This window comes from Oncorhynchus mykiss, chromosome 6, assembly GCF_057628025.1.
Source record: "Oncorhynchus mykiss isolate SJ-2025 chromosome 6, ASM5762802v1, whole genome shotgun sequence".
Classification (NCBI taxonomy): Eukaryota; Metazoa; Chordata; class Actinopteri; order Salmoniformes; family Salmonidae; genus Oncorhynchus; species Oncorhynchus mykiss.
Genome location: NC_143027.1, coordinates 36376146 through 36448234, shown reverse-complemented (window position 1 = coordinate 36448234; position 72089 = coordinate 36376146). Strand labels below are relative to the sequence as shown.

Here is a 72089-nt window from a genome sequence, read left to right as displayed (position 1 = left end):
CACTGGGAATAAGTCTCACACTGAGCTATGAGAAATAGCCACTGGGAATCAGTCTCACACTGAGCTATGAGAAATAGCCACTGGGAATCAGTCTCATTTCCACTCACCTCGCTGTCCTTTTGTCCCTTCTTCTTCAGCTGGTCACATTTACGCAGCTTACATATCTGCTTCCCAATCTTACGGTTCATACAGTTGCTGCAGGTGCCACAATTCTCCTTCTGCATACAGGGTGCACACACGCCGCACCGCCTCCTCTTCTTACCCTGAGGGCCAGCGTGAGGCACTCCATGGGCGGGGGGCCTGAGAGAGAAGAGACCGCCTTGCTGGTGCTCAGTCTGGATATATTCGGAGTGAGGGGACAGGGGCACCGCTGGGCCCTCCATGGCTACCCTCGGGCCCCGCAGAAAGATCTGGGCCCCGGTCTCGTCACCGTCCATGGAGAATTCATAGATGTCCTGGAAGGGTGGGGGGCCAGGCCCTCCCTTGGCCCTGTGCATTCTGACAGACAGTCCAGCCTAAAGCCTAGCTGCACAGTCCTGGTAGCAATATGAGGGATAAAAACAGAACAGCAGCAACACAGAGTAGTGTAGTCTAATGGGAGAGTTCTGGAGTTGGGAAGGTAGTTGTTGTGAGAGCTGAGAAGGGCTGAGACAAACACAACTTCTAGATGCTAGTCTAGTCCATCCTGTCCTGTCAGTCTCCTGGTTGGCCTGCTGGATGAGATTGGTCGTTGGGGATAGGGCATCTTTCCCAGCTACCCAGAGGGACAGATAGGGGTCAGCCATAACCACAGCAGGGGAGGAGGTGTGAGAGGAGACATGGTCTGGTCTTGCCAATCCAGCAGTAGCCTACCTGGTTGCTATCTGAAAGTGGGAATAGACAGCATGGAGAGAAATATGGAAGAGAGAACAGTTACTTACAATGGACAATAGCAATGTGTGTGTTCCATGTAGGCCAATAAACAGAGAAAATATGAGAATACAAATTCACCAGTCATCCCCCAAACACACACAAATGTATCAATTACTGCTTTATAGGGAAATACATACATCTCACATCAGGATAGGTATTAGTAGTCTAGACCTGTCATTAGAAATGGCTAGGTCTGGGGATGCCAGTCTATTTTAATATTGTCTGGGAGTCTTACACAGGCAGATGAAATGCACATGGGTCGATATGGGCCTACGTGCAAATTGAGAAAAATGCCGAGTTCTATAATGGCGATCCCTCCCCACGAGGAGGGGGCTTTGTTTGTCCTGTATGAATGAGAAAGGGAGTTTCGTTGATGCCCGCGACCGAGCTCTTTGTTCTGCAGTCATTCTCATTAAACTGAAATGTTTTAACTGCGTCGATACACCCGGTGTAGCCAAATTGTTTCTCCACGGCAGCAGGCCTACGCCGACGTTGAATCACTGCGGTAGCATTTTGTTTCATACTTTGCATATACAAAGATAGGATACACTCAGAAATGTATAATTCTCCTTTCTAATTGAACGTGCTTTGACGACTTATTATCAGGCCCCCTAATATTGTCAACGTGTCTGGAATTCGAATGACATGAAGAAGATGCTTTTCAGTTGTGCAAATCCGCAGATGAGGTGAAGACTTTATTTTTGCGATAGGGAACCCACTAGTTACTTTCTTACTTTAGTTTTGCAATGTTGTCAGTCGTCCCAAACATTGTTACAAAGTCGTTATTATTGCAACATTAGTCACAACCACTATTCAGACGGAACAGTGTGTCATTATGAGAACTTGGGACTAAGGTTCTATCTGCATTTTTATTTTAAAAAGTGTTTTTGGCATAGCCTTGTTTTATTCAATGTTCTCTACCTATATAGTACTTTAAATAACCCAATTCATGTTGTTAAGTTCAAAAGAATACAATATATATTTTTTTAAATGCTGACACCATTCAAACCAATGAGGGTTCGGTAATGTAAAGCCAATTATATCAGAATCATCGTTTTGCAAAATGAACCTTTTAGTCCCAAGCTCTCTGATACAAACCAATCACATGAAGTTTTACTTCATTTATTAGGAACGATAGAGACCTAAAAGTCTGCATATTGGGTGTCAATCTTCTACATCCAAGCCTAGGCTTCATCGACCCCTATTGTTGTCCAAAAAAATAAATACATCTACAACCTTTTTAGGAAGCCTATGCATCATCAATGCAAATATATAGACGCCAAATGAAGTGCCTATGGACAGGTGAGCGTAAATTCACCATGCATACTGAGCGTAAATACAGGGTGAAATATTAGTTTATTTTTGTCTTGTTTGGTTGTGTGCAAAAACCAATATTCAACAAAAAAATAATTATGCTGGAATGGAAAAATCGTTAAGAAAAAGCCTAAATATAGGCTATCCAATGAGACCTGACATGCTCGCTAATATAGGCCTAGCCACACAATTAGACAGTATTTGGCAACGGGTATTAATTAGGCTACTTTCCTGTGAAAGTCTTGTGCAGAATCAGATGCAATGGCACGTTGCCACAATGCAACACGCGCTCCACTACCCTACTTCCCAAATAAGCACATGGCTTATTCAGCAATTTATACCGGGTGCTTTAACTGGAGGCAAACTCCAGCGCTGTACAAGACTGGTACACAGTCCCATTATTATAACCAACGATGGTTTAACTCGTGTATTAAACACTTTGTCAATAGTTTATTGAAGTGTCAGTTAAAGGGGTTGGAGGGGAAAGAACTTCAAATCGACTTTTAAAATATCACTCCCGGGATCAAATAGACAAGAACAATGATCAAAGGATAAAAAGTGAGAAAAACATCAGATAAAACAATACACAATTAGATGGTATCAATACATTTACATAAACCTCAATATCTGTCAAACAGAACACATAAATCTGTTAAGGCATGTGTGAAGTCGCACACATTAAATAATGGGAGTTTATCAGTGGGCCCAATGTGTATTTGACTAATTGCTTTACTGATGAGATACTACTCACTTTCATTTGGTGGAATACACATCCAGATTTATTTCGACAACAAGCTGTTAGGCTATTGGAAAGGCTGATGGCCACAGAAAGGAAATAGAGAAATATCTCAAGAGATAGGATACATACCAAGTTTGACGGGTGGGTCTTTAAATCCCTCGATTTTTTTTTATACCTTAGATAAAGTTTATAAAAATAAAACAGCATAAACTCCACCTTCAAAGGCAAAGCAAACGTCTAGATATTATTATTGAAAAGTTGTTCGAAGGTGAATTATGAGAAAAATTATGCAAAAATTGCAGTGGAACAGTAACATAAAAAGCAACTCAACTCCCAGAATAAAAACAAAACGTAGCCAATAAACTTTGAGAAAATGCGCGATTCTTTTACACAGTTTTTCACTTAGTGACTCGTTGAAGGTCCGAGGTCTGGTTAGAGTTAAAAGACGAAGAAAATAATAGCAGAAAACGTTGTGGAGCGCTTAAAGTGATCAGCAAATTACGGAGTGGAGTTCGATACACACAGTGGAACAACCGGGTTAACGCTTCTCCCTATGACGTCATTCTCATCTCAGACAGTACACATTTTTACGTTTTACACACAAACCCTCAAAATTAAAACATGAAATTACATTAGTTATAAATCATGGGATTCTTTTTTAGAAAGTAAGAAAACAAATATGAGATGGGCTATGTCCTCCTAATCAAAATGATGAAAATTGGTATTTGCCATGAAGTCATTTCCCACATAATAGTAACTGGTGTGGGCTATTTGTCGAACTGTTAAGTTTGGAATATCTGTGGAATTCAAAGATCGAATAAATTGAGAGGAATGTTCGTTGTAGCCTACCCATGACGTGGGATAGAAAAGAAGCACAACCCACACCGTGTGTTCATCACTTAGTTCATCAAACCAAAAACATTAAAAGCTCCCATACATCTTCATTAATGGCCTCTCATAACAAGATATCATGACAGAAATGTGTTTGAAGTTACAGACATGTAGAAACAGTTGGCCAGATCGATCTACACCGACTACATTGTGGTCGTTACCAAGTAGCCACTAACTGAGAGGACCAAAATTAACCCGATAATTCAGGGTATATCATATAAATTCTTAAATCTTTAATATCATACCATTGTAAAACTCAAGTTTGAATTCATTTGACAGACACACAAACAAAAGCCGCAAACACAAAAGCAAACCTTTAAACATTCTTGATAGGGCAACCCATCGTCATCAAACGGTAGTACGTCAGTCAGTATAGAGTAATAAAGATACATCTGTGCTGCATTATATAATAGGGCTATACAGTATAGGCTTGTGCTTGGATCAGGATTCAGTCCCTGATCAATCATTGGTCAATAAATAATCATTTAAAAAAAAGGTAATCAAGAGTGATTAAGGTGGACAAAACTTCAGGTAGGCCACAGCAAAGTGCTCAACATGACACCTTACATGATATAAAGAGAGAAAAGCAGTAACATATCACCCAGCATAATACAACCGTTAGATGTGATATGGAAGGACATGGTTACACATACAGTATTAACTGATGATAAAACAATGAATATGGTTGTGCATAATTCAGGGGAAGGGATTTCATGTCACATTCTCAAACTCTAATGTGTTGACTTCAGTGTTGATGACAGACAGGCAAACAGACAAATCCATAAACATGGTTCGGAGGACTGAGAAGAAAAATTCAGGAAACGGGGGAGTTTCGGAATAAGTGAGGGTAGAAAATACCAAGGGGACCGAGGAATAACATAGGAATGTAATAGAAGTAGCACCAGGAGTGTTTCCTGGCCATGTGACCTGACCAGAAGAAACTCTGGGCAATGTTGATGATAAGGAATTGATTGAAGCACGAGAAAAAGGGTACTAGCAGTAGACTGTAGTGACACATCTGAGGGAAGCACATAAACCGGTTTGCCTGCCATTCTCACTCACAAGAGGAACTCAAAAGGATAGCAAAGAGCTTGGAAAGAGAACCAGAAATGACAACAGAGATACCCATCTTAGGCCTGCTACAAAAGCCGTAGCTACACTGAGACTGGTAACCTCATAACTAACACATTTGACAGTGCAAACAACTCCATTAAAAACAGGATTTTGTGTGTCGCGTCACACATTCTGTAGTAGTTCAGTTAGACAGCAGAGCCTCTAGTTTGTGAGGATAAATCCTGAAATGCATTTACACAGGGAATGCATCATAGCCACACACAACCCCCCCCCCCCCCCCCCCCCCCATCTGAAACCACCTCCTATCTGTTGTACAGTAGTGGTGCAGAGGCCAGAGAGTGACGACTCAAGCCTCTATGTCCGGACCTGGAATTTGCCAGCTTTGGTCATGTACTTGATGCCTTTGAATGGCTTGTACTTCTCCCCGTACATATCCAACCGATTCACCTTCAGTCCTGGAGAAGAACAAGGAAATTAAAAAGGAGAAAAGGTGTCACATTGCTATTCAAAATGTATTTCTACAGAAAGTCACATAAAACATTGATTTGGTCACTGCAAGGGTCGTAAGATACACGTAAACCCCTTTTGGAAACAGATACAAACCTCTCTGAGGATCAGATAGATTAAATAGAGATTGAGTATCTTGTTTCCATCTAATGGGAAAAGGTGTCACTGTGAATGAGCTGTGTGGATGTCATGTGATTGTCTGCTGAGCATGCTTTGTAATATGGAGTTAGTAGATAGAATATTAATAAGATCTGATCTAGGGTTAGATATTTATTTAGTCCCTGAAATGATTATGGGTCAAGTAAACTGATACTAAATCAGCTGCTAAGTGGCAACGTCTACTCTAGAGTGTAATAACCAATTATGATAAAGGTGTGTGTATACTACTAATAATTTGTGGGGGTTCTTATATTAGTCTGTTAAACACAATTGTGTAATGTATTTTTGTTGTTGTTGCATATACCAACTTCCACTGACACCTGCGGGGTCACGGCCAGGGTCACCATTGTACAGCCCCCCTGGAGCAATTAGGATTAAGTGCCTTGCTCAAGGGCAGAGCAAATTATTTTTTTACCTTGTCAGCTCCAGTATTTGAACCAGCAACCTTTCGGTTACTGGCCCAACACTCTAACCTCGAAGCTACCTGTGTGTGTGTGTGTGTGTGTGTTTTACCAGAGAGGGCCGACTGTTGGATCTTGAACTGGATGTTGATGGTGGGGTTCTCGTCTGGCTTGGAGGCCCCTGCCTGCAGGCTCATAGAGCCTTTTAGACTCGGCAGTTTCTGAGGGTTGATCTTACCCACGTCCCACGACAGGAGCTGCAAAGGGACAACACAATATCCTCACAATGTTATTACCCCACATAGGGAGAAGGGTATAATTATGAATACACAGAGGTGGGTGGGGGGAGAAATCAACCATTCCATGGAATGTATGACCACTGACCCTTATGTAAGTTTACAGCATACACCACCACCTGGTCGGGTTAATCCATATCGGCACACACGCACGCATACATGCACTCCCTTCCCCACCACCTTACCTTAGTGACAGGGTCGAAGGTGTATGTCCCCTGGGTGGGGTTGAGGTTGGTGTTGAGAACTCCGCGGGGCAGCTGGCTGCTGACCAGAACAGCCTCTACTCCCTTCCCCATGGTCTGCTTGGGGCCCAGGGTCAGCTCAAAGCGGCCCTGAGAACTACCCTCCCTGAACGTGATGTTGTGCTTGACGTACACTGGGATGGCCACCAGACTGAGGGGCAGACACAGAGAGTGTCAGAATAACACAAGTAGGACAGACACCGAGACAAAAACATCCCAGAGCACACTGAACAAAGTGTAACAGTGACTAGGACTAAATTAAACAAGTGAATCATTTTCTGCTCAGATGTCAGTTTGTTATTACAACTTTTAAAAATGTGAAACTTCTTACTAAAAATGTGGAAATACAAATGTAAACTGTCCGGGTCATACTGGCATTGGCGACAAATATCGCAAAAACCACAAGAGATAATGATCCAATCTATACCAAGACACGTACAGTACTGCACTACATTCCTAAAAACTATACTACTTACATCTAATGCTTTGTCAAATGGATGTTTTGTGAATAAAAACATCAATTTGATAATTCATGTAAACACTCAACCAAACACGGGTCTTCATCTAGCTAACACTTTAACAACAACTCGAGTTTTGGGTCGAGTCACAACTACGATGTCAATTTACTTTGAAATACCTTGCTGACCTTAATGGGTGGAGACTAAAATTAAGACAACGACAAGAAAAAGTCAACATTCAGAAAATGGGAAGCAAGCAGACGTGTGTGTTATGCCTTAAGCACATGCACGACATGGCCAAGACTATGTGGACACCCCTTCAAATGAGTGGATTTGGCTATTTCAGCCACACCAGATGCTGACAGGTTTATAAAATTGAGCACACAGCAATGCAACGTCCCATGACAAACTTTGGCAGTAGAATGGCCTGTACTGAAGAGCTCAGAAACGTTCAATGTGGCACCGTCATAGGATGCCAACTTTCCAACAAGTCAGTTTGACAAATTCATGCCCTGCTAGAGCTGCCCTGGTCAACTGTAAGTGCTGTTATTGTGTAGCGGAAACGTCTAGGAGCAACAACGGCTCAGTCGCGAAGTGGTAGGGCACACAAGCTCACAGAATGAGAACGGCAAGTACTGAAACGCATAAAAATCATCTATCCTCAGTTGCAACACTCACTACCGAGATCCAAATTGCCTCTGGAAGCAACAGCAGCACAATAACTGTTCATCAGGAGCTTCATGAAATGAGTTTCCATGACCGTGCAGCCGCACATAAGCATAAGATCATCATGCGTAATGCCAAGCGTTGGTTGGAGTGGTGTAAAGCTCGCCGCTATTGGACTCGGGAGCAGTAGAAACGCTTCACCATCTGGCAGTCCAATGGACGAATCTGGATTTGGTGGATGCCAGGAGAACGCTACCTGTTCGAATGCATAGTGCCAACTAAAGTTTGGCGGAGGAGGAATAATGGTCTGGGGCCGACTTTCATGGTTCGGTTTAGGCCCCTTAGTTCCAGTGAAGGGAAATCTTAGCGCTACTGCATACAATGACATTCTAGAAGCGAGGTCCATACAGAAATGGTTTGTTGAGATCGGTGTGGGACATGCAGAAAGACAATGATCCAAGACACAATCAAGTCAACATGAAAATGGTGCAAAAGCAACAAATTTTAAGTTTTGGAATGGCCTAGTCAAAGTCCAGACATAATCTCAATTAAGATGATGTGGCAGGACTTGAAACGAGCAGTTCATGCTTGAAAACCCACAAATGTCAATGAGTTAAAGAAGTTAACTCAGTGACAAGAGTGGGCCAAAAGTCCTCCACAGCGATGTGAGACTGATCAACTACTACAGGAGGCATTTGGTTGTAGTCATTGCAGCTAAAGGTGGCACAACCAGTTATTGAGTGTAAGGGGCAATTACTTTTTTCACACAAGGGAATTGGATTTTGCATAACTTTGTTAAATAAGTATCTTTGTTTTGTTATTTGTAAACTTATGTTCCATTTACCATTACCACATATTTTTGGTTGAAGATCTGATAACATCCAGTATTAAAAAAAAATGCATAAATAGAGAAAATCAGAAACGGGACAAATACTAGTTAAGGCACTGTATGTGGTATAATATTTTAAAGCCAGTGTAAAGCCTGAGAAAACAGAGCAGAAGAATAGAGGAGAACAGAGCTACTGACTTCTGGGAGCTGACGTGGTAGGAGAGCAGCCGGAAGTTTCCATCTGGGGGGATGAAGGAGAGGATCCTCTCCGCTTCCCAGCGCTTGAACCTCACACACGGGTGGAAGCTCACATCATCCAGCAGACGAGGGTTCTGTGACAGGATCAAACAGGGGTATCAAGACAGAGAGAAAGAGAGTGGGAGTGACAGAAACCGATAGGACCATTTTGACACAGTTAACTTCAGTATGTCATACAGAGAGGCAGAGAGTGATCGGCTATTTGCAGGGGACAGGATTGGAGATAAACGATTGGCTACAGAGGATCCGGCTCGCCAGCCCATTCAATCTGTTCAGCGGGAGGTTTGAGTAAAAAAAAAATGTATAATAAAAAAATTCTAATAAATAAAATAAACATATAGTACCAGTCAAAAGTTTGGACACACCTACTCATTGCTCAGCATATGTGGGAACTCCTTCAAGACTGTTGGAAAAGCATTTCTCATGAAGCTGGTTGAGAGAATGCCAAGAGTGTGCAAAGCTGTCATCAAGGCAAAGGGTGGCTACTTTGAAGAATCTCAAATCTATTTTGATTTGTTTAACACTTTTTTGGTTACTACATTATTCCATGTGTTATTTCATAGTTTTGATGTCTTCACTATTATTCTACAATGTAGAAAATAGTCAAAATAAAGAAAAACCCTTGAATGAGTAGGTCTCCCCAAACTTTTGACTGGTACTGTACATACATTCACACTCCTCTGCGTATTTATTTTGACTTCTACATTAATATGGATGCTACCATGACTACAGATATTCATGAACAAATCCTGAATAACTACGAGTGAGAAAGTTAGAGGCATAAATCCCCCCCCCCCCCCCAAAAAAAAAATGTTAACCTCTGCTGTTATTGGCTGGTAATGGTAGGAGGTTTTAGGGGCATGATACGCTATATATACACAAAAGTATGAAATCAAGCACACAGCCATGCAATCTCCATAGACAACAATTGGCAGTAGAATTGCCTTACTGGAGAGCTCAATGACATTCAATGTGGCACAGTCATAGGATGCCACCTTTCCAACAAGTCAGTTCTTAAAATTACTGCCCTGCTAGAGCTGCCACAGTCAACTGTGTGTGCTGTTTTGTGAAGTGTGAAAGTCTAGGAGCAACAACGGCTCAGCTGCGAAGAGGTAGGCCACAAAAGCTCACAGAACGGGACCGCAGAGTGCTGAAGCGCATAAAAATGGTCTGTCCTAAGTTGCAACACTAACTACAGAGATCCAAACGGCCTCTGGAAGCAACGCCAGCACAATAACTATTTGTCGGGAGCTTCATGAAATTGGCTTCCATTTCCGAGCAGCCACACACAAGCCGAAGATCACCATGCGCAATGCCAAGCATCGTCTGGAGTGGTGTAAAGCTTGCCTCCATTGGACTCTGGAGCAGTGGAAACGTGTTCTCTGGAGTGATGAATCACGCTTCACCATCTGGCAGTCTGACAGACGAATCGAATTGGAACGCTGACTGCGAGCCTGGCCTAATCGCTCAACATCAGTGCCCGACCTCACTAATGCTTTTGTGGCTGAATGGAAGCAAGTCCCTGCATTTAGTGGAAAGCCTTCCCAGAAGAGTGGAGGCTGTCATAGCAGCAAAAGGGGGGGCAACTCAATATTAATGTCCATGATTTTGGAATGAGATGTTCAGGAAGCATTTTGTCATGTAGTATTTTTGTGCATCTGTACTTTCCACTGATCATTAAACATGATTAATTCAGAATTATCCATAATCATGGTAGCATCAACATTAATGTAAAGTGTTCAGAAATATATTCTAAATCAAATTTTGAATTACATTTTTTTTATATTGACATACAAATTGGTGGTTACAGTCTTGTCCCATCGCTGCAACTCCCGTAAGGACTCAGGAGAGGTGAAGGTCGAGAGCCAATGCGTCCTCCGAAACACGACCCTGCCAAGCTGCACTGCTTCTTGACACACTGCTCACTTAACCCAGAAGCCAGCCGCACCGATGTGTCAGAGGAAACACAGTACAACTGGCAACCGTGTCAGCGTGCATGCGCCCGGGCCGGCCACAGGATTCCCATCGCGCTCTAGCGATAAGGACATCCCGGCTGGCCAAATCCTCCCCTAACCCGGATGATGCTGGGCCAATTGTGCGCCCCATCATGGGTCTCCTGGTCGTGGCCGGCCTCGACACAGCCCGGGGTCAAACCCGGGTCTGCAGTGACTCCTCAATACCACTGCGCCCAAGATATTATATTCGTATTTACAATAAGTGACTACAAAATGACAACATATAATTTACCATTCATTTCTATTGGGCCCAACACATCCAAAAAGTTCTAAAAAAATAAGTGAATTTGTCCAAATACTTATGACATCCTCAAAAATGGGGACTAGATACAAAATGCATTCATTTCTAAAATGGTATAACAGGTATGAAAATAGCACTACAAAAAGAAGGTGACATTCTGTTCTGTCGCCTCATAAATAATGTGATCTCAAATACAAAATGATGGTGTGTAGAGACAAATGTAAATATTATTTGTGGTAAAAAAATATTTTTAAAAACACTCTTGAACATCTTAAATTATACTGAACAAAAACGCAACAATTTCACTGAGTTACAGTTCATATAAGGAAATCAGTCAACTGAAATCAATTCATTAGGCCCTCATCTATGGATTTCACATGACTGGGCAGGGGCGCTGCCATGGGTAGGACTGGGAGGGCATAGGCCCACGCACTTGGGAGCCAGGCCCAGCTAATCAGAATGAGCTTTTCCCCACAAAAATTGATTTCTTACAGACAGAAATACTCCTCAGTTTCATCAGCTGTCCGGGTGGCTGGTCTCAGACAATCCCGCAGGTGAAGAAGCCGGGTGTGGAGGTCCTGGGCTAGCGTGGTTACCCGTGGTCTGCGGTTGTGAGGTTGTTTGGACGTACTGCCAAATTCTCTAAAATGATGTTGGAGGCGGCTTATGGTAGAGAAATGACCATTCAATTATCTGGGAACAGCTCTGGTGGTCATTCCTGCAGTCAGCATGCCAATTGCATAGTCCCTCAAAACTTGAGACATCTGTGGCATTGTGTTGGGTGACAGAACTGCACATTTTAGAGAGTGGCCTTTTACTTGAGAAAAATAAGCTTTTTGGGCGTATGGAATTTTCTGGGATATATTATTGCAGCTCATGAAACATGGGACTAACACTTTACATGGTGCCTTTTACCTATTTTTTGCTCAGTACAGATAGAAAGCATGCCAAAATGATCATGAACCTATATTTTAAAATAACTGCAATTTTTTTCTGGCCCGTAATGCATTTGAGGAAACAAATTGCCCCCCCCCCCCAAAAAAAATATGGAATTTCGTAATCACGATGTGGCCCTCGAGACAAAATGACTGCCCGCCCCTGGGCTAGAGAGACTGAGCGAAAGAGAGGACTCACCATGAACGAGAGAGTGAGGTCAGGCATGCCTGTTAATTTCACACAGGCATCAATCACCCCCTGGATCTCTGCTGTGATAGTGGAGCCTAACAGTGTGTGAGAGAAACAGAGAGATGGAGAGAGAGAACAACTCAATCAGAAAGTCAAATTCTGTGTTGGTTATTTTTAATGGGTCAGGATAGATTTACAGGAGAGCGTGATGGGGCAGTATGCCTACCATACCTGATTTATCGATTATGGCATCAATCTCCTCCACTACATCAAAGTAGGCCTCGTTGTTTGTGTACTTCACTCCAGTGCGTCGCCATGGCACCACGGACAACTGGCCAGTAGGGAGCTGCTCCCCTACATTGGTACTGCCTACAAAACAACAGTCAAATATAATGACACACAAACAGGATGCACACATTCAGATAGTTGTGTACAGTGACATGGGTCTAGATGCAAAGTTTAAAAACAAATCATAGCCAACTCCCACTGCCAATAATCTGTAAATAAATAGAACTATTGATGAACACATATGTCATGACTAAGGGGCCAGAGTTTTTCCTGGTCAAGTTGCGTTGTGTAATACTAGGGTGTTGAGGTTGTTATGGTCAGGAAAAAGTGATGACATAGTGACTGTGCAGAGGCAAACTTAGTCATCTTCAGGTACCTGTGATGGTGTTGACCACTGTGCGCAGGATGGTGGGCGGCTTGATGAGCTCTTTGAGGATATTGGACTCTGTGGCCAGGGGGAAACCATTGTCCAGCATCTCCTCTAGTAGCTCATATACTACCACCACATTGTCCTTGATCGCTGCCTCCGTGCACACCCCAAAGTAGTCCTGACAACAGGGAGGGAGGGAGTGAGAGGCCAGGGGAGGGAGGGATCAGTTGAGGGAATGAAGAGTGAGAAGAGATTTTTCACTAAATGAATTACAACATTTTAAAAAGTAACACTTTAACTTAACAATAAGACAATCAGTAACTCAAAGAAACAGTTGGATTACATTGCAAGGTAGACTTAGGGTGCATTTGTAAATTCCCTCTGGCCATCTACTCTGATTTCAAAGCACTCTCTTTTGAGTGTGCTAGAGCGCAGAATAACTGATGCATTTACGAACGCTCAACACCCGTTGAATATATGGCCGGTGTCAGTAAACGTCAGCAAAAAGCGTAATTAAATTGTTGCCAGCAGCACAGGTAGTCACCAAAGCTCTGGATAACATGAAAACAGCCTAACAAGCTCTGCTAGGGTGAAAGATCTGTTCAGAGTGAGGTGTTCTCTCATTTATGTCTGGAAGTAGCTAACTAACTTTAGTCAGTTAAAACCTCTACGGGATCAGTGTCCCTAACCCAGGACAGTTGTTGCTCAATTTGCGATAATGTGACTAGAATGACGTTGTAAACAGCTAATTCCGGGACATAGACATGTTTAATATGGGCAGAAAGAGCAAAAAAAAATACCATGCTATTGTTTGAGGATAGTGCACAGCAAAACACTTTTATCATGACAACTGGTTTGATACATTCACCTCTGAAGTTAAATAATGTACTTACATTCTTGCTCTGATTTGTCATCCTGAGGGTCCCAGAGATAAAATTGATTTTTATATTTAAATGTAGGAACTGGGTTCTACAGTTTGACCCTGCTTGGTTCTACAGTTTGACCCCACCCCCCAAAACCTTTTGCACACACACTCTTGTGGACAACATCTAAATTACACCTAGAATGCTATCCCAATGTATGGCCTTTCTCTTGCATTTCAAAGATGATTGAACAAAAACAAAACATATTTAAAAAAAATGTTTTTTTTTGTTTGTATTATCTTTTACCAAATCTAATGTGTTATATTCTACTACATGAATTTCACATTTTCACAAGTGTTTCCTTTCAAATGGTATCAAGAATATGCATATCCTTGCTTCAGGTACTGAGCTACCGGGAGAGTTGGGAATGTCATTTTATGCGAAAATTGAAAAAAAGTGCGAGAGCAAAAGGCTCTGAATTTACGAACTGACAACTCTCTGAATTTACAAACGCCCTGAGCACATGGAGCGCACTTGGCACTCCAGAGTGAATTTAGGAACGCACCAAGGTGATTAACAACCTGTGTGAAAGTGAAAGTGAATGGACGAAAAGTAAGTATACCAAGTTCAAGTACAAACCTGGAATGTATCAACCACCCTGTGTAAGAACTCAATGACAAAGAGCGGCGGCACCTCGCTCTGGATAACTGCCACAAAGTAAATGCGGTGCCTTAGCACACTGATTAGGTAGTGGTGTGGGGTCGGGATGACTGGGGGCACGTTCTCTGGCTCGCTAGCGCGCTCTTGCGCCTCGAAAAAGTAGTCGCACACGGAGCGGCTCACAACGCTCTTCCAGTGCTTCTCCAGGAAAATGTCCCCCGAGGAGTTCACGAGGAACAGGCTGTGGATCATTTTGGCTGGAGGGTGAGACAGAAAAATAACAAATATTTAGCTAGCGACTCTAAAACGATTCTAGCTATACCATCCATGCAGTTGGAATACAATATACATTTGAGTTACACAGCGCTTGTGGTACTCTCAATATAGACATACATATATGATGAGTGACAATGTAACTTGTGATGTGGAGAAAGGGATAGGACAGGTCACACCGTTTCATTAAATATTCGGCTGTGCTATCGGGTTCCGCCGTGGACGGCCGTAATATCAGTAGGCATGCACACGAACCTGTGAAATAAGATGACTACAGATGATGGTGATATATGGTGTTTTACTGGACGATAGGCCTGCCTCTGTATTCTTACAACATCCCCTCCTCACCGTTGTCTTGTGACAGCAGGCGAGCGCCGTCATACAGCGATGATGAAAACGGAATTATTCATGGCTTGCGCTCAATATTTTAGTGCTATTCCTTATATTCATAACGTGTAATTACTTACCGGTGTCAATCTATTTGTGTTTTCGTCTCGCCTTCGTCTTTTTTCAATGAAAGATTAGAGAAGGCCGTCGCTTGTTCTCAGTTAGCTGGCCTGAATGACGATAAATCTGACACCAGATAGGACCAATCGGAGACGAAAAAAAGCAAGAATGCCCTCCTCTCCCAAATAGCGATTGGTCCATAGTGCGGAGGTTCGTGCCTGTCAGTACCACTCGGAACTCAATTGTAATTGGACAACGTCCAGTAAACACAGGCTGAACATGCACCTTGATTGGCTAAACGGCACCGTCGTGTCTGACATTTTGTGTCAAGACATCGTCCACGGATCATATCAGATTTCATTTTGTGGATACATTTTGTGGATACAAAATATATATATTTCCAATGAATAAAATGTAATGGAAAATAATTTACTTGGTTACATTGAAACCACCATGTGTCTAATCTATCAAACCCATAGCCCATGGGAGGGGTAAAATCTATATATTTTTTAAAGTGTAGGCTTTTTGAATATACATGTGTATATAATTTATATCATTGGCACTTACATACTGTATGTGAAATGGAGATAAATTGGCCTACTGTTAAATCAGAATATAATTGGTCCCTTTGGTACTGTTTTCCATATGTGAGTCTGTAAATATGATAAATTGGATAATGGACTCACTCATATTGAAGATGTCTTATCAAGTAGATAGTCGTTTATGGGGGTGATTGGCAATTTTCTTCAAATGGATCCTTTAAATGGATGCCAAATATGTATTTGCATTCAGTCTGACCTTTTGCAGTCACAGACTACCTTCTGATCCACTCTTATACTGAACAAAAATCTAAACACAACTTTTTTTATTTAACTAGGCAAGTCAGTTAAGAACAAATTCTTATTTACAATGACGGCCTACCCCGCCAAACTCGGACGACGCTGGGCCAATTGTGCGCCGCCCTATGGGACTCCCAATCACGCCCGGATGTGATGCAGCCTGGATTCAAACCAGGTACTGCAGTGATGCCTCTTGCACTGAAATGCAGTGTCTTAGATCACTGCACCACTCGGGAGCCTAACATGTAAAGTGTTGGTCCCATGTTACATGAGCTGAAATAAAAGATCCCATGTGTTTCATATACACAAAAAAGCTTATTTCTCTCAAATGTTGTGCACAAATTTGTTTACATCCCTGTTATAGTGAGCATTTCTCCTTTGCCAAGATAATACATCCACCTGACAGGTGTAGCTTCTTCTTCAGTGGTGTTTATTGCCACCCTATGAGACTCCCAACCACAGCAGGTTATAATACAGCCTGGATTTGAATCAGGGTGTCTGTAGTGACGCCTCTAGCACTGAGATGCAGTGCCTTAGACCACTGCGCCACAGAATCCTGCCAGCCTGTCCCATTTCTCTTAAAAAATATAAAATATTTGAGATTGTCTAATGACGTTCTACTCAATATACTCTTTATACTAATTTCCTGTATCCCCTTCTCCCTCATACTAGATCTCAGCCTCTCTCTTTCTCTCTGATACTGCCCACACTGTATCAATACATGCCCCAATGTCTCTGTTTCCTGGCAACAATCACACTTTCCTGTTGGATGATATCCTATCACATTTAAGGACTTATTCAATTGGCTGTGTCCTACCCTTAATGTTTTAAAAATAGCCTCCCCAACTTCTCTCTGTACTTGAAATAAATGCCTGCTCTTAGTATCTCTATTCCACTGCTCCTGCCATCTCTGCAACATCACTGTCCATATCAGGCTTTTTGCCTCTGCCTTGCTCATTGAAACTACAACATCGCCACTTCTAAGTGCTTGTTTAGCCAGTACATCAACTGCCACCCCCACATGGGCTGGAACCCAAGTAAATCTGATCTGTATATCCATCTGTCTAATCCTGCCATGGGCTTGTAGCACCTCACAAAGCAGGTCTTGTCTGCTACATGACCTAAAGGACTGTAGATTCATTAACACTGCACATGAATCAGAGCAAATAACTTCTGGCTGGACTTCCTCCACCCACTGCAAGGCCAAGAGTGTGTCCATCAGCTCCACTGTATATACAGCCAGATGATCTATAATACATGTCCTTACTTCCACCCCACATTCCTGCAATACAAATGCTGACCCAGTACTTCCTGTCCTTGGATCTTTTGAACCATCTGTGTAAATGGCCACAAAATCCTGATACACAGTATCCAGATGTCTCTTAAACAAACCAGATGGATCAACACCGTCCCTATCTTTCTGTAGTCTCTCCAAGACAGGTGTGGCATATCAGGATGCTGATTAAACAGCAAGATCATTGCACAGCTGCACGTTGTGCTGGGGACAATAAAAGGCCACTCTAAAATGTGCAGTTTTTTCACACAACACAATGCCACAGATGTCAAGTTTTGAAGGAGCGTGCAATTGGCATGCTGACTGCAGGAATGTCCACCAGAGCTGTTGCCAGAGAATTGAATGTTAATTTCTCTACCATAAACAGAGTTGGGTAGGTTACTTTCTAAATGTAATCTGTCCAAAATTGTCATCAGTAACTCAACTTTTTGATTACCCAAACTCAGTAATGTAATCTGATTACATTCAGTTATTAAGAAGCATTAGAAGACAAAAATGTATGTTACCAATTGAACGTCATCTTTTGCAGGATAAATCAGTGTTAAAGTTTACATAGCTGGACATATAATGTATAGCTTTACATTAATATATAATTTATAAGTCCAAAAATGGATGAGTAACTACAGATTTCCCCTTTAAGTCTATAAAAAGTGTTTGAGTTTGAGCCTGTGTCCATTAGGCCTATTGATATAATGTTTTTTATCAGCATGAATTAGATTGAACAATAAAAGTCCCACTTTTATTCCATAGGCTTGGATCCGCACTATACAGCTGTTGGAAGAGTGCATTTTTCACTGAATGTCCACTGGTTTCAAAAACAATGATTGATAGGCATCTTAAACTTCTTGAATTCAACCATTATTGGGTTCAAATACACATTTAGATTTGTGAACAGCCATCCACAACCACAATCCGTAAGGCACAAATAGCTAAATGAGAGCAGCAGTGTGATTCACATCAATGCGCTATGTAGATATCAATAATAAGTGATATCCATATTGCTGTAGACTACAGTCGTGGCCAAAAGTTTTGAGAATGACACAAATATTAATTCCCACAAATTTTGCTGCTTCAGTGTCTTTAGATATTTTTGTCAGATGTTACTATGGAATACTGAAGTATAATTACAAGCATTTCATAAGTGTCAAAGGCTTTTATTGACGTTGATGCGAAGAGACAATATTTGCAGTGTTGACCCTTCTTTTTCAAGACCTCTACAATCCGCCCTGGCATGCTGTCAATTAACTTCTGGGCCACATCCTGACTGATGGCAGCCCATTCTTGTCAGAATTTGTGGGTTTTTGTTTGTCCACCCGCCTCTTGAGGATTGACCACAAGGATGGGATTAAGGTCTGGGGACTTTCCTGGCCATGGACCCAAAATATCGATGTTTTGTTCCCCGAGCCACTTAGTTATCATCATGCTGGAAAAGGCATTGTTCGTCACCAAACTGTTCCCGGATGGTTGGGAGAAGTTGCTCTCGGAGGATGTGTTGGTACCATTCTTTATTCATGGCTGTGTTCTTAGGCAAAATTGTGAGTGAGCCCACTCCCTTGGCTGAGAAGCAACCCCACACATGAATGGTCTCAGGATGCTTTACTGTTGGCATGACACAGGACTGATGGTAGCGCTCACCTTGTCTTCTCCGGACAAGCTTTTTTCCGGATGCCCCAAACAATCGGAAAGGGGATTCATCAGAGAAAATGACTTGACCCCAGTCCTCAGCAGTCCAATCCCTGTACCTTTTGCAGAATATCAGTCTGTCCCTGATGTTTTTCCTGGAGAGAAGTGGCTTCTTTGCTGCCCTTCTTGATACTAGGCCATCCTCCAAGTCTTTGCCTCACTGTGCGTGCAGATGCACTCACACCTGTCTGCTGCCATTCCTGAGCAAGCTCTGTACTGGTGGTGCCCCGATCCTGCAGCTGAATCAAATTTAGGAGACGGTTCTGGCGCTTGCTGGACTTTCGTGGGCGCCCTGAAGCCTTCTTCACAATTGAACCGCTCTCCTTGAATTCTTGATGATCCGATAAATGTTTTTCTTTTTAGGTACAATCTTACTGGCAGCAATATCCTTGACTGTGAAGCCCTTTTTGTGCAAAGCAATGACGGCACGTGTTTCCTTGCAGGTAACCATGGTTGACAGAGGAAGAACAATGATTCCAAGCACCACTCTCCTTTTGAAGCTTCCAGTCTGTTATTCAAACTCAAACTGCATGACAGAGTGATCTCCAGCCTTGTCCTCGTCAACACACACCTGTGTTAACGAGAGAATCACTGACATGTCAGCTGGTCCTTTTGTGGCAGGGCTGAAATGCAGTGGAAATGTTTTTTGGGGGATTCAGTTAATTTGCATGGCAAAGAGGGACTTTGCAATTCATCTGATCACTCTTCATAACATTCTGGAGTATATCCAAATTGCCATCATACAAACTGAGGCAGCAGACTTTTGTTAAAATTAATATGTGTCATTCTCAACTTTTGGCCACGACTATACACCACTGCTGTAATCCTTACCTCCAAGCCTTTATTCAAATTGGATAATCTTTGGATGCCAACAGCAGTCACACCATTGGAAGACAGCTTGGAGAGTAGCCTACAAAAGCCTATTCCTGCTCTTTTCCCACGATCCATCAAACACATTTGGTGTGTCATCATAGTGGTCAGGCTTACTCAGGAACAAACTTAAACTTCCGGGGGGGGGGGGGTGGGGGGTGGGGGGGGTTTGCTGGTAAAGTAACGGATCAGTTACCATGTTTTTGTAATCCGTTACTTCCCAACCCTGACAATAAACCACCTCCAACGTCGTTTTAGAGAATTTGGAAGTACGTCCGACCGGCCTCAACTGCAGACCACACGTTACCACGCCAGCCCAGGACTTCCACATCCAGTTTCTTCACCTGCAGGATTGTCTGAGACCAGCCAACATTTGGAGTATTTCTGTCTGTAATAAATCCCTTTTGTGGGGAAAAACTCATTCTGATTGGCCCAGTCATGTGAAACTCATAGATTAGGGCCTAACTGACTGATTACCTTATATGAACAGTATATATGAGCCAGCTTCACATAGCAAATACGAATTTAAATCAATTCATTTCTGGTTAAAGTGAGAAAATCACTGCCAAGGAGCAGCAATTATTAAAAGTCCGAACAATAGATTAAAAAAAATAACATGACAACATACATGGCTCAACATAATTTATTTTTGTTTTATGTTAAAATGTACAGAGTTCTTTGAAAGTACTTGCTAAGAAAGAAAAACAAATGGAAATACATACAGGGACAAAGTAGAGAGACAGAGGCAGCAGGGCACTATCAACCATCGCAATGCACCCAGCCAGCCTCACCTCTATCTTGTACTCTCTTAGCTCACAATGCACCATGTACAATTACAAAGGATACAAAAAGGGAAGCGATATAAACAGACAAATATACTGAGCTCATTTTTACATGCCTCTTAAAACGCAAGGAAGTCGTCCTATACACACACACAAAATCAAAACAAAAGAACGGCTAAGTGGCCTTCAGATATGTTTTTTCCTTTTGTTTTAAAATAGCATTAATATACTACACAAAGATAGAAAACTCTAGAGATGAGATGGAATGGAGAAGTTAAAAGGCATCTTAAATTCACTAAAAGTGAGATTTTTTTTTGTTTTGAATTTCTTAATAATATTACAGAGTCGAGCTAAAAAAATGTAGTTTTTTTCCTGAAACAGAAGTGAAAAAAATGACAGTACCAATGTCACAATATTTCTTTTTTATATTATAGAAAAAACATTCTCTACAATAGGTTTTCTAAAGTCAAAAAGAGTCAGCTTGTGTCATAAAAGAAAGCTGCCCAGTCTGATAAAGTTCAGAGAAATTAAAAAAACAAACAAAAAAACAAATAATATATGAAAACGTCAGGTCTGTAAGAAAAGTATCCTCATTTTGACTTTGAATACTGGAACATTGAGACAACTGGGTCAATTCCTCCACCACCCGTCCCATCCTAACACAGTGACCATCCAGATGTCTGTGTGTGTGGGGGTGCAAGGCGTACACAATGCACAGTATTTGGCATTGGCCACCTCTCCGTATGTCGATGGTCCATAGAGTGCAGACATCTCTACTAATCAATGGAAGTGCACTGCAGACTTGCACAGATTGACTCCTTTTAACAGAAAACAGTGTTCAGAGAGGATGCCTTGACCTCGGTTTGTGGGTTACTAACACTTGAATGAAGTGGCTCAGCTAATTTCCAACAGCTGGTTTTCCTTAAAGCAGTGAGTTACTCCACCTGGTAGACCTCATCTCTTTCCCTGGAAGGTAAACTGCATGGGGATGACAGACATACACCATCAACTGGGTAAAAAAGCCTAATAATAGCCTTCTGTAGAGTGTGACCAACATTTTTTTTATTTTTTTATAAAATGTAAGTGCTGCAATGTCTTCTGCCTGCCACTGAGGGGAGACTAGCTGGCTCGCTGACTGACAATGCTGGACTGTGAATCGACAGGAAGTAGCAGAATATTTACATCTAAACATTCCAGAACGAACAGCTACAGCATCCTGGGTTGAGTGGTGCCCCCCCCCCAGATACACACCCTTCTACCAGGAAGACAGACTCCTGACACTGTTGTGACACTTAGGACCCATGAATCTCAACTCTGAGACTGAAGTGCCCCGGCTCACCAAGTGGCAATGGAGAGGGTTGTGTGCGCGCGTATGTGTGTGAGAGAGAGAGTGTGTGTGTGTCGGCGCTAGAGGGTGTACCACCATTTCAGTATGCCATACTTCAAGACCAAAGCATAGAGAGGTTGGACTGCACGTGAGTTGTTTTCAACGGTTGTCAAAATAAAAACAATGAAAGTATTCAAATATATTGAAAGAAAAGTCCATCTACAATTATAATTAGTCTCTTTTTTTCCAAGTTAAGGCTTCCTATGTCAATTACAATATTGTGTGCATGGTTTAATATATTTAGTTAACCTCTCAGTTTTGACAATGTAAGGTCCTCCAAAGTCCATGTTTCAGCCCATCTTCCTCCTCCTCCTCCTCCACTCTCCTCCCAGTAAACAGTGGAGGGGAGCCTTCCGTTAGCGTAGAAACTGTGCCAGAGAGGAGCGTGTTGTGTAGGTCTGACGAGACTAGTGCAGTCTGCCAGACAGTACCAGAGGTCCAGTTACACGTTATGTATCGTGCCAGCATACTCCCTACACAGCCAGCTTGGGGGTGGGGGATGAATCCAACTGAATAGAACAAAATTACACATACAAAACATAGTCTCCCCTTGCTCTCCCCTTATGCTCGCTCTGGCTTTGGAGAGGGTGGATTCAACACCAAGTAATACAGTAAAGAGAGGCGACAGAAGAGTCCCTCCCTACATCAGAGTGCCAGGTCGGAGAGTGTCCCCCCCATCTCTTGAGAGCTGCGGCGTTGCTGTGGGGTTCTCTACTCATCTGCTCATGTAAGGCGACTGTTTGGGGACGCCGGCGTAACTGTGGTGGGTGGGGCCCGTGTACATCATGTTGCCGTGGTGATTGGGCTGCATAGGCTGCTGTGGGTACCCCTGCCCCCCCATCATGCCCATCTGCATTTGCATGGGGTACTGGGCGGGCTGGTTCATGTAAGGGGGGTTCCCATGGTAACCGCTGTTCATCATAGGCTGTGGCATGCGGTAGCCGGCCGACATGGCGTTCAGCTGGTTCATGTTCATGGTGTTGTAACCGGCCGGCGTGGGCATGAGGTTGGGCATCATACTGCGCTGCACAGCCAGGGTACGGGGCGAGCCCTGCATGGCCACGGACCCAGAGCTGCGGCCGTACAGCTGCTGCTGGTGCGGGGAGGGAGCGGGGGCCAGCTGGGCCTTGGAGCGGATGGCGATGTGGCCCTTCACTGTGGCCATCTGGCCCTGCAGCCTCTGGGTGTGGGGCGGGGGAGGCAGGCCGATGTTGCCTGTGGGCATGTTGCACTGCAGCTGCAGGGAGCCCAGGTTCATGGAGCCAGAGCTCATTTGTGGAGGGGGGCTCATGGTGGCCTGGCCCTGGGTTAAGGGAGGGTGTGGGGAGGGGGAGAGCTGGGCCAGACCAGGGTTAGACAGAGAAACACTGGTGGCGTATGACGTGACAGAGGCCGAGTGCGAGTAGGGCATGGCGTGGGGGTCCATGATGGTGTTGGTGAGCTGCTGCAGCTTAGCCAGGCTGAACGTGGCCGAGGGCTGGGGGTAACCCCCTGCACCAAAGTCCTGGCCCATCCGCTCATACAGGCTGCGGCCCCCACCCTGGGAGGCACTCTCAGGGATCTCCATGATCATTGGCGTGGAGCCAAAGCCGTTCCCCATACTGCACTGGGATAGGGGCTGCTGCTGCGTGTGGGGGTTTGGAGGGGCCGAGGGCTGGGGGTTGGGAGCCTGCTGCTGCTGAGGGGGCTGCTGCACTTTTTTCTGGGACTGCTGGCTGGCGCTGGGCGGCCTCTCGTTCACAAAGCTCTGAGGGGACTTGATGCCTTGGTGGGTGTTAGCAGACGGCGGACGGGGTGGCAGCGGAGGCTGAGACACACTGTTGTTGCCACCCATGTTGGCTCCCGGACCATTATTGGGCCCTGGCCCGGTCTGTTGGATGAGGCTGCAGCTGCCCATGGCGAGCTGTGATGTCACGGCGCCGCTGGGAGACGTGAGGCCGGGCGCCGGGACAAAGGAGCAGCTGTTTCCCTGTGAGGAGGGCGTGGCCGAGTTAGAGGAAGAGCCCGCCGCCGACGAGGTCGAGGCGACCGCATGGTTACCGCTGTTGTTCCCTCCCCCGCTGCCCATGGTGGAATCGTAGCTGCTGGGATTGTCATAGTTCTCTGTGGTGCTCTCGATGCTACCCAGGTCACTGAATCCACTGTCCACCACCTGCTGGGAGTGGTCCGACACCGACGGCACGTCCATCATGGGACTGGTTTCCATGTTCTGCAGGGACGGGGCTGACAGAGAGCTGGGGTGCTCAGGGGTGATCTGGGTGTACACCCCTCCCCCTGTTCCCCCAGTAGGGCCTGGCGTGCCCTCTCTCTGCTGCCCCAGCCCAGACTCCATCACCCCTCCCGGGGTCACGCCTGCTGGGCTGTTGACGGAGCGGACTGATTGGCTGGGTAAGGGGGTCATGGGGGGGTTGGTATGGGGTAGGGGGCTGCTGTGTTGGGAGGATCCACACTCCTCCACCAAAGCCAGGTGGGTAGCCTCCTCCTCGGCCTCCCCGGCGTGGCTGTAGCTCTGCAGGGTGCGGCATGCGGCCAGCGTCTCTTCACAGTCCTGGTAGGCTCCGTGGGAGACCCCGTGGCTCTCTGGCTCCTCGTCCTGGGCCTCTCCCTGGGTCAGAGACTGGACCGCCTGCACCGTCTCCAGGTCCAGCTCGTTGTTGTGGTGGTGCTGGCCGTGGTGGGACCCGTGGTGGGTCAGCTCCTCCTTGAAGGAGTCGGGGTGCTGGTGGGGGTGCTGGGGCTCCATCAGCACCGTGACAGCCTTGTCCTCGGGGTGCAGTGGCTGCAGCTCTAGGGGCTCGGAGGGGACTGAGATGGCTGTCACAGTCTCCACCGCCGCAGCTGCCGCTGCCGACTCCTCCGCCTCTCGCCGCCGTCTCCTCTCGTCCTGTGCTGCGTCCACCGGCCGGCACTTCACCTCCTGCAGCTCCTCCTCCGCCTCCTCGTCATCCTCCTCTTCGTCCTCCTCCTCTTGCTTGCTGACATAGGCGTCTCTGGCCTGCACGCTTCCCTGCATGTCTAAAAAACCTTCCCCACCCTGGGGTTCCTCTTTGACGGGCGGAGAGCAGGCGGGGGAGGCAGGCTCTTCCTCCTCTTCAGAGTCCTGGCTCTTCCTCTTCTTGCTGTTGCTCTTGTCCTCCAGGTGTCCATCTCCTTCGTCGTCTGCATCATGGTCTTCACTGCGTCTGCTCCCCGAGCCTGGCATTGCCACGGTCCTCCTGCTGCTGCTGCCCAGGCTCGCACACTCCTCGTCCTCCCTCTCCTCGTCTTCCTCATCCTCCCTGTCAGCCATGTCTCTGTTCTTGTCTGGCCTGCTGGGCTGGGGGGCACTGGGGCCTCCGGTAGAAGACGGTGAGAGGAGGGAGCGGGTCGGTGGATGGCTCGGTTTGTCCTCTACCCAGCCCCTCTCTGTCTCCTCCTCCTCCTCCGGCTCCGAGACAGGGAGCGGCTTAGGGACGGGTTGTTGTAGCAGGGATGGGTTTTTGGGCGGTCGCCCCCGCCTCTTGGGGATCTTCTGCTCCACGGGCTTGGGGGGGTAGTCGTCCTCTTCATCAGAGTCTTTGCGTTTGTCGTTGTCGGTAGCTGCAGCTCTGGAGGACCTCTTGCAGGCTCGGTCCTCTAGCTGCTGGGGAGGCTTGTCTAGCTGCTGCCCCCCTCCCAGACCCAGCCTCGGTCTCTCTGCCTCCTGCCTCTTGGCCTCCTCCTGGGCCCGCTGTAGGTACCAGCTCTGGGGCTTGCGGCCCGGCTTCATCTTGATCTTGGGGGGCGGAGGGTCGCTCAAGGTGGTCAGACTGGTGTCCCCCGCGTTCTGGTTGGCCCCGCCCGGCCATTTCCTCAAGTGCAGGGGCTTGCGGGGCTTGCCCTTGGGCCAGCCTTTCTTCTTCTTGACGGGGGACTCTCGGGTGTCTGCGGAGGCAGTGGGCTCTGGGTTCCGTAGGGAGGCAACTGACTTCAGAACAGGAGTGGGTTCTATACGAGAACAGAGGGGGAGAGATATCCATTGTTACACATACAGATCTACTCAAGCAAGTACTGTATATCAATGCCTAGCTACTGTACACCTATACATTGCTACATACAGTGGGGCAAAAAAGTATTTAGTCAGCCACCAATTGTGCAAGTTTCTCCCACTTAAAAAGATGAGGCCTGTAATTTTCATCAGGTACACTTCAACTATGACAGACAAAATGAGAAAAAAAATTCCAGAAAATCACATTGTAGGATTTTTAATGAATTTATTTGCAAATTATGGTGGAAAATAAGTATTTGGTCAATAACAAAAGTTTCTCAATGCTTTGTTATATACCCTTTGTTGGCAATGACAGAGGTCAAACGTTTTCTGTAAGTCTTCACAAGGTTATCACACACTGTTGCTGGTATTTTGGCCCATTCCTCCATGCAGATCTCCTCTAGAGCAGTGATGTTTTGGGGCTGTTGCTGGGCAACACGGACTTTCAACTCCCTCCAAAGATTTTCTATGGGGTTGAGATCTGGAGACTGGCTAGGCCACTCCAGGACCTTGAAATGCTTCTTACGAAGCCACTCCTTCGTTGCCCGGGCGGTGTGTTTGGGATCATTGTCATGCTGAAAGACCCAGCCACGTTTCATCTTCAATGCCCTTGCTGATGGAAGGAGGTTTTCACTCATTATCTCATGATACATGGCCCCATTCATTCTTTCCTTTACACAGAGCAGTCATCCTGGTCCCTTTGCAGAAAAACAGCCCCAAAGCATGATGTTTCCCCTCCCCATGCTTCACAGTAGGTATGGTGTTCTTTGGATGCAACTCAGCATTCTTTGTCCTCCAAACACGACAAGTTGAGTTTTTACCAAAAAGTTATATTTTGTTTCATCTGACAATATGACATTCTCCCAATCTTCTTCTGGATCATCCAAATGCTCTCTAGCAAACCTCAGACGGGCCTGAACATGTACTGGCTTAAGCATGGGGACACGTCTGGCACTGCAGGATTTGAGTCCCTGGCGGCGTAGTATGTTACTGATGGTAGGCTTTGTTACTTTGGTCCCAGCTCTTTGCAGGTCATTCACTAGGTCCCCCCGTGTGATTCTGGGATTTTTGCTCACCGTTCTTGTGAACATTTTGACCCCACGGGGTGAGATCTTGCGTGGAGCCCCAGATCGAGGGAGATTATCAGTGGTCTTGTATGTCTTCCCTTTCCTAATAATTGCTCCCACAGTTGATTTCTTCAAACCAAGCCGCTTACCTATTGCAGATTCAGTCTTCCCAGCCTGGTGCAGGTCTACAATTTTGTTTCTGGTGTCCATTGACAGCTCTTTGGTCTTGGCCATAGTGGAGTTTGGAGTGTGACTGTTTGAGGTTGTGGACAGGTGTCTTTTATACTGATAACAAGTTCAAACAGGTGCCATTAATACAGGTAACGAGTGGAGGACAGAGGAGCCTCTTGAAGAAGTTACAGGTCTGTGAGAGCCAGAAATCTTGCTTGTTTGTAGGTGACCAAATACTTATTTTCCACCATAATTTGCAAATAAATTCATTAAAAATCCCACAATGTGATTTTCTGGATTTCTTTCCCCTCATTTTGTCTGTCATAGTTGAAGTGTACCTATGATGAAAATTACAGGCCTCTCATCTTTTTAAGTGTGAGAACTTGCACAATTGGTGGCTGACTAAATACTTTTTTGCCCCACTGTAAATAACTGCTCTGTTAGCCCTGTGGACTCACCGTCCTCCTCAGACTCTGTGAGGCTGGCTCGCCGGCCCCGCTTGGCCGTAGGGTCCGTGTGTCGGAGAGCGGAGCGGCCCGGGGGGTAGCGCCTCAGGGGGGTCTCCTCCTCCAGCCGGGGCATTGGCCTCTCAGAGTCAGAGTCCACGAAGGGCTCATCTAGCACCTCGGTGGTCTCGGAGATGGTCTCGGTCACCACGCTGCTATGTGCGTGGCTGTGGCTGCGCTGACGCATGCGCCTCTTCCTCAACGGTTTCTGGGGAGACATGGAAAAGCTATTGAAAACAGTAAAACGTTGCAAGCAGAAAGTGTGAATTTCTTATTTTGGAAGAGGTCAACACATGTCACTAATGTTTATTTCGAGGTCACAACGTTCTTATCATTGGAGTGACCTATATCAAGCAGTTCAGCAGATCCAGTCTTTCCATTCACCTTGCATTTGAGCCCCAGGGTGGGTTTTGTGAGGATGGGTGGGGAATGATCCCCCGTCTCCACGTCATCGTCGCCATCCTCTTCCTCGCTGCTTTCACTGAAGCAGCTCCGTCTGACCGGCGACAGGTCGCTGAGCCTGGGTGACAGGGGCAACTGGGGCAAGGCCTCCCCGGGCCCCTCACTCAGCCTGCGCTTGGGGCCCTTCTTCCTGGGAGGTCGCCCTCTGCTGCGTGGGGGTGGGACAACAGATTGTCTGCCAAGCATCTCTAGGGGCCTGATGGTGCCTGTAGAATCCGCCTGCTGCCTGTCTGAGGAGAAGAGGGAGGGTGGGCTGCTGCCGAATGTGGGGCTGGCATTAGTGCCCTCAGTTCTGTCCTCCTCCTCCTCATCATCATCCTGCACTTCCACCCGGCTCTTTGGGGGTCGTCCCGGGCCCGGCCGCCTCTCGGCCCGCGGCCCATCCTTCACCTTGCCCCAGGGCCAGTTCTTGGGTGGGCGGCCCCTGCCCCGGCGCTCTCCATTGGCGGGGGGAGGGGGGCGGTGGTCGGGGATGGGCAAAGGGCAGCGGACTGGGGAGGAGGCTGGAGAGCTTTGGCTAGCGGGGAACCCCGGGAAGCACTTTCTCTCCTCTTCTTCCTCGCCTCCTCGGATGAGCCAGGAGAACGGAGACACCTTGTGGCTAGGCTTGATCTGTTTCAAAATATCAAATTAACTCCATAATTTACCACCCTAATACACACAATATTGTATTTTTTTTTAGAACCTGAAGCGTCATTATCCTCACCTCCTTGCAGGTGTCCTCCTCTCCCTCTTCCTCCTCCTCCTCTCCCTCCGACACCACAGTGTTGGTGATGATGACGGGGGTCCAGCGGAGAGAGTCAGGGTCCACTTCTAGCAGCCGGGGCCTGGCGGTGAGACGAACCATGTGGGTGGACACCAGCTTCTCCTTGCGCACCAGGACTAGCCTACAAGACAGGGGGACAGAGACAGGGGAGGTCAAGGTGTTGTTCAGACAGATGGGTAAAACCCCACAGGGAGGGAAGAACCACTCTGAACAAATAACTCCCAAACAGACACATGTTCCATGCTGTAGAATAGTCTCGTCAGCTTTCAAATGGCCTTAGTCAGCATGTCGTTGCTCATTTCTGCGTCGTTGAATTTGTGACGGCATCGTGGTTACGCCTCTGACGGTGCGAGCGCATGTCTCACCGCTCCCCTCTCTGCTCCAGCATGTTGAGGTGGTGCAGCGTGGCGGTGATGTCCTGGGGGCAGATGCCCGTGATCTTGCTGAGGCGTCGGATGGTGAGCTGGCGGTCGCGGACCTCATGGAGACACTCCAGCACCACGCTGCGCCAATAGGCTGTGTAGGACAGCCGTCCCAGGTCTGACAGGGGCTTCTCTGGGGAGCCGGGCTGGCCCTCCCGCTTGGACAGCAGGTAGCCTGGAGGGGAGAGGAGAGAGAGACAGGATCGGGCGGAGAACAAGGTTCATTTTAAAAATCAGTCGGCGGCACGAGGCGCATTTACATTTGACGGCATTTCAGTCTGACTATTGGTGTATACGATTCAGTCAGACCGTGTGAAATAAATTCATGCTGCCTTTTCTACCACTACTTGCCCTGTTACTACATGATAGTGGTCCAGCTTTTCCTCAGAATAACCAACACCTTCTAAACCATCCAATTTGACCAGCTAAGCAGAGTAGGAAGGGGTCAATGTGGTTTTGATTATTCAGCTCAACAAGGAATTGGACCGGACGTTATTCATTACAGGCACTTTGAGTCAGATTCCAACATGTTGCTAGTTCAATTGAATGGGATTGACTGCTATTCCGATGGCATTGACCAAGAACTCTACAGCAGCTTAGAACCCCTGGTTTGGCATCAGAGAGGTCTGGGGAGCGGAGGTAAGAGCCTAGCTGAGAGCCTGAGTGGAGCTCCTTACTGAAGTCGATGAGGAAGCGGCCGTAGCCCTTGCGCTGGTACTGGGGAAGAATCATGATGCAGGACACGTTGTACTTCTGTTGACAGTGTTTCTCCTGGAGAGGAGAGAGAGGTAGAGAGAGTAGGCATGGAAACACACTCAGAGCAAGCCTGTGCTAGTACATACAGCAGGAGTCTTGTGTGTGTGAGCGTGGTAAGATAATTGCTGTGTTTTGGCCGATTCCAGGAGCACCTGCATCCGTAGACAGACAGACAGGGGGGTGAGACAGCATCAAAGGCAGCGGTGGTTTCTCTGCATACAGAGGGATTCGCCGGAGTAGAAGGAAGGTGCGTCTAGACCAGGGTTCCCCGGAGAGCTACCGTCCAATTGGTTATCGCCAATCTAGAACAGCTGATTCTAATAATTAGCTGGTTGATAAACTGAAAAATCAGGTCAGTTACATTGGGTTGGAGCAAAAAACCTACAGGAGGGTAGCTCTCCAGGAACAGGGTTGGAGAGCCCTGGTGTAGACACTGACGACCTAAAGACACATTGTCGTTGAATTTGTGACGGCGTCATGATTTTGACTATGTGTGCGTGTCTCACCACTCCCCTCTCTGCTCCAGTATGAGGTGGTGCAGCGCGGCGGTGATGTCCTGGGAGCAGCGCAATAGTGTATATGTGTGTGTGTGTGTGTGTACTAAGATAATTGCTGTGTTTTGGCAGGCAGCCTATGTGAAGAAGAGCCCCTACATCCATACAGACACGGGGGACACAGAGAAAGCGTCAAAGCAGCCGTGGTCGTTGCTCTGCACACAGGGATTCACCAGGGTTAAACGAAGGGGAGTGGGGAGTTACTGCTTCCTACAAGAGCACAAAACGTGTCGGCCACATTTCAAGCCGTCTATGAAAAGCCGGTCAGGCCAACTTAAAAAAAAAGCTTGTGTCTTAATTAAAGGGGCAGTGTTGTATTTTGAGACCGGCTTGAATATGCAAATAAGCCAATTGGCAAAGGGTAGCTTACGTTGCCTAATTCTACATTTACAGTTACATTTTGTTGAATGTTTTTTTGCGTCATTCAATAAAATGCCATTTACAGTCATCTAACAAAATCATTCATCAATGTCAAGCCCTTCATAATATACACACTTTAAAAAGTCTCACGCAATGTAGGCCCGCATTGACCACCGCATATAGGCTACATGGACAAATCAAAAGCTGCAGTATTTCCCTGTGAAAATGTTATGGGATTTGCTCCTTTGGTTTTATTGGTAGGCCACTCTGATAGTCCTACATTATGCTCAAATAGCCTATTGGCTACTGTCTAAAACTGTAAGGGTACAGCCTCAGTGTTCACTGTAAACGCGCACCGGGAAGTTATGCAAAAAAAAAACGTTTCCGCTCACAAGACCTCAAATTTGCTCATTGCCCCCCAAGACATTTGTTGCTTATGTGTGTATATAAATCTGCATTTATTTGGTGGTTAGACGTACCTTGGAGAAATAGCCCACCAGGTGGCAGCCCTTGCTGTCGTTCTGTGTGAGAACGTAAAAGAGGAAGGGCTCCACGTCGTAGTACAGCGTCTTGTGGTCCAGGAACAGCTTGGCCAACAGACACAGGTTCTGACAGTAGATTGTGCTCATGTTCCCATCCACCTGAGACCACACACACACACACACACACACACACACACACACACACACACACACACACCATGAATGAAATGAAAACCTATATTTGATTTGAACATCATGAGCACAGACAGCAACCACCAATCTGACAAAGACAATTATTCACAATTGACTACAATGACCCAAGGTCAAAAGGGCAGTCTTCACTGCACCATTCAGCCCGTTTCCGAACCGCAACGTCAGTAACTCTGAGACACTCATGGGATACGGGAGGGGAGTCGATTGCTTTTATAGCCTCAGACAATGATGCCAACGATGTGAAGCCATGGCATCCCTGGTATCCCAGGCTGGGCGAGCGAGGGGCTCCCTGGCAGGCAGCCAGACCTCCCAGCTATTCTACTCTGCTGCTGAGTGAGGACAGGAGGGGACGAGGCGGGCTGGAGAGGCAGCGAAACTGCAGACGCTATGCTACAAGGCAGACGGACGTTCATAGACTGACGGGCCCTCAATTAGAGGCCTGCAGTATGTACTGGTACAGCGCTTCTCAACCTTCTGCACATTGGATGTCGCTGGTCAGGAACTCGACAGTTAGCTGACACCACGATAGTTGGTTCCGAAGTGATAGTTTTAACACAAGCAGTCCCGGTTCCAGGTACAACAAAACAAAAAGACTAGCAGTAGTTGTACTAGATAACAATCTAGGTACGGTAGCTTCACATAGGGCGGTGCTTTGAGTTGTGGGTCAATATTATAACAAGGTGGTTTTGGGAACAGTTGACGCCTTGGTGGGGGAACGAGAGTCTTTGACAAATGCCTGTGTGACACTGCCACTCTTGGCAGAGGATGTAGAAGGAGCAGGGTGGTTTTGTGGCGGGGGAGGTGACCCCCCCCCCCCCCATCTTGTATCCCTCTTTCAGTCTCACCTCGAACACGGAGACGTCGTCCTTCCTGTAGATCTCGTCGGCTGGAGGGTGGAACCAGGCGCACTTCCTCATGTGCTGGAAGAGGATGCTGCGACTCTTGACGTAACGCAGGCAGAACTCACACAGGTAGAGCTTAGGCAACCTGGGCCAGGCAGAGGGGGGAGAAGATTGAGGGGGAAAGGGTGAGGCATCCCGTTACACGAGCGCAAACTAACAGTGGACTGACTCAGAGTGGAGCGTGTGTGGGGAAAAGCAGCGTGGGTCGTGTCGTTCGTTACCTGCTGTACTCTTGTGGGTACGGAGAAGAGTACCAAGTCTGGATCTCAAACTTGCCGAACTCGATGACAGACGGGCAACGCATTTGGGGATCTGGAGGGCCGGTCACCCCGACTTTCTGCAAAGGCAAAAAAATATAGACCAAAGAAGACAAAAAAGAAAGGGAGACAGACACACACGGAGCGAGAGAAAGAGAGGAGGGTTCAGTTTTGGAGCTACAGCATCAAGCGAAGGCCAGGTTTTCCAACAGGGGATTAAGAAGAGCATGGAGCAGACAGAGATTACACACCAGGGATTACTGGGCTTTCTGACTGCCCCCTGCCTAACCCAGCACAGCGTGTGGTTGTGTTTGCCTGCCACGCACCAGCACTCAAACACAAGCACACACACTTAAGTGACAGGAAGACACATACTCACACAGGCACAGTAAAGCAGAAACAAACTGGTCTCCTGTGCTCATAGGATTATTATTAGCTCTCTGGTCTGTCTTGAGTGGAAACTCTAGGCATCTGCCACTGGGTTCTGTTGACATGCTGGTAACCACACGCTTCCACACACACAGGCCCCTCACCCATGCCTACAGTGTCAGGTCTTTTTCACTGACTGCCATGACAGGGGAGAGAGGATCCACTCTAAGACAAAAGCGAGCAGTACCAGAATGCGTCTATTCTACACCATTTGTAAACAAACCACAACACAAAAAAGGGAAGCCATCAATTATAAAATCCAAAGTGGACATTTTAATCGCTGAGTGTGCACCTCTACCTTTCACCTGCCTTTCCTATTCTCCTACCGAGCAAGACTAGAGAAAAGTCTGACGGGAGGAGGAGAATAAAACAACGTTGGCAATGAGAGTTTCTCCTGTGATGTACAGCAGCGCTCTGAAGCTCTGAGGCGTCTGTACCAGTGAGGAATCACAACGGAATAGACACTGATAGAAAGATATGGAGGGCAGCTGATCTCTCACACACAAAGAGAGAGAGACACACAGAGAGACAGTCAAAGAGACAGGACAGAGACACAGACAGGACAGAGACGGACAGCGAGAGTGAGACGGACAGCGAGAGTGAGACGGACAGCGAGAGTGAGACGGACAGCGAGAGTGAGACGGACAGCGAGAGTGAGACGGACAGCGAGAGTGAGACGGACAGCGAGACACGGACAGCGAGAGTGAGACGGACAGCGAGACTTTCTTTCCTTCTCCGTCTGTGGTTACCTGTAGTGCCAGCTCCTGGATGCGTCTGAAGAGTTCCACGTCTTTCTCGGTCAGGTTCTCATGTCCTGGCAGCTTGTCGTCATCCTCGCGCCAGTCACTACTGTCCTGATTGTCTGTGGAGGGAAGAAACAGCCGGCGGGACACGTACAGAAAGGGAACAGAACAGTCATGTTTTAAGGTTCTGACAGACACAAAGTGCTGGAACTTGTAAATGGTATTTGGTATTTTATTAGGATCCCCATTAGCTGTTGCAAAAGCAGCAGCTACTCTTTCTAGGGTCCGCACCAAACACGACCTAATGCAGAACATTAATAGACAAGAACAGCTCAAGGACAGAACTACGTAAATTTTAAAAAATGGCACGCGTAGCCTACATATATCAGCACACACACAAACTATCTAGGTCAAACGGGGGGAGAGGCGTTGGGCCGTGAGGTGTGTGGACAAACGTCTGGACAGTAAGCAAGTTCTGCAGGTGTTGAGTCTGACTGAGGAACATCGTATGAAGTGCGTCGTTTAACTGACACAAATAAAGCCACTACAGCCTCTCCTTCACCCTCATTATTCAATGCATTATTCCAGCCTCCCCTCCTCACCTGTCCTGTCGTCGCCCTCTCCCTTACGTATGGCCTTCTTACGGATGCGGTACTGCTGGGAGTAGTCCACCTCGTGCCGGGCCTTGCGTCCGTCTGGCGAGGGCGTGAAGAACTTGGTGAGGGCATCAATCAGGCCCTTGGTCTTCCTGTTGAAGCGCAGGCCGCCTTGCTCCGACGAGTCCTCCCGCAGGGAGAACAGCAACCGATCGTCGCCAGGGTAACCCTCGCAGGACGAGCTGGACGACGAGCGTGGGGAGGAGCACTGCGAGCGACGGTCCGCCTTCCGCCGGCCACGCCCACCTAGCTTCTTGAATGGCCGGCCTGGTCTGCAACGGGAGACAGGATTGGTCAGAGACCCAGCAGGAAAAAGCAACACACTACACAGACGACTAAGGACTAGAGGTCGACCGATTAATCGGAATGGCCGATATTGGTATTTTTGGCCATCAAAAAATACCTTTATTTCATCTTTATTTAACTAGACAAATTCTTATTTTCAATGACGGCCTAGGAACGGTGGGTTAACTGCCTTTTTCAGGGGCAGAACAACAGATTTTTACCTTATCAGCTCGGGGATTCAATCTTGCAACCTTACAGTTAACTAGTGCTTCTACACCTGCATTGCTTGCTGTTTGAGGTTTTAGGCTGGGTATCTGTACAGCACTTTGAGATATCAGCTGATGTACAAAGGGCTATATAAATACATTTGATTTGAACTAGTCCAACGCACTAACCACCTGCCTCTCATTGCACTCCACGTGAAGCCTGCCTGTTACGCGAATGCAGTAAGCCACAGTAAGTTGCTAGCTAGCATTAAACGTATCTTATAAAAAACAATCAATCATAATCACTAGTTAACTACACATGGTTGATGATATTACTAGTTTATCTAGCGTGTCCTGCGTTGCACATAATCGATGCGGTGCGTATTCGCAAAAAAGGACTGTCCTTGCGCCAACGTGTACCTAACCATAAACATCAATGCCTTTCTTAAAATCAATACACAGAAGTATATATTTTTAAACCTGCATATTTAGCTAAAAGAAATCCAGGTTAGCAGGTAATATTAACCAGGTGAAATTGTGTCACTTCTCTTGCGCTCATTGCACGCAGAGTCGGGGTATATGCAACAGTTTGGGCCACCTAATTTGCCAGAATTGTACGTAATTATGACATAACATTAAAGACTGTGCAATGTAACAGGAATATTTAGACTTATGGATGCCACCCGTTAGATGAAACACGGAACGGTTCCGTATTTCACTGAAAGAATAAGCGTCTCGTTTTCGTAATTATAGTTTTCGGATTTGACCATTTTATTATTAAAAAAATGTAACCTTTATTTAACTAGGCAAGTCAGTTAAGAACACATTCTTATTTTCAATGACGGCCTAGGAACAGTGGGTTAACTGCCTGTTCAGGGGCAGAACGACAGATTTGTACCTTGTCAGCTCGGGGATTTGAACTTGCAACCTTTCGGTTACTAGTCCAACACTCTAACCACTAGGCTAAGCTGCCGCCCTTAATGACCCAAGGCACGTATTTCTGTGTGTTATTATGTTATAACTAAGTCTATGATTTGATAGAGCAGTCTGACAGAGATGGTAGGCACCAGCAGGCTCGTAAGCATTCATTCAAACAGCACTTTCGTGCATTTTGCCAGCAGCTCTTTGCAATGCTTCAAGCATTGAGCTGTTTATGACTTCAAGCCTATCAACTCCCGAGATTAGGCTGGTGTAACCGATGTGAAATGGCTAGCTAGTCAGCAGGGTGCGCGCTAATACTGTTTCAAATGTCACTCGCTCTGAGACTTGGAGTGGTTGTTCCCCTTGCTCTACATGGGTAACGCTGCTTCGAGGGTGGCTGTTGTCGATGTGTTCCTGGTTCGAGCCCAGGTAGGGGCGCGAGGAGAGGGACAGAAGCTATACTGTTACACTGGCAATACTAAAGTGCCTATAAGAACATCCAATAGTCAAAGGTATATGAAATACAAATGGTATAGAGAGAAATAGTCATATAATTCCTATAATAACTACAACCTAAAACATCTTACCTGAGAATATTAAAGACTCATGTTAAAAGGAACCACCAGCTTTCATATGTTCTCATGTTCTGAGCAAGGAACTTAAACGTTAGCTTTCTTACATAGCACATATTGCACTTTTACTTTCTTCTCCAACACTTTATTTTTGCATTATTTAAACCAAATTGAACATGTTTCATTATTTATTTGGGGCTAAATTGATTTTATTAATGTATTATATTAAGTTCAAATAAGTGTTCATTCAGTATTGTTGTAATTGTCATTATTACAACAACAAAAAATAATAATACTCAAATCGGCCGATTAATAGGTATCGGCTTTTTTGGTAGACCTCAACTAAGGACTGGTCATTTGGAAGCGTCAAGAGCCACTGAACACAGCCAAAACGTAAAAACTAAACTAATGATCGATTGTACAGATCGTCATTCATGTTTCCAATGATCGAATAGTGTCAACAAATGAGTAAGGCTCGGTCCTCGACTCCCGACATTAAAACGTTGATCGGTGAGTTTCATATTTAGATTCTTATGCTCCGACAAAGCTTCATTTCCAGCATGAAACACAGCAGACCTTTTATTTTGAGTTATTAGGCCCTGTCATTAAACAGTTTGTGGTCATGGGAAATGGTCTACTCCGGCCAGTGAAACTGTAGCGGGGCCGATCTGAAGTTGCCTGCTGTGTTTCACGGGTCCAGCGACACGCCGTGCCCGAGCTGCTGGCTCCCGGACGGTGCTGCCGGGCAGCCGCCCCTCTCCGTCGCGTTACCAACCTGTTCTTGGGTCGTCCCAGTGGTGCGTTGTAGCGCCGTTTGATTTGTGCCGCTTTTTCATGTAAGAGCTTTCTGCCCTTTTTCCTGGGCTGACACATCTGACAGATCCACATGCCTGGTGGGAGAGCAGAGCAGAACCGATCAGAGCATTGTGTATTAGCTTAGCTGGCATTAAACCTCTTCGGTACTACTACTATTCTAGGACATGCACCGACCACACAGTACTAGCAGCATTAGAACAGCAACAAAAAAAAGGATATGTTTCATTACACTGCCGGAAAATGGGTTTGTGGTCCTTCTGAGCTTTGTCATTCGTTACCAATTACCTCGTGGCCATAGTCGTTCAGATGCACAGTGGATCCATTTACTGCAGAGAGGCGCAGGTCTTTCCAGGTACTGTGTATGTTTAAGTGGGTTTTATTGGGTACGTTAGACAGGTCAGGGGTGGGGGAGAGAGAGAGGGGGGGGGGGGGGGGGGTTTACCTTTTGGCATCCGCATCAGTGGGGGGTCACAGCACTCCATGTGGAAGCCCCGGTCACAGGAGTCACAGAACAACATGTTCTCCTACACACACACACACAGTACATATTTGGTCACTCCCTGCGCATCATGTTTACGCTGAACTTACATTTCCACAATTTGCCTTCAACCAGTCCTGTACTTGGACGTTCAGAAGAGAGAGAACCATCTGTAGCAGCAGTCTAAAATAGTTCTCAGTCAGTTGAAAAACACAAAAAACGATCCGAGTACCGACGTACTGAGCCGAAACACAACCAGGCACACAAGCACTCACCGCGTTTTTGCCTTGATCCTGACAGTTGCTGCAGGTCTTGCATTCGATGCACTGCCACCACAGAGCTTTGACTCGCACCGTGAGCTCCGGTGAGAACTTCAGACAGGACGGGTGGCCTACGGGACACAGATCAACAACGTCGAAACACTCACAAGCCTGACAACCACACGAGATCAAAACACCACTCCAAAAGCCGTATAGATCCAGCTCAACCATGACGACAAACTGAAAGATTCAGACATCTAACAGAACAGCCTGTCGAAACATACATTTAGCCTAGTTCGACGAATCAAAAACTACATCTGACCTAGTATTCAAATGAAACCCGAGACATAAATCCAAGGTGCAGGCAGGGAGGGGAAGTAGCAGGCAGCACTTCATTGATGTCCCAGCATATATAAACCGTGCTGCCACAGTGCTACTCACCGCTGTTGCCACAGTCTGCACAGGAGATGAGCTCCTCTGGCTTCTTGTCGCGGTTCGACTCCTTGGTCCCCAGGCAGAAGCTGCAGATAGGGATGGGCTCTGCCACAGGCTGAGCGAGAGAGACAGACAGAGAGTGAGATATATAGATAAACGGGAGTCGGGGGGGGGGGTGGAAGAACAGGGACACAGAAAGAGTCACAAAACAGCTCCATTCAACTGCTTAATTGTACCAGACAGGAGGGGGAGGGGCAGTAATCGCTGTGTGTCCACATTCAGATCACTGTCAATGTGCCACAGAGACAGCAGTTACAGTTCACTCAGACAGCAAATGAATAAAGAATTTGTCAGTCAGATTAAGGTAACGGCAGAGGCAGCAGACTATTCCTTGGTGATGAGGTTGTGACCTAACAGATGACCATTAAAGGCTATGATGATGATGACAACCTGCCTATACTCTCAGGTTATAACTGACGATCTAGGAGACAGTTTTGCCTTTTAGATTGGAATGTATGGACACGGGGACCTGATTCTAGATCAGCACTCCAACTGAGACGCTTGACACATACGAGCCCAGAGGTGATAGTTACTACACTACCCAGAGGTCTTTGTTCCACTCAACTGGATTCCCATATCATTTCCAGAGCAGCTCTGCGGCGTGAGCACCACTAAAGGCCCTGTTCTGTTCCGATGCTTATTCTGTAGCACGCCGTCTTGACATTCACTTCTGGGGCACCATAAATCTTTTAACATGGAGCAGTAGGAGAAGAGAGTGACCCATGAACCTGTTTCTGAGACACACACAAACATACATAGACAGACACACACAAACTCATCCACACACAAACTCTCCCTCTTGCAGGGCAGCTACACAGCGCCCAGGGGGGTAGCCAGTGGTGGAGGGAGGCTGATGACCAGGCCTGGAATTTTGTGATTTTAGGCCGTTTGACCTTCAAGGGAGGTGCCCAATCTGCTAGGGCACCAAGGCCACTAACCAAAATAGCCAATTAAATTGATTTGAAAACCCCGAAACAGTAGCTATTCTGTTAAGAAAAACACAAGTGTATGTAAATGTACATAAAGAATGAGCCTAAATGTCAAAGTGTAGGTGATAGCCTTTGGCTACAGCCTGTCATGTACAGACCTATGAGGACATGAGGGAGGCGCCTGAAATGGTAAAATAACCCATTCTTGAAAAAAAATTGTATCTTGCGAGAGCTAAGCCTTGCCTCATGGTATATTTTAGCAATAATGACACTTTTAATTACACATACTTTTGTATATAATGTGTATGTGTGCCTATGTGGACACCGCTTCAAATTAGTAGAGTCGGCAATTTCAGGCAGACCCGTTGCTGACACCTGTTGCTTACCGAAGAGCTCAGTGACTTTCAACGTGGCACCGTCATAGGACACCACCTCAGTTCGTCAAAAGTCTTCCCTGCTAGAGCTGCCCCGGTCAACTGTAAGGGCTGTTGTTGTGAAGTGGAAACAACGGCTCTGCTGCAAAGTGGTAGGCCACACAGGGTCAAAGAACAGGACCGCCGAGTGCTGAAGCGTGTAGCATGTACAAATCATTTGTCCTCAGTTGCAACACTCACTACCAAGTTCAAAACTGCCTCTGGAAGCAACGTCAGCACAAGAACTGTTCATCGGGAGCTTTACGTAACAGGTTTCCATGGCCGAGCAGCCGCACACAAGCCTAAGATCACCATGCGCAATGCCAAGTGTCAGTTGGAGCGGTGTAAAGATTGCCGCCATTGGACTCTGGAGCAGTGGAAACGAGTTCTCTGGAGTGATAAATCACTCTTCACCATCTGGCAGTCTGTCTGACAAATCTGGGTTAGGTGGACGCCAGGAGAACGCTACATGCCCGAATGCATAGCTCCAACTGTAAAGTTTGGTGGGGGAAGCATAACGGGCTATGCCTCTTAATGCTACAAAATACAGTACTATGACAGTCTAGGCAATTATGTGCTTCCAACAGTTTGGGGAAGGCCCTTTCCTGTTTCAGCATGACAATGCCCCCGTGCACAAAGCGGGGTCCATACAGAAATGGTTTGTCGAGATCGATGTGGAAGAACTTGACTGACCTGCACAGAACCCTGACCTCAACCCCATCGAACACTTTTGGGGTGAATTGGACCGCCGACCGCGAGCCAGGCCTAATTGCCCAACCACACTAATGCTCGTGGCTGAATGGAAGTCCCCACAGCAATGTTCCAACATCTTGTGGAAAGCCTTCCCAGAAGAGTGGAAGCAACGTCAGCACAAGAACTGTTCATCGGGAGCTTTACGTAACAGGTTTCCATGGCCGAGCAGCCGCACACAAGCCTAAGATCACCATGCGCAATGCCAAGTGTCAGTTGGAGCGGTGTAAAGATTGCCGCCATTGGACTCTGGAGCAGTGGAAACGAGTTCTCTGGAGTGATAAATCACTCTTCACCATCTGGCAGTCTGTCTGACAAATCTGGGTTAGGTGGACGCCAGGAGAACGCTACATGCCCGAATGCATAGCTCCAACTGTAAAGTTTGGTGGGGGAAGCATAACGGGCTATGCCTCTTAATGCTACAAAATACAGTACTATGACAGTCTAGGCAATTATGTGCTTCCAACAGTTTGGGGAAGGCCCTTTCCTGTTTCAGCATGACAATGCCCCCGTGCACAAAGCGGGGTCCATACAGAAATGGTTTGTCGAGATCGATGTGGAAGAACTTGACTGACCTGCACAGAACCCTGACCTCAACCCCATCGAACACTTTTGGGGTGAATTGGACCGCCGACCGCGAGCCAGGCCTAATTGCCCAACCACACTAATGCTCGTGGCTGAATGGAAGTCCCCACAGCAATGTTCCAACATCTTGTGGAAAGCCTTCCCAGAAGAGTGGAGGCTATTAAAGCATAAAAGGGGTACCAACTCCTTATTAATGCCCATTATTTTGGAATGAGCTGTTCGATGAACAGGTCTCCACATACTTGTCATTACTTATACACATACATACGCACACACGATCCACTGTTCGGACCTCCACGCTGGACATGGGATCTTATCCCAGAGGCCGATCCAAAAACAACGCGGTCGCCGCAGGATAGGCAGAAGGTGAGCATGTCATACACCACTTCCGAGCATATTACTCACCACTATCTAGACAAGGTGGACAAAATTATGGCACGAGTTGCCTTCCAGAGAGACAGAGAATGTAACATTCTCTTTCGCAGAAACATGGCTCACTCGGGATATGTTGTCAGAGTCGGTAGAGCCACCCGGTTTCTTCGCGCCGACAGAAACAAACAACTCTCTGGTAAGAAGAAGGGCGGGGGTTGTATGCCTTATGGTGTAATCATGACAACAAACAGGAACTCAAGTCCTTTTGTTCACCTGACCTAGAATTCCTTACAATCAAATGCCAACTGCATTCTCTACCAAGAGAATTCTCTTGGTAGAGAATTCTACCACAGCCGTGTATACTTTAATAATGTCTACATATCCTACATTACTCATCTCATATCTATATACTGCATTCTAGAGGTCGACCGATGAATTAGGGCCAATTTCAAGTTTTCATATCGGAATATGGTATTTTTGGGCGCCGATTTGCAGATTTGTATTTATATACCTTTATTTAACTAGGCAAGTCAGTTAAGAACACATTCTTATTTTCAATGACGGCCTAGGAACAATGGGTTAACTGCCTTGTTCAGGGGCAGAACGACAGACTTTCACCTCGTCAGCTCGGGGGATTCAATCTTGCAACCTTAGTTAATTAGTCCAAAGCAATAACGGCCTGCCTCTCTCTCGTTGCACTCCACAAGGAGACTGCCGGTTACGTGAATGCAGTAAGCCAAGGTAAGTTGCTAGCTAGCATTAAACTTATCTTCTAAAAAACAATCAATCATAATCACTAGTTAACTACACATGGTTGATGATATTACTAGATATTATCTAGCGTGTCCTGCGTTGCATATAATCTGACTGAGCATACAAGCATACAAGTATCTAAGTATCTGACTGAGCGGTGGTAGGCAGAAGCAGGCGCGTAAACATTCATTCAAACAGCACTTTCGTGCGTTGTGCGTCAAGCATTGCGCTGTTTATGACTTCAAGCCTATCAACTCCCGAGATGAGGCTGGTGTACCCCAAGTGAAATGGCTAGCCAGTTAGCGTGCGCTAATAGCGTTTCATACGTCACTCGCTCTTAGCCTTCTGGTAGTTGTTCCCCTTACTCTGGATGGGTATCGCTGCTTCGATGACGGCTGTTGCGTTGCTGTTTCGAGCCCAGGGAGGATCGAGGAGAGGGACGGAAGCTATACTGTTACACTGGCAATACTGAAGTGCCTATAAGAACATCCAATAGTCAAAGGTTAATGAAATACAAATGGTATAGAGGGAAATAGTCATTTAATTCCTATAATAACTACAATCTAAAACTTCTTACCTGGGAATATTGAAGACTCATGTTAAAAAGGAACCACCAGCTTTCACATGTTCTCATGTTCTGAGCAAGGAACTGAAACATTAGCACATATTGCACTCACTTACTTTGTTCTCCAACACTTTGTTTTTGCATTATATAAACCAAATTGAACGTTTCATTATTTACTTGAGGCTAAATTGATTTTATTGATGTATTATATTAAGTTAAAATAACTGTTCATTCAGTATTGTTGTAATTGTCATTATTACACATTTAAAATTAAAATTAAAATCATCCGATTAAATCGGTATCGGCTTTTTGGTCCTTGGTTTATCCGTATCGGCGTTGAAAAAAAAATCATAATCGGTCGACCTCTACTGCATTCTATACCATCTACAGCATCTTGCCTATGCCGCACGGCCATCGCTTATCCATAGATTTACATGTACATATTCATCCCTTACATTTGTGTATAAAGTAGTCTTTGTGAATTTGTTAGCGTACTTGTTAGATATTACTGCACTGTCGGAACTAGAAGCACAAGAAATTCTCTACTCTCGCATTAACATCAGCTAACCATGTGTATGTGACCAATAAAATTTGATTTGACACACGCACAGTCAAGTTTTAGAACACCTACTCATTCAAGGGTTTTTATTTTTACTATTTTCTACATTGTAGAATAATCATGAAGACATCAAAATTATGAAATGGAATCATGAAGTAACCAAAAAAAGTTAAACAAATCCAAATATATTTTATATTTGAGATTCTTCAAAGTAGCCACCCTTTGCCTTGACAGCTTTGCACACGCTTGGCATTCTCTCAACCAGCTTCACCTGGAATGCTTTTCCAACAGTCTTGAAGGAGTTCCCACATATGCTGAGCACTTGTTGGCCGCTTTTCTTTCACTCTGCGGTCCAACTCATCCCAAGCCATCTCAATTTGAGGCATTTTTTTTTGGCATATCTGTATTCCCAGTTATGTGAAATCCATAGATTGGGGCTTAATTAAATGTATTTCAATTGACCGATTTCCTCATATCAACTATAACTCAGTAAAATCTTTGAATTTGAAGCATGTTGCATTTATATTTTTGTAGGCTAACCACCAGTCATGTTTTACAAAAAGAATGTAGGATAACTATTAATATGTAAAGGCTCGATTCTGTGACATACTTGAGACACTGTTCGTTCCGATAGGAGAAAAAGGCCAATGCCTGTTTTGCACTGCAACATCCCCCACCTTGCAATCAGAGTGGAGGCAGCCAACATTTTGAAACTATTAAACCATAAACGTAATTACTTAAAACCTCAATGTTTTGTCATTTTATGAGGCATGTCTTACCATGTTCCGGCCATAGGAAAGTTACAAGTATTATTTTATAAACACTTCCTCATATGCCGTTGAAACCAGCAATTCCCAACTTTCTGTTCAACTTTCTTTCGTTGTCCAGCAGCCAAAGACACAATCCTAGTCATATTAAAAGGCCATGCTTGTGGTCACTTCTTTAGATCTTCACTCATTCTACATTTTGTTTTGATAATTTCATCTCAGTCATATCAAACCGCTTGCATTTGCGGTGTACTTTTGAGAACTGTGTTTTCCCGCTAATTGCATTTGGGAACATTCGCGCTTATGCCATGTGCGCATTGCTACGTTTATAAAATGTGAGCAAATAGCCTAATAGTTTAGCAACATTTTAAGCTAAACGTTCTGATCTGTTGCATCAGCCTGTTATTTATGTTTTTATTTTTTATGTACAGTGCTAGTATTATTTGGGATCTATCGCATCCCACAATTGTCCCAGTGTATGTTTGGAATATTTATATTTCGCACAGAAGGACAAGCTGACCAATAGAAGAATAGGTAAACTTTTGTACTGTGGGGGATAGTAGATTGACATAGCTAGTGTTTTTACTGTTTGTTAGACCTACTCATCTTATTGGCTGAAGAAAAGTTAATGTGGACCGTTCTATCATCTTCAACATGCGCCTCGAAATTCAATAAGGACATGCACCATTCCATCCCCAATGTGTCTGGCTTCACTTGTAGCCTACTTCGGAGCAGCAATGCCTGTGAGAAGGACCCGATCACGTGATGGGTATTGGCTAATAAGAATTGAGATATCGGAGAGAGCCATGCGAGTGAGAGGTGCTTCGGAGTAGGCTACGGCGATTGGCAGCCGGGAGAAGGGAATTATGAATATTATATCCAGTCCAAGGGAACAATGGCCACAAGGCATGATTTTTTAAAAATTGTATTTATTTATTTTTTATTATTATTATTATTATTATTATTTTATTTTTTTTAATCGGCCACAAAGCGGCATCGATGGCCATGGCCGCCAAGAAATTTGAGCCCTGCCGATGACTAAAGGGGGCTGGGAGGTAGGGGGCCTGGACTGGGGCTGGGGTTAGGCTATAGGGCTGGCGCTAGGGTACAGGTTTGGAGCTGTGGGGTAGGGTGGGAGGGGCTCGGTGGGCTGGGGCAGGTACAAAGATATTCCTGGCTGGCTGGCCATAGCTCAACACGGGGAGGGAAGGAGCAAGTCCAGGCAGGGAGTAAGGAGAGACGGGCTGAAGAGCTTGATTTATTGAGTTCATTTATCTCGGACTCAGGCTCCCGCATTCCATACAGGGACACCTCTCATCACACCACAAACACACAGAGACACAGAGAGAGAGAAAGAGAGCGAGAGGAAGAGAGAAAATATGGCAGCAGCCCTTTGTGCAGCCTCCCAATCATTCCTGCCAGTTCAGCGGGAGGGAAGGGATTGACCTGTGTCTGTGCGCTCTCACACTCACACACTCGTTTGCTTTCTCCGCGAGTAACTAGCGCAGGCAGAGTCCAGGCATCGTGTTTCATACAAACATTACAGTGCAGGGTTTCATTTGTGACATGACTAATTACTGTCTGACTGACTAAAATAATCCAAAAGATACAAAAGAGCTAATCGTTTTCCAAGATATGTGTGGGAGAAATGGAATAGGCCTACATTTCCTTTAAAATCCTCATGAGGTTTGCTTTCTTTATTTCAAAAGCCAACATTTGTCACGTTAGTCTTAGCTTTCTCTCCTTTTTTACTTTACTAGCACCGGACTACTGCTGGGCATATTTTTAAACCTCTGTCTCTGTGTCTCTCTCTGTGTGTGTGTGTGTGTGTGTGTGTGTGACCTCTATGCTACTATGCACACTAGATAAGAGAGATGATTTCAACAGGAAACACCAGTTAGTCACAACACAGACACGCCTATAACGTCTCACCATGCCAACAGAGTAATCTACCCGCTCGACTTGAACAACAACTACAGACAGAGACCAAAACACGTCCTTCAGGTTAGAGTGAGGGCTCAGGTCCTTTATACCGAGACGGGCAGGGAGAGTCTCCATCTCTATCCTGACACGTCTATAACCCTCTGTATCACTAAGGGCCTACACTTGAGAAAAAACAGAGCCTAGCTGATAGAAAGGTTTGTAGGACTGCATTTTCCACAGATTAGATGTGAAAGATACACTGGCCCATGCTACGGGGGCAGATGTGTGGGGTGTACAATACACTAGCTGAGAGATGTACTGTGAGAGTGGCCTGGTTTCTCCTTGTCCATTTGCAGTGGTACTGGGTGTAATAGAGGTGGAGGGAGATAATGAAAGAGAGAGCAATGAAGAGAGGATAAGGATAAAGGGGGTGAGGAGGGGAATAGGATGCGAGTGTGCAACAGAGAGGGGGGGGGGGGGGGGGGGGAGGCGAATGGGAAAAGCTGTCCTGTTGTCCTTGTCTTCTCTCAAGTCAAGGTTCTCATTAACATGTGAAACCCATCTCAATGTCCAACCAGGTGGTGCCGGGCAGCCACCTCCCCAATACAGACCCAAACCTCTTACCACAACCTCATTGATCATTGTTACACACTGCTCGCTCGCGCACACTCACGTCACGAGAAATACACACACACACACGAGAAACACACGCCCACTTGGCCATAGCAGGAATATGGAATGAAGGAGGACTACTTAACATACAGTTGAAGTCTGAGGTTTACATACACCTAAGCCAAATACATTTAAACTCAGTTTGTCACAATTCCTGACATTTCATCCTAGTTAAAAATTCCCTGTCTTAGGTCAGTTAGGATCGCCACTTTATTTTAAGAATGTGAAATGTCAGAATAATAGTAGAGAGAATGATTTATTTCAGCTTTTGTTTCTTTCAACACATTCCCAGTAGGAGCTTACATACACTCAATTAGTATTTGGTAGCATTGCCTTTAAATTGTTTAACTTGGGTCAAACATTTCGGGGTAGCCTTCCACAAGCTTCCCACAATAAGTTGGGTAAATTTTGGCCCATTCCTCCTGACAGAGCTGGTGTAACGAAGTCAGGTTTGTAGGCCTCTTTGCAAACACACTTTTTCAGATCTGCCCACAAATATTCTATGGGATTGAGGTCAGGGCTTTGTGATGGCCACTCAAATATCTTGCCTTTCTTGTCCTTAAGCCATTCTGCCACAACTTTGGAAGTATGCTTGGGGTCATTGTCTGTTCGGAAGACCCATTTGCGACCAAGCTTTAACTGATGTCTTGAGATGTTGCTTCAATATATCCACATCATTTTCCTTCCTCATGATGCCATCTATTTTGTGAAGTGCACCAGTCCCTCCTGCAGCAAAGCACCCCCACAACATGATGCTGCCACCCCCGTGCTTCACGGTTGGGATGGTGTTCTTCGGCCTCCAAACATAACGATGGTCATTATGGCCAAACAGTTCTATTTTTGTTTCAACAGACCAGAGGACATTTCTCCAAAAAGTATGATCTTTGTCCCCATGTGCAGTTGCAAACCGTAGTCTGGCTTTTTTATGGCAGTTTGGAGCAGTGGCTTCTTCCTTGCTGAGCAGCCTTTCAGGTTATGTCGATATAGGACTTGTTTTACTGTGGAAATATATACTTTTGTACGTTTTTCCTCCAGCATCTTCACAGGGTCCTTTACTGTTGTTCTGGGATTTATTTGCACTTTTTGCACAAAAGTACATTAATCGTTAGGAGACAGAACGTGTCTCCTTCCTGAGCGGTATGACGGCTGTGTGGGCCTATGGTGTTTGTACAGATGAACGTGGTACCTTCAGGCGTTTGAAAATTGCTCCCAAGGATGAACCAGACTTGTGGAGGTCCAAAAGAAATGAGGACTTGGCTGATTTATTTTGATTTTCCCATGATGTCAAGCAAAGAGACACTGAGTTGGAAGGTAGACCTTGAAATACACCCACAGGCACACCTCCAATTGACTCAAATGATGTCAATTAGCCTATCAGAAGCTTCTAAAGCAATGACATCATTTTCTGGAATTTACCAAGCTGTTTAAAAGGCACAGTCAACTTAGTGTATGTAAACTTCTGACTCACTGTAATTGTGATCGATTATTTCACTTATAAATCACTGTGTCTGTAAAAAACTGTTGGAAAAATTACTTGTGTCATGCACAAGGTAGATGTCCTAACCGACTTGCCAAAATGATAGTTTGTTAACAAGAAATTTGTGGAGTGGTTGAAAAACGAGTTTTAATGAGTCCAACCTGAGTCTGTAAACTTCCGACTTCAACTGAAGGTGGAGTAATAAAACATTGTTCGATGGCTCAGTTGGTTGAGTGGAGAATACTGTTAGGAACACCCGAGTAGTGGGTTTGACTCCTGCACGGACCAGTGGACCACATTCTGAAAAGCTGTAAAACGGACTAAATCCATTTGGATGAACTACATCACCATATTATTATACATGTTGGGGTTTCAGTTGAAATAGACATGCTTCCTGCCAGTCTAGCTGTTGGAAGCAGTGGGGCACCGTACAGTAGTGAGATTAACGAGGTAACAAGGGTAAATCCCCTGTATCAAAAAGGTACAAGTTGGCCATGTGTGGTGTTTGTGGCAGCAAAATACTTCCCAGATGGAGAACACATTGACCCCATTTGCTGGATTACAGGTCCAGTCACTCCCAGCAACAAACAAACATTCTCATCGCTCTCTCCCTTCCTAACCACTTTATCTTCAGTCAGCCTGATAATGGCTCTCCGCCAGACTATCGTCCAGATGATGTGTCTGGGTGTTAATGTTAGCACCTCTGGTGTGAATGTGGAAAGTGGGAACACCTAGCCAGTGAAATATGAGCTCTGTTAGATTATAATAGTGACACACCATCACTAACAACCTGTTCATAATACACCCCTACTTAAAGTCCAAGCATAGGCTGAATACGTCCATAAGGAAATATCATTGCCCGAGTGAAGAATAGGTCAATGGACGTGGACTGAGCACAGAGTAGAAGCATATTCAAATTTTGACAGCAGCATACCACCCTGCATACCACTGCTGGCTTGCTTCTGATGGGAGACCAGATGCTGCTGGAAGTGGTGTTGGAGGGCCAGTAGGAGGCACTCTTTCCTCTGGTCTAAAAAAAATATCCCAATGCCCCAGGGCAGTGATTGGGGACACTGTCCTGTGTAGGGTGGCGTCTTTCGGCTGGGACGTTAAACGGGTGTCCTGACTCTCTGAGGTCATTAAAGATCCCATGGCACTTATCGTAAGAGTAGGGGTGTTAAAAACTTCTTAAGGTATAGGGGGCAGCATTTTCACTTTTGGATAAATAGTGTGCCCAATTTCAACTTCCTGCTACTCATGCCAAGAATATAAGATATTATTAATTTAGTATCTTACATGTGTGATTTAATGAAAGTTTGATTTTTCTATAATTTTATTTGAATTTGCCGCACTGCATTTTCCCTGGCTTTTGGCCAAGTGGGACGCAAGCGTCCCCTATACCATAAGAAGTTAACCCCGGTGTCCTGGCTAAATTCCCAATCTGGCCCTCAAACCATCACGGTCACCTAATAATCCCCAGTTTACAATTGGCTCATTCATCCCCCTCTCCCCTGTAACTATTCCCCAGGGTGTTGCTGCAAATGAGAACGTGTTCTCAGTCAACTTACCTGGTAAAATAACAGATAAATAAAATTAAAAAATTACACCTCAGGACGGGGCGACCAAGCAATATTGTGAGCAAGTAAAGAGAGCTCTACATTATTATTCTGAAAGGAATTATATGGAGGCTGTGCTGTTGCTGTGTGTATAAGCAGGTATGTGTGTAGATGTATGCGTGCGTTTGTTAGACAACTCAAATTCAAACCTTTCCAATGGAGGATATATTTTTTTTATTACTGGGAGTAATATTTTTCCGGCTAAAATAAAATATTGTAAAAATAAAAAAAGTGATGTCTCCTCTCTAAGGACACCGGGTGATGCGTTGGATAAAAAGGTAAACAATGACTGCCTCCAAAGTAAATCAACCTAAACTTCCCTAAACTCCATACACCTCCCTATAAGATGGTTTCGTCCACTACCAAATATCAGCCCTGTATTGGCTGTGAATGTTTTCCTCAAACCTACTAGTTCCATTTGTTTAGTAGTCTGCTAATATATCTGCTCTATTGTCAACCACTACCCAAAAGGCTTCAAAGACATTGCCATCACAGCCCTGAAAGATGGTCCTCTCTCTTGACCCCAATGGTGTCCACTACTAAGAGAAATTGCTTTGTTCTTAACTGACTTGCCTTGTTAAATAGAGGTTGAATAAAGTACTCTGTCCGGCCACCTCTCTGACCTGGACGGCGCCACACACCCACACAGAGAGAGAGAGAGAGACAATGACGTAGTGGTGGGGAGACTGCACTGACCCAGGGCACATAATCAATGTTTACTGGTATTTTGTATTCATGTCCTGTGTAGCGCTCTTCCTTCACCTTGAGCAGAAAGAAAACACTAGATGGTTGTAATGTTCGCTAAAAAGGAAAAGGACAGCTAACATCTATGCGAGAGGTTTCAGTAATTAGCCTAACCTACACAGGGCGAGCAGTACATGCGTATGCCATTACGTTTTGAAAGTGACTGGGATAAAGATCAAATTAGGCCTAACTACAGTACAGCTCATTCATAGGTAGACAGCCACCATGCTAGCTGATAGAACAAAGCCCACGAGGTCACAGAACACCATCACCCCGGTCAGTGTCGTTTCATTTGTCGTCCCTCCCGCGACACGGCAACGTCAGTGAGGAGAACTCTGCTTCACCTGGGTCCAGCTGCTGTGAAAAGGGCAAGCACAGGGCCATAATCGCTCTTCACCTCACCGCTCTTCCCGACAACAGACTCAGGCCCATCCCCATCATATCCCCGTCCACTAGCCTCCTAATGGCCCACTAGGCTCATAACTACAGCCAGCTACGGGTGGCTCATCTCAGGAAAAGCAGAGGTTTCCCCATGTATATATCCGTGACCCTCGGATGACTCCACACACCCCTCGCCTCCCCCAATCTGGCCCGCCAGTGACCTCCTAATAGGGGGAGAGCGAGTGGGTCTGCGATCCTGTTTGAATGGAGCTGGGCGACACAGTCATTCGGGTGTCGAGTACACAAATCTCCCCTGCAATGGGGTCAAAGCCGAGGCTTATTCATTTGTTTTGCTTTATTTCCCCTCCTTTCCTCCTCTCCTCTCCCCTCACCCACCACTTCCCTTTCTAAATCACAACCCATAGCAATCATGCAGGCAATATGGCACTGATGAGACTTCGCCTGAGTGAGAGAAGCGCGAGTGTCGCGTCACACCCCACCAGCCACACACAAACACAGTGGGGCTAGTTAGAGGACAGGAGGCGGAGAGAGAGGCTCTATAGCTGAGATATGGAGAGACGGCTACTTGAATACTGCAAATAGCAGCATAAGAGGAACAGAGCTGTCTGGAGTGGAGGCTGTGTGAATGCCAAAGAGAAACATTCAAATAACTCTCCGCCAGACTGGCAGCTGTTGTAGTAGCAGTACACCCACGGTTCACCATGCAACGCCTCCAAGCAACACATGAACACTACAACGAAAGAGCCCGTTAACTCACTATGAAAGTCATTCAACTAAGTCAAAGACTGATCAGTCTTCAGCGGAGGCCCATCTGTGCCAGAGGGTCGGTAGTGCGTTAGCCTACACAGCCCTGGAGCCAGCAAGCCAGCCAATCAGTCAGCCGGTCAGTCAGCCAGGCATATGACTCCTGGCTGCTCACACCACTCTAATCCCAGGGTGTATCCCAAATGGCACCCTATTCCCTTTATTGGGTACTACTTTTGACCGGGGCCCGTAGGGCTCTGATCAAAAGCAGTGCACTGTGTAGGGGATAGGGTGCCATCGGGACCCAACCCTGCAGAATGAACCCGAAGCCCACACGAGACAAGCCACCTTGCACGGCAGAGTAGAGCAGAGATTTACAACACCCCCAGTCACAACAAAGTCTGTCTGGAGGGGCAAGGGCAGGACCTTTCAAATCACTATACACTACATCCTGGGTGGGACATTAACACCAGACACATGCTGGTAGATTTTGACATCCCCTGGTAGAATGTCTATTCCTCCCAGCCACACTGACAGTTGCTCACACAGAGCAGTTGGGCGCAGTTATTTTATATTTTTCTTATTATGCAAAGCCCCCATGTAAAAAAAAATATAATAATAAAAATAGAAAAACTGTGTGTGTCAGTTCTGGATGAGAGAATCTCAAATGGTACAGTGGTGAAAGCAGGATGGGGTACAGCTGCAGCATAGGTTCAATATTTGGTTCAAACAATAGAGAGAAAGGTGGCGCTCTTGCCCACTGAAATGGGTCAATAACACACACTGATATCCACTTCTGTCTGTCAAGTTCTGAGTTTTCCTTTGAAATCACTTTCAATCAATAAAAATAAAAAAAACATTCATTAACTGTTGTTTTAATGTTACAAAACATGTGCGTGCGTTTTCTGTGAGCGTCATAATTTATTCACCTGCTGAAAAACAAATGAGTGGCTGGTAACATTTGGTCGTCTACCACGCGCTGCAGCAGCTGGACCAAAAAGTTACATTTCCACCCTTCCACAATTCCAACTGATGGCTGATATGTGTGTGTACTGTATGCGTTACTGTAGGGGTGCATGTGTGTGTACTGTATGTCAGCTTGCACGCACTTGTGTTTGTTCACAGTGCATGCCATACGTTTATATGTGTGCATGAACGCATGCAATGGGTCTTATGCATGTTAGCTATGTGTGGTCCTGCCCCTGGGTAGTAGGAGAGGTTAGTGCCCATCCGGCTGCGGACTGTCAGGTTACCCTGTGGGTGTGTCTTCTGGCACCGTACTGGCCTGCATGTCTGCTCCTCTGCCACTGTCTCAGTCTCTTTTCTCTCTCCTCTCCCTCTTCGTGACTGGGTAAGGTGGCCCAGAGCATGCGTCAGCCAGGCCTCTTCCTCTGCTCTTCTTGGGTTTTTTTTCTCTCTCCCACACACACACACACACTCACTCACTCTCTTCCTCTCATCTCCTGACAGCTCCTGACAGGGAGCAGCCCTGCAGCTGGTCGCCAGTCGCTCTCGCCCCAGCAGGACGCTCGCTATGGCGCCATGTGAATCTTCCCTGACCTCCTCCTCCCCTCTCTTTCTCCTCTTGCTGCATGCCTGAGACAGAAGGTTGGAGAGCAGCCCTCGCCCCTGGCAGCCGACCAGAGAGCACTAAGCTCATCCGCCTTGCACGGCGCTCCACTCACTCCTGCTGCCTCCTGGAGCATGCGACACGCCACCACTACGCCCAGACCCATCGCTGGCCCCCTGAAAGAGACACTGAAAGCCCTGGTACTCTGTGCCCAAGCCAGGGCTCCGAATACACACAGGTCGAATCGACCCACTGACTGCCACAGCGATGATATGCTTGTCGTCCCCCCCCCCCATGGAGCTACATGTGGACCGACCTCTTGTACGCTCACATAGGGATTAAAACAGACTGCTGTCTAAGGTCTCTCTCTCACAGCTCTCCGTCGGTCTTCCGGGTCAAGCGTCTCAAAATTGGCAGTCAATTTAGCAACAGTGTGTGGCTTTAGGGTCATGTTAATCACACAGAGACATGCAACACATCTCGTCTCGTCCCTTGCCTATATTCACGCTCCTATCTACGAAAATGATTCGACCATTTGACACCAGTGACCACTCACTCCAGCAAAGACAGTATCAGTCAACCCACGGCGTGCAAACATATTGATCATGCAATTTGTAAGTTATTGCCCTAAAAAGGAGCAAGGGATTTTGTGAGAGTACAGTGCACTGACTGGGTAAAAATGAAACTAAGTTCCAGGCTCAGCTTTGTGGGTTGCCAAACTCTACTGCCTGGCTGCCTGACCTGGCTACTAATTACACGTGATAAAGTAACATTTTAGGCGTCTTCCCTGGCAGCCTTACCACGACATGGAATCTACTATTCAGAATAAAGGTTGAGCCCTGCTAAGATTGATCGTGTGGTGGGTGTTCTGCCTTCAGCCTTGATTGTTTATTTCTTCCCACTGCCACAAAGGACAAATAAATTACCAATTGCTCTTTTAACAGTTAACCTTTTACACTTACACTGCATGTTTACATAGAGACATTACATTGAGGAAGAGAATGTAGATGTATGGGACGGTGTGTGGCTTACCTTGTCCTTCTCGTGTGGCAGGAGGCGGACGGGCGGCAGGGAGTCCAGCACCACAGTACCCGTCCCATCTGACTGGGAGCTGCGGCTGATGAGGCGGAACAGCAGCCCATTCTTGGCCACTCTACCGTGGGCACACGCCCGCTTCAGCGCAACCCTCAGCTGCTGGTGGAACAGGCCGGGCCCCATGGAGCCACTGCCGGACAGGTAGGCCGCCACGTCACCCTGGCACTTGAGGAAGCGCTCAACACTCTTTAGGGTGGAGCCCCCTGGCTCATGAAGCCCATCCAGGGAACGCTTGATCAGCTTGTTCCAGTCCAGTCCTGGTTTCTTCCCAGAGTGATGGTGGCTTCCCCCATGACCCCCCTCCTCATGATGACCATCCTCTCCGTCTCCTTCCCCTTCACCGCTGCCCAGGCAGGGCTTGGTTTGAAAGGCCAAACGGCCGGGATTCTCTGGGTCCTTGTAGGAGTTGAGCCCCTTGTTAGACACTTTGAGAATAGTTCCATCCTTGACGCTGAGCTCCAGCTGTTCCAGTACAGTCTTGCGGTCCAGCCCGTGGGACATGGACACAGCGTTGCATATCCTTTCCTCCGACGGCCGCTGCTTCTGCTTCTTCACCTTCTTGATGGCCTCCAGGATCCAGGTGGTGTACATCGGGTTGGCCAGCTTCACCATGGCTGTGGCTGGAGGTCACAATGACGACACACACGCTAACACCCGTGGCGGGCAAAAGGTAAGCGTCCTGCGGCCTAAGCCGCCGCCTCCTCCTCGCCCCTCTGCCCAAGGACTATCCTTTGTCCCGGGGCTGCACAGAGTCCCTCAGAGCCTAAGCACGAGCAGCACGACAGGGAGCAGCTCACCATAGCATAGCCCACCCCACCCACCCCCCCCAAAAAATAAAACCTAGTCACCCACTACCCTCTCCCGGTAGGGTCAGTTAGCCTGAGGGAGAGCAGTGTCGTGGAGCACCAGATACTACACTAACTCTGGAGCTGTGGAGGACTGACTCGCACACTACGGCGGCTTTCACAATAACACTTAGGTATCTCCAACTACTGCCTGTTTCAAAAGGACAGAGGGAGAAACAGATAGAAACTTGTTGATTCAGTCTCCAATCAATGTAAATAACAGGCTCTCAATGTGATGTTGAAACTGTGACCGTCATCTTGAGTTGAAGATCAGTTGTAGTGTTTGGGAAGTGCAGGAGGACTTAAATGTCTTTCAGCCACGCGGCTCCAGTCGTTCTCTAGTCGTTCTCTTTCCTCTCTCCCTAGCGGTATCCACCTGTTCTAAGGCCTGGAAGGGAACAGATATCACACCCCATGGAGCAGCAAGGGCAAATCACCGTCACACCAATTGCACTTCAACAGGAAACGCACTCTGCGAAAAAAAAGGACACACACATATGGCAGGGTCAGAGAAACGATGTGCAAGAGGGACAGCACCAAGACTGGGTCACAATCGCTAGACAAAAATTGTAATAATAAAAAAAAAAGTGTCTTAAAATGAGTTTTATATTGGAGTTGAGGTAATACTGCCGTTTCAAACATTTGCTTCCTTTAGTGCTTACTGAATGCAACCTGTCAGAACACATGTACAAACACACTTCTCAAAACACCAGCAGCACATAAACACGACAGTTAACCCACATGCGTTGTATGTGATAAATACATGCTACCTGAAGTCTAGATCAACATTACAGGACATGGGCAAAATAAAAAGCTAAAAGATTAAGGTTAAAGATTTGAGATACAAAACACATTTAGGTGGGGAAGAGAAACCCGAGCAAAGAGGGCATGACCCAGATCTAAACATTGTCTTCCTTCACCAGTAGCTCAGGACAGTCCCAGACTAGTGTCTGTGAGTAGGTAAACCTAATCAACTGTGATAATGGAGGTAACTTTACAAAGTCTGGTTCACTATGTTTTTGTCTAATCCCCAAAACCACAGTAACTTTCATAACTGTGATGATAGTAACACAAACACTAGCCGAGAAGGCCACACCACACTTACATGCTACATAACTAGTACAGTATCTTCATATACTTTTCACATCATCATGAATTGGGTCAGAAAACAGAGATTGATCGCAGGTAATAACAACACAACTGCACAGATTATGGGAAAACTAGCCACATGTGAGAAACACTTGTTATTATGACTTTGCCAAGCAACATGGTTATCACTTTACATAGCAGAACAAATCAACTGAAATAGCAACAACAACAAAACACCAGCAAGCCACTTCTCATGGCTAGTTAGCTAACGTTAGTTGTGTTCAAGTGCCTTATATCAGCAAGCATGCAAACGTTAGCTAGCTAGCTTTCTACTCCATGCACAACATAAACATGATAATTGATTACATATGTATGGTAGTCAGTAACTGATGAAGATAAATCGTTTAAAAACTATGCTGTGACTTAGTAGCTGTGTTCGTTATCTGGCTAACATTGAGCATGTGTCTATCGTTAGTTAGCTAACGTTAGCCATGTCGGTCAAAACAGATTGGTGGTTAACGTTCCAGTTAGCACAGCTAGTTACAGTAACGTTAGCGATCCATGAAACAGCCCCAAGTGCCTAACTTTCTCAATATTTCCTGCTCTGGCTCTTTACGTCACTCTAGTACTGATATGAATTGTCAGGCAATTATGTGGTTACAAACCTTCCCGCGAACTGAAGTTATTTGCTTGGGAGTAGTGACGAAATAGCTCAAAATAGTAACAACGTGTAGTCTCGGTGAAGGAAAACCGTGTTTTGACACAATCAACAATGACAGATTCATACAACGCCCGAGGCTTCAAACAATAACACATAGCCATCACAATGAATAATTCCATTTAGAATGTCATGGATGATATTCGCGGTGAGATCACGGCCTACAAAGCCGAGGCACAATGTAAATTACAAAACGGCCATAACCGCTATCCGGCAAGTGCAAACATGAAGATCTCAAAGTACTGGAGAATGTTCCATTAACATGACATGTTCTATGGCCGCTCGGCCTACGCCTCGGCTCTGGGTGAAAATATTTCCCCGCAAGACGCGTCCCTACACACCGCTAAATAACCATCACCTCTCCCTACTTCCTTCCTCCATCACCCACCCTCCCACCTAGTGCCTGCGGTGAAGCCAAGGCCGTTGGAGCGAAGTAGGCCTCGGCTCACTCACTCGCCCCCTCCTTCCTTCCATCCAACCAACCAACCACGGCCCCCCCTCGCGATCTTCATCTCCCGTACCCCTTTCCCTCTACCTCTCGCGGTTCCCAGAAAGCTAGGACGGATCCAGTTCGGGTTTTAAAGGGAAGCTCGGATAACTTGTAATATCCTCTCCCCACTAGCCGCTACTCACCGTAATTTCGTGTCGAGTTGCCGAGTAGAATGTGCCAAAAATCATTCGAATCAGAGACAACAACAAGCCCAAAAATGCAGCCAGAGACCAGAGGCTCCAAAGCTGACGCCATCTTTGAGTGGAACAGGAGCTCAGCTAGTGGGGGAGGGGGGAACAGTCGGGGCAAGGGACCGTCTGCATCGTTCAAACGCAAACCCTAGTGGACCGGACAGGAAAATACACTGCAAGGGGAGAGGGGGGGGGGACAACAGAGTTGAAGCTGTGAGGGGTGGATATTGGTTGAACACATGAAATGGAAGAAAGGGACAGATGGTGAAGGGATAGGTGTTCTTGCTTTCTCCACTGGGGCGCGCGCACACGGATATTGCCGTTTAGGGGAACGTCTGAATTTATGCCTTACAGCTGGCTCGTAAGAGAAATCAAAGCAACTGAGTGTGGTTTTAATGTTAGAGGGTATTTAAAGATCAAACAAGAGCCCTCCACACAGCCAGGTAGGTTCTGCAATCTATTGCGGCAGCTCTGTTATTTATTAGAGCAGGAGAATGAACCAGCAACTTATACAGTCTCGAAATAGGCCTAAATGTTGAGGGCTTGTTACTATATATCCGACCATGCTTAGTAGGCTATCACTTGACAAAGCCTATCTGTTTATGTTGAGCGTTTATTCCCCGCCAGTCAGATTATGATACGTGGGCAGCTATTATGCTCCCACAAAAAAACGATTATGTAAATTGCCCGCAATACCAAGCAACAGTAAACCACACCATAATAATAGAATTTCGGATTTCAACCTTCAATAGCTCTTACACAAAGCTTGCCATGACTATGTAAATTATATATTCTGAATCAGGGTAGGGTGGACAAAAATACACCGCTTTTTTTTGTTGGAATTTCATTTTTTTCCTTATTTACAATCATCGATAGCAATAGAGTCAGGGGAGGATGGACAAAAATATAAATATTATACATGTTTTTCTTCAGGCTTTCAATCTTTAATATTTCTTGCATAAAGCTCTTACACAAATGGCAAGCTTTTTTATATATATATATTTTTGTCCATCCTCCACTGACTCAGAATATATAATTTCATAGTCATTGCACACTTTGTGTAAGAGCTATTGAATATTGAAAGTAAGTACATTTTAAAAATGACATTTTTCTAAAAAATGTTTTACTTTCACCAACAACAAAAAAAGAATGGTCATTGTCCTGGCAAGCTATGTGTAACAGTTATTCAAGATTGAAAGCCAGAAGATTTTTTAAAATTGTACCACCCCTCCCCCCCTCCTAAAAAAAAGCGGTGGATTTTTGTCCATCCCCCTGATTCAGAATACATCATTATCAGATTCATGAAATGCTTTGTACTGAAGATTGAAATCCAAAATATATTATAAAAACATTTTTCTAGGTGTGGATTATTCTCCATCCACCCGATTCAGAATATACCTTCTTCATAGTCATCGCAAGCGTAGTTCAAAAGCTGTTGACGAGAGAAACCCGAATATCCAATACAAAACTAATTTCACCTCGGTACCATATCAACACCACCTATGAATGTTCTGCATTTCAGAAAGGGGGCTGCTTTCAACCCTGCTTGAAACAATATTATGTTTTTTATTTGCATATTAGTCTGAAAGGTAAGTCATTTAGGCATATCAAGAAGCTGATTAAACAGCATGATCATTACACAGGTGCACCTTGTGTTGGGGACAATAAAAGCCCACTAAAATGTGCAGTTTTGTCACACAACAATGCCACAGATATCTCAAGTTTTGAGGGAGTGTGCACTTAGAATGCTGACTAAAAGATTGTCCACCAGAGCTGTTGCCAGATAATTTAATGTTAATTTATCTACCATAAGCCACCTCCAATGTCATTTTAGAGAAATTGGCAATATGGCCAACCGGCTTCACAACCGCAGACCATGTGTATCCACACCAGCCTAGGACCTCCACATCCGGCTTCTTCACCTGCAATGGGGTCTGAGATGAGCCACTTGGACAGCTGATGTGCAAACCCACAATTTCAATCTAAGAATGTATGCACAAACTGTCAGAAATCGTCTCAGGGAAGCTCATCTGCATGCTAATCTTCCTCACAAGGATCTTAACCAGACTACAGTTCTGCATTGTAACTGACTTTAGTGGGCAAATGCTCACCTTCGATGGCCACTGGCAGTCTGGAGAAGCATGCTCTTTACTGGTGAATCCCGGTTTCAATTGTACCGGGCAGATGGCAGACAGTATGTATGGCGTTGTGTGGGCGAGTGGTTTGCTGGTGTCAACATTGTGAACAGACTGCCCCATGGTGGCAGTGGGGTTATGATACGGGCAGGCATAAGCTACAGACAACAAACACGTCTGCATTTTGTCAATAACAATTTGATGATTGTGGACTACAGGAAAAGGAGGACCTAGCACACCCCCATTCTCATCGACGTGGCTGATGTGGAGCAGTTTGAGAGCTTCAAGTTCCTTGGTGTCCACATCATCAATAAACTAACATGGTCCAAGCACACCAAGACAGTCGTGCAACTCTGTTATTATCTATGCATAGTCATTTTAATAACTCTACCTACATGTACATATTACCTCAATTACCTCGACTAACTGGTGCCCTCGCACATTGACTCTGTACCAGTACTTCCTGTATATAGCCTCGCTATTGTTATTTTACTTCTGCTATTTAATTATTTGTTACTTTTATTTCTTACCTTTTAAAAAAAAATATTTCTTAACTGCATTGTTGGTTAAGGGCTTATACACTGGGGCAAAAAAGTATTTAGTCAGCCACCAATTGTGCAAGTTCTCCCACTTAAAAAGATGAGAGAGACCTGTAATTTTCATCATAGGTACACTTCAACTATGACAGACAAAATGAGGGGAAAAAATCCTGAAAATCACATTGTAGGATTTTTAATGAATTTATTTGCAAATGATGGTAAAATCTAAGAAATTGTTGCATGTTGTGTTTTTATTTTTGCTAAGTGTATGTACATAAGCAGTAGCGACCCGTTATTCAGGGCATGTGGGGTAGAGCCCCACCTGTTTGACATTGCTCTTATATTCAGTAGTTCCTCCCGACTGTATGTAATGAAACCCAAGATTACCTGGGGTACCAATGTAAGAAATAACACATCAGTATTAGTGGGTTCGATTACAGGCTCAAAATGGCCAGAAACAAAGAACTTTCTTCTGAAACTCGTCAGTCTATTCTGGTTCTGAGAAATGAAGGCTATTCCATGCGAGAAATTGCCAAGAAACTGAAATCTTGTACAACGCGGTGTACTACTCCCTTCACAGAACAGCGCAAATAGGCTCTAGCCAGAATAGAAAGAGGAGTGGGAGGCCCCGGTGCACAACTGAGCAAGAAGACAAGTACATTAGTGTCTAGTTTGGGAAAGAGATGCTTCACAAGTCCTCAACTGGCAGTTTCATTAAATAGTACCCGCAAAACACCTGTCTCAATGTCATCAGTGAAGAGGCGACTCCCGGATGCTGGCCTTCTAGGCATAGTTGCAAAGAAAAAGCCGTATCTCAGACTGGCCCATAAAAATAAAATATTAAGATTGGCAAAAGAACACAGACACTGGACAGAGGACTCGTTTTACTGTGGATATATATACTTTTGTACCTGTTTCCTCCAGCATCTTCACAATGTCCTTTACTGTTGTTCTGGGATTGATTTGCACTTTTCGTACCAAAGTACGTTCATCTCTAGGAGACAGAACACGTCTCCTTCCTGAGCGGTATGACTGCTGCGTGGCCCCATGGGGTTTATACTTGCGTACTATTGTTTGCACAGATGCACGTGGTACCTTCAGGCATTTGGAAATTGCTCCCAAGGATGAACCAGACGCTTGGAGGTCTACAATTATTTTCCTGAGGTCTTGGCTGATTTCTTTTGATTTTCCCATGATGTCAAGCAAAGAGACACTGAGTTTGAAGGTAGGCCTTGAAATACATCCATAGGTACACCTCCAATTGACTCAAATGATGTCAGAAGATTCTAAAGCCATGACATCATTTTCTGGAATTTCCCAAGCTGTTTAAACACACAGTCAACTTAGTGTATGTCTACTTCTGACCCACTGGAATTGTGATACAGTGAATTATAGTGAAATAATCTGTCTGTAAATAATTGTTGGAAAAATTACTTGTGTCATGCACAAAGTAGATGTCCTAACCGACTTGCCAAAACTACAGTTTGTTAACAAGAAATGTGTGGATTGGTTAAAAAACGAGTTTTAATGACTCCAACCTAAGTGTACTTACGACTTCAACTGTATATATAGGGGAATGGGGATTCCTAGTCAGTTGTCCAACTGAATGTATTCAACTGAAATGTGTCTTCCGCATTTAACCCAACCCCTCTGAATCAGAGAGGTGCAGGGGGCTGCCTTAATCGACATCCACGTCTTTGGCTCCCAGGGAACAGTGTGTTAACTGCCTTGCTCAGGGGCAGAACAACATATTTTTACCTTGTCAGCTCGGGAATTCGATCCAGCAACCTTCTGGTTATTGGCCCAATGCTCTAACCACTAAGCTACCTGCCACTGTATATACTGTATATATACAGTACCAGTCAAAAGTTTGGACACACCTACTCATTCTAGGGTTTTTCCTTTTTTTTTACTATTATTCTACATTGTTGAATAATAGTGAAGACATCAAAATTATGAAATAACACATATGGAATCATGTAATAAGCAAAAAAGTGTTGAACAAATCTATTTTATATTTGAGATTCTTCAAAGTAGCCACCCTTTGCCTTGATGACAGCTTTTCAGACTTTTACTTTTTCTTAGAAAGTAATACTAAGTTCATGTTGTGACGTAAGCTGTTAGTAGCCCATGTGCCTCACCCTAATAATGTTGGTCCCTTTCCCCCTCTTAACTTAGCCTACTGTTCTGACTTGGTGGTACACATGTAGCCTGTAGCCTGTTTTATAGAAATTGTGTCATTGAATTTATCCTTTTATTTATCCTATGGTTCTGACTTGGTGTACAGGCTACTGTAAGAACGATCCATGTTCTGAATTCTGTCGCTGTACATTTCAAAAGTGCCGAACAAATAGTTATATTGATTACGTCTGTCCTAGCTCATTAATGTCTTAATCAAAATTAAAGATGGCCTCTTATGCTCTCGTCGTTCCCTTATGCTATAGTTTGTACATCTCAATTGTCAGCAGAAACCACATTTGTTTAAGCAAGTCAGCCATATCAGCTATGTTTTTGTGAAATGGCACTAAATGAGGCTTAATTAGCTGTTTCGCTGCCAGACAAGGCTCCGCTGATAGCCAGGTGTAGCGGTGGTGAGGATTCACTCCATGGTGCTGAAAAGAAAGCTCTGCTGTTGGGACAGCTTTGTGTAGGCCCTAACACCTCCTCGATCACACCGACAGCATCATTGCATTTTGGTACACCAGAAGTACATTAATTTCAAATGGAAAACTGTGTTTGCCTTGCAGCATTGCATTGCAGAGGCAGTGCGTTCTGTGTGGTACATACGTTGGATTTATCGAACGTATGCGTCAAACTGTATGCATAGACTGCTTGACAGAAATGGTAGCAGAAGATGAATTTTGAACTTTGGTTCCACACATCCAGATGATGCTGTGTATTATTTTGCACAAAAACACTGTCGGTGTGAGCAACAGTTTGTGGGCACAGTTTGTCACCGTTTTATAGTGCAATTAATGTATTGTTTAGTGTTGTGTAGTGGCTTTGCTGGCATGCATTTAAAACATTTTTTTTTGCCACTGTGCATAAGTGCATTGTCTCTTTGGGCTACATCTAGCCCATTCATTGTCTCTTTGGGCTACATCTAGCCCATTCATTGTCTCTTTGGGCTACATCTAGCCCATTCATTGTCTCTTTGGGCTACGTCTAGCCCATTCATTGTCTCTTTGGGCTACGTCTAGCCCATTCATTGTCTCTTTGGGCTACGTCTAGCCCATTCATTGTCTCTTTGGGCTACATCTAGCCCATTCGTTGTCTCCTTGGGCTACATCTAGCCCATTCGTTGTCTCCTTGGGCTACATCTAGCCCATTCGTTGTCTCTTCGGGCTACATCGAGCCCATTCGTTGTCTCTTCGGGCTACATCGAGCCCATTCGTTGTCTCTTCGGGCTACATCGAGCCCATTCGCTGTCTCTTCGGGCTACATCGAGCCCATTCGTTGTCTCTTCGGGCTACATCTAGCCCATTCGTTGTCTCTTCGGGCTACATCTAGCCCATTCATTGACGCTAACTACCTTTAGCGTCTATTCATGAAGTTATCATCTGACTGGGGGAGATAAGAGCCCCAGCGCTCTTTCGGATTGTTAACATGCATCACTTGCGGTACGGTTTTGGAAACATAGGGAACATATCTTTCATATCAGCTAGAAATAAAAACAAATGAAGGTTAAATTATTACACACCTTTATAGGGTTCGAGTTAGCGTTCCCACATGGTCATATTTCTATGTTACAGCAGATCACAGTTATGTGGAAATATGTCCCTGTATCTTTTTTTATTTGAAAGACTATATTTCGCTGTTATGAAAGATAATTCCATGTTTCGACAACCTTATGGCAAGCAATGATTATTTATGTTTCTAAAAGTGAAAACAGAGCATCGGGATTGTAGTTCACATGGTCCCACCTGTCAGCGGTGCTTATAGCTGAAAACCCTTGGGATAAGGCAAAATGCCTTGTCAAGGCCTTGGGTTCTCCAGAGCAAGGCTACATCATGGGTCCATGCTATTCGGAATCCTTGGGGAGTACCTACCCAATTGACGTTGACATTTTAAATGGTTACAGTTAGGGTAAGGTTAGAGTTTAGGGTAAGGAAGTCCCACAGATCCTAGACTGCACTGACCCTACATCATGCATGGATCATGCATGATGTTTACACAGGCAGCCCAATTCTGATCTTTTGCCAATAATTGATATTTTGACTGATCAGATCATATCTTTTGCTAACAACTGGGGAACATATTAGAATTTGGCTGTTAGAAATTACACTATCGACAATGTAGCCTATAATGCATTTAAATCTGTCAACCACATGGATTTTAAAATGTCCTTAATTCTTTAGTTTCCTCTTTGCTGAATAGAAAACAACATCTGCCTGTCTATCAAACAGGCAAAGACCAGCCCTCCTTATTAGAACTCCCTATTCATGGATGCAAAATGTAATTATCTGAAGCTTTGTTTAAAATGATTAGCCCCCTGCAGTCCTCGGAGTGGGATTATCAAGTTATAAAGGGAGCAATTAGATCAGAAGAGGTTTTCCCTGTTTAGAAAAAACACATGAGACAAAACATATACACCACATATGCACATTGAAGTAGCTACCTGTAGGCAAGGTAGGTACATACAGTGGGGCAAAAAAGTATTTAGTCAGCCACCAATTGTGCAAGTTCTCCTACTTAAAAAGATGAGAGAGGCCTGTAATTTTCATCATAGCTACACTTCAACTATGACAGACAAAATGAGGGGAAAAAATCCAGAAAATCATTGAAGGATTTTTTATGAATTTATTTCCAAATTATGGTGGAAAGAAAGTATTTGGTAAATAACAAAAGTGTATCGCAATACTTTGTTATATACCCCTTGATGGCAATGACAGAGGTCAAACGTTTTCTGTAAGTCTTCACAAGGTTTTCACACACTGTTGCTGGTATTTTGGCCCATTCCTCCATGCAGATCTCCTCTAGAGCAGTGATGTTTTGGGGCTGTTGCTGGGCAACATGGACTTTCAACTCCCTCCAAAGATTTTCTATGGGGTTGAGATCTGGAGACTGGCTAGGCCACTCCAGGACCTTGAAATGCTTCTTACAAAGCCACTCCTTTGTTGCCCGGGCGGTGTGTTTGGGATCATTGTCATGCTGAAAGACCCAGCCATGTTTCGTCTTCAATGCCCTTGCTGATGGAAGGAGGTTTTCACTCAATCTCACGATACATGGCCCCATTCTTTCCTTTACACGGATCAGTCGTCCTGGTCCCTTTGCAGAAAAACAGCCCCAAAGCATGATGTTTCCACCCCCATGCTTCACAGTAGGTATGGTGTTCTTTGGATGCAACTCAGCATTCTTTGTCCTCCAAACACGATGAGTTGAGTTAACAAAAAGTTATATTTTGGTTTCATCTAACCATATGACATTCTCTCAATCTTCTTCTGGATCATCCAAATGCTCTCTAGCAAACTTCAGACGGGCCTGGACATGTACTGGCTTAAGCAGGGGGACACGTCTGGCACTGCAGGATTTGAGTCCCTGGCGGCGTAGTGTGTTACTGATGGTAGGCTTTGTTACTTTGGTCCCAGCTCTCTGCAGGTCATTCACTGGGTCCCCCCGTGTGGTTCTGGGATTTTTGCTCACCGTTCTTGTGATAATTTTGACCCCATGGGGTGAGATCTTGCGTGGAGCCCCAGATCGAGGGAGATTATCAGTGGTCTTGTATGTCTTCCATTTCCTAATAATTGCTCCCACGGTTGATTTCTTCAAACCAAGCTGCTTACCTATTGCAGATTCAGTCTTCCCAGCCTGGTGCAGGTCTACAATTTTGTTTCTGGTGTCCTTTGACAGCTCTTTGGTCTTGGCCATAGTGGAGTTTGGAGTGTGACTGTTTGAGGTTGTGGACAGGTGTCATTTATACTGATAACAAGTTCAAACAGGTGCCATTAATACAGGTAACGAGTAGAGGACAGAGGAGCCTCTTAAAGAAGAAGTTACAGGTCTGTGAGAGCCAGAAATCTTGCTTGTTTGTCGGTGACCAAATACTTATTTTCCACCATAATTTGCAAATCAATTCATTGAAAATCCTACAATGTGATGTTCTGGATTTTTTTTTCTCATTTTGTCTGTCATAGTTGAAGTGTACCTATGATGAAAATTACAGGCCTCTCTCATCTTTTTAAGTGGGAGAACTTGCACAATTGGTGGCTGACTAAATACTTTTTTGCCCCACTGTAGGTAGTATAGGTAGGCAGGTAGACATGCAGGCTGTGCTACCTGTAGCAGATTTTGACAGAAGAGAAATATCAAATATGTATTCTTACCATACATGAAACCATCATCACAAGCATACGTCTCAAAATATTTAAAAATGGCATCTTTCAAAAATTTCAGTACTATAGTGATCATAAATTTAAACTGAGCAAGAAATAGAAAGCACAGATAGAAGATGGGGAATGCTCATGGCATCCCCCCTTGACTCAGATCTACCATCGCAATCAACATCAATTAATAATGTCATGTACTATCTATTACAGAGATTATATCAATTGATGCAGAAGTCTGGTTTAACAAAAAGAGTGGGAACACCCTCCTGGGTATGGGAGTACTCACTGAATATACAGTGCATTCAGAAAGTATTCAGACACCTTGACTTTTTCAACATTTTGTAACGTTACAGCCTTATTCTAAAATGTATTAAATTGTATTTCTTCCACTCATCAATCTCCACACACTACCCCAGAATTACAAAGCAAAAGCTGGTCTTTTGAAATTTCTGCAAATGTATTTAAAAAAAAAGATATCACATTTACACAAGTATTCAGACCCTTTACTCAGTACTTTATTGAAGCACCTTTGGCAGCAATTACAGCCTCAAGTCTTCTTGGGTATGACGCTACAAGCGAGGCACACCTGTATTTGGGAAGTTTCTCCCGTTCTTCTCTGCAGATCCTCTCAAGCGCTGTCGGGTTGGAGGGGAGCATCGCTGCACAGCTATTTTCAGGTCTCTCCAGAGATGTTCGATCGGGTTCAAGTCCGGGCTCTGACTGGGCCACTCAAGGACATTCAGAGACTTGTCCCGAAGCCACTCCAGCCTTGTCTTGGCTGTGTACTTAGGGTCGTTGTCTTGTTGAAAGGTGAATCTTCGCCCCAATCTGAGGTTCTGAGCGCTCTGGAGCGGGTTTTCATCAAGGATCTCTCTGTACTTTGCTCTGTTCATCTTTCCCTCATTTTTCCTTGATCCTGACTAGTCTCCAAGTCCCTGCCACTGAAAAACATCCCTACAACATGATGCTGCCACCACAATGCTTCACCATAGGGATGGTGCCAGGTTTCCTCCAGACGTGACGCTTAGCATTCAGGCCAACGACTTCTTGGTTTCATCAGACAAGAGAATCTTATTTCTCATGGTCTGAGAGTCATTTAGGTGCCTTTTGGAAAACTCCAAGCGGGCTGTCATGTTCCTTTTGCTGATGAGTGGCTTACGTCTGGCCACTCTACCATAAAGGCCTGATTAGTGGAGTGCTGCAGAGATGGTTGTCCTTCTGAAAGGTTCTCCTATCTCCATAGAGGAACTCTGGAGCTCTGTCTGAGTGACAATCGGGGTCTCTTAGTCACCTCCCTGACCAAGGCACTTCTCTCCCCCGATTGCTCAGTTTGACCGGGAGGCCAGTTCTAGGAAGAGTCTTAGTGGTTCCAATCTTCTTCCATTTAAGAATGCTAGAGGCCACTGTGTTCTTGGGGAACTTCAATGCTCCAGAAACGTTTTGGTATCCTTCCCCAGATCTGTGCCTCGACACAATCCTGTCTCTCAGCTCTACAGACATTTCCTTCGACCTCATGGCTTGTTTTTTGCTCTGACATGCACTGTCATCTGTGAGACCTTAAATAGACAGGTGTGTGCCTTTCCAAATCATGTCCAATCAATTGAATTTACCACAGGGTGGACCCCAATAAAGTTTTAGAAATATCTCAGGGAAGATCTATGGAAACAGGACGCACCTGAGCTCAAATGTAAGTCTCATAGCAAAGGGTCTGAAATAAGGTATTTCTGTTTTTTATTTTTAATAATTTTGCAAAGAAAATCTAAAAACCTGTTTTCGCTTTGTCATTGTTCTACATTGTGTGTAGATTGCGGCTGCAACGTAACAAAATGTGAAAAGGGGGAAGGGGTCTGAATGATGCACTGTATATCACCCTGGCTTTTGGTAAAGCAGATTGGTTTTCTATCCGGACTGATCAACAGTGGGAGCAGATTACTTTTTGGTTTTTGTCCTTGCTGCTGTTTACACACTGGCCCATTGAGGGGTCCTGATGGGCAATATTACCACCAGGCAGAGTGCAGACAGAAGGAGAGGCATTATCATACTTTTCACAGTATTATTCCAATCTTATAGTGTGGAAATAGATATATAAAACACATTTAAATCACGTTTTTTTACTGCACCGGGCCTTTAAAATACAAACAACTGGATTTTGAGCAGTAGAGAAAGATAACAAATGAAAACATAAATGGAACATAATGGAACTTGAAATGAACATTTCCACAATGAAGACAAACACTGCTGATATTACATATATACTAGAGTGTTGAAGAGTCGGTGTAGCTGTGAGTGAGTGACTGCAGTCAATCTTTGCAGTGGTGCAGCCAGACTCATATCACTGTGCAGAGATCCTGTTTTGAGTCCTGCACAGATAGCTAGGCAGCGGCCAGGACTGCTTTTGTCTGTGTTAACTAGAAAGCTTCCTGCTGTGGCTGGCTCCTATCCAAGTTCCAAAACCCCAACCCCACTGCTCACACCCCTCCCATCCTGGAATGGGCTGCTGAAACATACAACGGAAATTTCCAGGCCTGTCCGCCCAAGAACATGCCCCCACTGCATCCCCACCCACATGGCCCCTATTCCCTCCCCTCCCTCAATCCAAAGGGGACAGAGAGCAGCTGGAAGGTGAAGTGCATCGTGTTGGAAACCCAGTGTGGGGACACACTCCAGGAATTGCGGATGGAACTTAAAGTCAAGCCAGACACCTCTCGCACACTCACAAAGTGGTGGAGAACTCTTTCCACGCTTTCCTTTTTCTGAAATCCCCTGAAAACACAAACTCCTCCGCTAGTACCTTAAAGTACCTTTAAAGTGCCTTGAAGTACACTTCTCTGTCAAAGACAGTGCCCAATTGAAAGACAAAGGAGGAGGTTGTGTGGACAACTCTGTTTGACAAATCAATTGTCTTGCTGACTGTACTTTGCAATCCTTTCAGCGTGAGTACATTTACAGCTGTGTCGCTGACAAGGTCATTAACATGAACAACTAATTCTGACTCTAATATAATTAATCCTAAGTGGAGGAGTTCTGTAGTCAGTAACGATGACAGAAATGTACCTCTGCAATGGAGCTACTGACACACTGTAACAAATCCGTAGGTCCATGAAGGAACCTGTGGGTTCAAAACGGGAATTTTAATCTGTCATAATACGAGGCATTACTTTGAAATACCATTTGCTAATTGCTAAACGGGCAATTTGGGTCCTTCTGATACCATAGCTAAACCCTGTTGGAGAGAATCCATTGGCCAAGGCACCATTCCAAACCAATGCCAGTTTTCCATTCCTCCAAAAACCACGATTCTCAGACAAGTCTTACAGTAGGATGCATGTCTTAATGTAGTGCCTCCGATTTTACGTGTTAAGAGAGGAACATTATTGGTGTTTAAACTCAATTGATGGTTTAACTCTGGCTTAGATCCATTTCTGCCATAGACATCTTCCTAGGTGGGTCAGCAGCCCCCAGTCTATTCAGTGTGTTGTTGGAACCCCTTTGTCTATCCCAGACGCAAGCTTGGTTAGGGCTAGGACCCTCCCCTGGGGCTATAGTCACTGATACACAGTGGTATCACAAGCCCCTCTGCCTGAGAGGGCTCAGTCAAGGGATATCAATGACCCAAGTTGTCTTTATCTGGAAGGTTCTGCATACAGAGAAGAATGCTTCAATATCCTGGATGATCAGTGTTTCTGTGCTCATTTACATATCCATATAGATTATTTCAGAAGACAAACCAAACATTACACACATAGAAGTTGAAAGATTGTGAAGATACCATGTGGTGTATGTCTTCTACCGTAGCCTTGTTCCTAAAAAAAGAAGTGTGAGTATTTCCATAGACTAGTCAGTCCATAGACCTTGAGTTGTAATGTGTGGTCTAATATTTACAGAGCAGGATGCCCCTCAGACAACAATGCCCCCTCCAAGAGCCTTTCACATTCCTGTGGGCCCTATTGGCGGGCTGGGGACTTAACCTCTGGAGCTCAACACTCATTGTCTGCACTGCCCCCCCCCCCCCCCCCCCCCCGCTGTCTCTGCAGACTCCCATAGTATACCCCCATTTTCTCATTCCCGCAACATTTACTTTTTCAGTAATCTCCTTCTCAACTAGTATTACTGCTTCTGCTTTAGTAACTTCATTATGAGTCAGGATTCATGACTACTGGGGCATGTGGGTTTGTCTATGAATTAACATTTAGGTAGTGGAGAGTTCTTTAATATCTTAAGTGTTCTGTGGATATGCCTTTGTCCTTGAATAGTCCCTGTTAATATGTCATTGATACATATTCAAGACCCATATGAAATTTAGACAAGTCAGTCTACTGGGTTCCTTTTAAGTGTTATGCCCTTCCTTATGACATAAATTGCATTAAACACCTAATGTAAGTCCTTGGTAAGTATTGTATGATCCTCATTATTCAGCGATCCAGTCATCCATTCAAGATAGCACATAATTAAGATCAGGTTTGTGTAAAGATCTGTATGTTTGTCTCCCCCCTGTGCCGACCAGGGGAAACGAGAAAGATGTGGGAGAAATACAGTATCTTTGCAGTGGAGACTGCTGAGGGGAGGACGGCTCATAATAATGGCTGGAACAGAGCAACCGGAATGGTATCAAACACATGGAAACCGTGTTTGATGTATTTGATACCATTCCATATAACCGCTCCAGACATTAGCACTAGCTGTTCTCCCCATTTAAGGTGCCACCAACCTCCTGTGATGTTTATAGCGTAGCTTTCCCATGAAATGCATGAACGTCTGCCATAATGCCACTACAATCATGTAATAGATAGTATAATTGTACAAATAGACATGAAATTGGCATGTCACAGCTAATCTACAGGCCCTCTGTCCACTGCCAGACGGCCATAGAAGACCAGTTGGGAGAGGCTATGAGGCAGACCGTTTTTTTTATTTTTATGGGTGTAATAGTAAAAACCATAGGCAGCTCGTGAGTTTCAAGTTTGGGGAAGATTACAATTTATCCTACCATTTCTACCGATCTGCATGCCATTTATGAATATTTATATATGCACATTTTCATGGAACAGTTTCATTTCAATAATAACGTTTTCGTTTCTCAAAATTATTGTCACGTTGTTAATCATATCAATCTAAAGTAAAATGATAAAAATCTAAAATTCAACTATGGCAA

At 45.3% G+C, this 72089-nt stretch overlaps 3 protein-coding genes across 4 annotated transcripts in view; all 3 read right to left on the bottom strand.

Moving 5' to 3' along the window:
• Window positions 1-607, bottom strand: part of LOC110525859 (methylcytosine dioxygenase TET3) — a 57075-nt gene extending 56468 nt beyond the window's left edge. Inside the window, exon 1 of the mRNA XM_036980012.2 lies at window positions 108-607. Coding sequence (XP_036835907.2) covers window positions 108-497 — 390 coding nt within the window. The 5' untranslated portion in view covers window positions 498-607. The remainder of the gene's footprint in view (window positions 1-107) is intronic.
• A 3460-nt stretch (window positions 608-4067) lies between these two features.
• On the bottom strand, window positions 4068-15172 carry LOC110525861 (AP-3 complex subunit mu-2). 2 transcript variants are annotated; one of them, XM_021606332.3, is made up of 10 exons: window positions 15049-15163; window positions 14837-14935; window positions 14288-14565; window positions 12792-12963; window positions 12359-12496; window positions 12137-12222; window positions 8687-8820; window positions 6479-6686; window positions 6110-6254; window positions 4068-5385 (listed from the first exon to the last, which is right to left on the bottom strand). In XM_021606332.3, exons 3-10 carry the CDS (start codon window positions 14558-14560, stop codon window positions 5285-5287), a joined length of 1257 nt encoding a protein of 418 aa, XP_021462007.1. In that variant the 5' UTR covers window positions 14561-14565; window positions 14837-14935; window positions 15049-15163; the 3' UTR covers window positions 4068-5284. The 2 variants fall into 2 exon arrangements, with proteins under 2 accessions (XP_021462007.1, XP_021462006.1); XM_021606331.3 differs by lacking the exon at window positions 14837-14935 and having other exon boundaries at window positions 15049-15172.
• A 5169-nt stretch (window positions 15173-20341) lies between these two features.
• Window positions 20342-58029, bottom strand: LOC110525858 (histone acetyltransferase KAT6A). The gene is made up of 17 exons (XM_036980011.2): window positions 57890-58029; window positions 54542-55921; window positions 38615-38723; window positions 38189-38304; window positions 37878-37959; window positions 37395-37509; window positions 34582-34907; window positions 33986-34098; window positions 32772-32887; window positions 32494-32635; window positions 31433-31594; window positions 29961-30054; window positions 29227-29458; window positions 28802-28982; window positions 28018-28707; window positions 27586-27841; window positions 20342-25849 (listed from the first exon to the last, which is right to left on the bottom strand). The coding sequence occupies exons 2-17, from the start codon at window positions 55214-55216 to the stop codon at window positions 22599-22601; spliced, it is 6660 nt and encodes a 2219-aa protein (XP_036835906.1). The 5' UTR covers window positions 55217-55921; window positions 57890-58029; the 3' UTR covers window positions 20342-22598.
• Window positions 58030-72089: the final 14060 nt, after the last annotated feature.

Excerpts from the sequence above, each read along its gene's own strand:
- LOC110525861 (XM_021606331.3), bottom strand. The coding sequence starts at position 14,560 with ATGATCCACAGCCTGTTCCTCGTGAACTCCTCGGGGGACATTTTCCTG. Across the intron at positions 12,964-14,287 it reads GGGTGGTTGATACATTCCAG|GACTACTTTGGGGTGTGCAC; the intron begins GTTTGTACTTGA and ends CCCTGTTGTCAG. Across the intron at positions 8,821-12,136 it reads ACCTCACTCTCTCGTTCATG|AACCCTCGTCTGCTGGATGA; the intron begins GTGAGTCCTCTC and ends ATCCTGTCACAG.
- LOC110525858 (XM_036980011.2), bottom strand. The coding sequence starts at position 55,216 with ATGGTGAAGCTGGCCAACCCGATGTACACCACCTGGATCCTGGAGGCC. Across the intron at positions 32,888-33,985 it reads TCCAGGAGCTGGCACTACAG|AAAGTCGGGGTGACCGGCCC; the intron begins GTAACCACAGAC and ends TTGCCTTTGCAG. Across the intron at positions 28,708-28,801 it reads AGGAGGACACCTGCAAGGAG|ATCAAGCCTAGCCACAAGGT; the intron begins GTGAGGATAATG and ends ATTTTGAAACAG.